The sequence below is a fragment of the Medicago sativa genome, chromosome 8, assembly GCF_051527215.1.
Source record: "Medicago sativa cultivar Bolivia chromosome 8, Bolivia_mono, whole genome shotgun sequence".
Lineage (NCBI taxonomy): Eukaryota > Viridiplantae > Streptophyta > Magnoliopsida > Fabales > Fabaceae > Medicago > Medicago sativa.
Genome location: NC_140756.1, coordinates 7,214,701 through 7,286,789, shown reverse-complemented (window position 1 = coordinate 7,286,789; position 72,089 = coordinate 7,214,701). Strand labels below are relative to the sequence as shown.

At 32.9% G+C, this 72,089-nt stretch overlaps 2 protein-coding genes and 1 pseudogene across 5 annotated transcripts; 2 read left to right on the top strand and 1 right to left on the bottom strand.

Annotated features, from left to right (window-relative positions):
* Nucleotides 1-27,819: 27,819 nt before the first annotated feature.
* Nucleotides 27,820-29,413, top strand: LOC146896562 (uncharacterized; annotated as a pseudogene).
* Nucleotides 29,414-35,105: 5,692 nt separating this feature from the next.
* Nucleotides 35,106-42,886, top strand: LOC146896561 (uncharacterized). Of its 2 annotated transcripts, XM_085734387.1 has the most exons (10): nucleotides 35,106-35,124; nucleotides 35,206-35,288; nucleotides 39,679-39,831; nucleotides 39,928-40,104; nucleotides 40,659-40,808; nucleotides 41,005-41,085; nucleotides 41,667-41,816; nucleotides 42,113-42,193; nucleotides 42,387-42,536; nucleotides 42,650-42,886. In XM_085734387.1, the coding sequence occupies exons 2-10, from the start codon at nucleotides 35,238-35,240 to the stop codon at nucleotides 42,704-42,706; spliced, it is 1,050 nt and encodes a 349-aa protein (XP_085590513.1). In that variant the 5' UTR covers nucleotides 35,106-35,124; nucleotides 35,206-35,237; the 3' UTR covers nucleotides 42,707-42,886. The 2 variants fall into 2 exon arrangements, with proteins under 2 accessions (XP_085590513.1, XP_085590514.1); XM_085734388.1 differs by lacking the exon at nucleotides 35,106-35,124 and having other exon boundaries at nucleotides 35,138-35,288; nucleotides 39,928-40,029.
* A 4,993-nt stretch (nucleotides 42,887-47,879) lies between these two features.
* LOC146896560 (chromo domain-containing protein LHP1-like) lies at nucleotides 47,880-56,788 on the bottom strand. 3 transcript variants are annotated; one of them, XR_015023418.1, is made up of 9 exons: nucleotides 56,533-56,743; nucleotides 56,050-56,190; nucleotides 51,590-51,880; nucleotides 50,785-50,810; nucleotides 50,590-50,676; nucleotides 48,823-49,704; nucleotides 48,704-48,735; nucleotides 48,314-48,374; nucleotides 47,880-48,202 (listed from the first exon to the last, which is right to left on the bottom strand). XR_015023418.1 is itself a non-coding variant. In XM_085737551.1 (8 exons), the coding sequence occupies exons 1-8, from the start codon at nucleotides 56,683-56,685 to the stop codon at nucleotides 48,152-48,154; spliced, it is 1,692 nt and encodes a 563-aa protein (XP_085593677.1). In that variant the 5' UTR covers nucleotides 56,686-56,788; the 3' UTR covers nucleotides 47,880-48,151. The 3 variants fall into 3 exon arrangements, 2 of the variants coding, with proteins under 2 accessions (XP_085593677.1, XP_085593678.1); XM_085737551.1 differs by lacking the exon at nucleotides 48,704-48,735 and having other exon boundaries at nucleotides 56,533-56,788; XM_085737552.1 differs by lacking the exons at nucleotides 48,704-48,735; nucleotides 56,050-56,190; nucleotides 56,533-56,743 and adding an exon at nucleotides 52,017-52,096.
* Nucleotides 56,789-72,089: the final 15,301 nt, after the last annotated feature.

Genomic DNA, 72,089 nt, shown 5'->3' with positions numbered 1-72,089 from the left:
GATGGGAAGAAGGCTAGCATCACTGACGTGCTCTATGTTCCAAACATGAAGAGCAACCTCATTAGTATTGGTCAATTACTGCAAAAGGGGTATACTATGAAGATGGAAGCACAAGCCATGAAGGTTTATGATTGCAAGAATAGGTTGATTCTGAAAGCTCCATTGTCAAAGCAAAGAACTTTCAGAATCAACATCAATGTAATTGAAGACAAATGCTTGCTATCAGAAACTGAAGGTGAAAACTGGCTATGGCATCAAAGATATGGGCATATCAATTTCAGGGACTTGAATATGCTTAGTGAGAAGAAATTAGTGCAAGGTTTACCAAAGATAAAGCTACGTAATGAAGTATGTGATATGTGTTGCACTGCAAAGCAAGCCAAAAATTCATACAATGCAACAGTACCATTCAATGAAACCAGAAAACTTGAGGTAATTAATTCTGATGTATGTGGACCCTTTGAAGTGAAGTCAGTATGAGGAACTATATACTTTGTGACATTCATAGATGAATTTACTAGGAATTTATGGAATTATTTGTTGGCTAAGAAAGTGAAGTATTTGGTGTGTTTAAGAAGTTTAGACTGCTAGTTCAAAATGAAAGTAGTGGAATGATTAGCAGACTAAGAACTGATGGAGGAGGTGAGTATACTTCCACTGAGTTTAATGATTTTTGCTCATCATATGGCATCAATCATGAAGTTACTGCACCATACACAGCTCAATACAATGAAATCTCAGAGAGGAAGAATAGAACCTTGGTAAATATGATAAGAAGCATGTTGACGCAAAAGCAGATGCCTCATTACTTGTGGGGAGAAGCAGCTGCTACTGCAACATATCTCATCAATAGAAGTCCCACAAAGAAGCTGCATGACAAAACACCAGAAGAAGCATGGTGTGGTGTAAAACCAAGTGTTTAACATTTAAAGATCTTTGGTTCATTGTGTTTCAGACATGTACCTGATCAACTGAGAAGAAAATTAGATGATAAATCTCAGGTAATGATTATGGTTGGATATCACTCAACTGGTGCCTACAAACTATATGATACAAATAGGAAGAAAGTATTGTTCAGCAAAGACGTGAAGTTTGATGAAACAAAATGCTGGAACTGGAAAGATAAGTCATCAAATGAGTTTGACAGTCACCTCTATCTATCTGACTCAGAGACAGAAGATGTTGAGATTGAAGAACAAGAAGAAATTGTTGAGGATACAAATGAAGGAGGTGTAAGAGTTTCTAATAGGCCAACAAGGAATACTCTACCACCAAGCAGGTTGAGAGATTATGAGAGGTTTCCTCATTAAGCGCAGTCACAAATGAAGGTGATTTTGTGCAATTGGCAATGCTTGTTGAAGCTGAACCAGTGTCTTTTGAGGAAGCTCTCAAACAAAATCATTGGAAGAAGGCAATGATTGAAGAATTGGACTCTATAGAGAAGAATGAAACTTGGAGATTCGTTCAACTACCTATTAATAAGAAATGTATTGATGTTAAATGGGTTTTCAAAACAAAACTGAAGTCAGATGGTCAAGTTGCAAAATACAAGGCCAGGCTAGTTGCAAGAGGGTTCCTACAAAAGTATGGTCAAGACTACTATGAAGTATATGCTCTAGTAGCAAGGATGGAAACAATTAGATTGATTGTTGCTATAGCAGTCAAAAATAATTGGTCCATGTATCAGTTAGATGTAAAGTCTGCTTTTCTCAATTGTGAGTTAGAAGAAGAAGTATATATGATTCAACCACCAGGATTTGAGATAAAGGGCAAGGAAGAGTAATAAAGCTCTGTATTGTTTAAACTAATCCCCAAGTGCTTGGAATAAGAAAATAGACAGTTTTCTTGTTCAACAAGGTTTCATGCAGTGTGTAAATGAACATGGAATTTACTGCAGAAACACCACTAATAATCTTATTGTTTGCTTATATGTGGATGACATGCTAGTTGCTGAAAACAATGAAGAAGAAATGAAGGCTTTTAAGAAGAATATGATGAAGGTGATTGAGATGTCTGATCTGGGCAATCTCACATATTTTCTGGGAATTGAGTTTGAAATGAATTCACATAGAATTCTGATTCATCAAAGGAAATATGCACAAGATGTTTTGAAGAGGTTCAATATGCTGAATTGCAAACCAATTTCAACTCCAATTGACAGAGGAGTAAAATTGTCTTTGGTAAGTTATGAGAAAGAAGTGGATCCAACCTTATTCAAACAAATTGTGGGCTCATTGAGGTATCTGTGCCATACAAGACCTGATATTGCATATGGTGTAAGATTGATCAGTAGATACATGGTGAAACCTACCACCTCACACTTAGTTGCAGCTAAGAGGATTCTGAGATATGTGAAGGGAACAAGCAGTTATGGTATTCAGTACTCTAAGAATCAAAGTGGTGAACTAGTAGGTTACTCTGATTCTGATTGGAGTGGAGATAAGAATGACAGAAAAAGCACTGCAACCTATGTGTTCATGATTGGAAATGCAACTTTTTCATGGAGTTCTAAGAAGGAATCAGTAGTTGCATTGTCTTCTTGTGAGGCAGAGTACATTGCAGCTTCCATGACAGCATGGCAAGCTCAATGGATCAACATGTTACTGATGGAATTGCAACTGGTAAAGGATGAGAAGATGGAGCTCAAAATTGATAGCAAATCAGCTATAGACTTGGCAAAGCATCCAGTGGTACATGGTAGGATCAATCATATTGAAACCAAATTCCATTTTCTAAGAGATCAAGTAAACAAAGGAAAATTGGAAGTTGTGCATTGCAAAACTAAAGAGCAAGTTGCAGACTTGCTTACAAAGCCATTGAAGACTAGCAGCTTTGAATACTTGAAGAATAAGCTGGGAATGGCAAAAGCTTCTAACTAAATGAATTAGGAGGTGTATTAGATTGAGGAACATCAGTTTGTTAGAATAAATCCTAGACTTTAGGGTAACTAACTTTGGTAGCTTGTTAACCAAGTTAGAAAGTTTGTTACAAAATTTCTTTGTGTATAAGCTTCTCATTGCTAGTAAATATCAAGATTTTTTTATATAATAACATTCATCATTTAATAATATTTGAGTTTTATACCATTGCTTCTCTCACTCTCTCAAAAAATCTCGCAAACCCAGTTTCTGTTTTATCAGTTTTGCACAGTTTGTTAACCAGTTTTTCCACCTGGTTTCATTGGTTATCCACCTGGTTCTATAGGTAATCCACGTGGTTCTATAGGAAATTCACCATTGTTCTATCATTTAATGGGTGTCTAGTCCAACCTGAGCAAACTCCTTTTGAGGTTTGTGTGTTGGCCAACATCTATTTATTAATTACTATTTCATTTAAACATTTGCTTTATTTTTAGGGAAATGTTAACTTGTGCCCTTATGGCACATGTTAAGAATTCCACTAATAGAAATTATGTATCGGAAATTGTGTTCATTTATTGCTCAAAATGTTTAATATAATCTTTTTACAATAAATTCTTACCATTAATGGAATGACATTAATGCTTAACATGTGCCCTAAGGGCATAAGTTAACATGACCCTTATTTTTATAAGGGTAGTGTTAACTTGTGCCCTCAGGGCACATGTTAAGAATTTAAAAATGGAATTAAATAATAAATTTTTTCTTGAAAAGATAAGATTTCAAATTTCAAGAATATTGAATGCACAATTTTCAACAAAATATTTCTATCTTTGGCTTCTTAACTTGTGCTTTGAGGGCACAAGATAACATTTCCCTTTTTATAATGATCTTTTCATTGTCATAATGCTGGGTTTACTACAAATTATAATTTTTGCAGCTGGGAATAAAGGATGGCGATGAAATGCTTGCAATGCTTCATTTGAGAATGGGACGTGTTTAGTGTTTTTGATGAAATGTTTGCCATGCTTCATTATTGTAGATGGAATTAGTTTCATTTAAACCTAACTTTTTTTTGAACAATCATTTAAAGCTAACTAATGCATAATGTGCCTTCTATTTTCTAGTAGTAGTGTTGTGCGATTGTTGCAGCTGGACTTTGCACTTCCTTGTCCTTAGTTCATTGTATAAATTATGAATGGTTTATCATATTTCTATCTGGCTCCATGAGGGTGTGACGTATAATGTTATGAAAAATGAATGTGTATTGGATGTTTGGCTCATGCATATGTCCTAAAAAGTTTATGAAAATTAATGTTAGCTCACATGTGATTTTAGTTTTTGTAACACCCCGTTTTCCCAACATAAAAATTTCATTTAAAATCAGAGTATTTTGATCACAACGGAATGTCACATACTTCATTTAAATCATAAAACAGATAATAATAATTATCTTTTCAATTCAACATCATGAAAATCTTAAAATTGTTGCAGCGGAAAATAGTTCAACATCTAAAAGTCTTGGCACGCAGGCCTTATTGGAAAATCTCATAAATTAGTTCATAAAAGAGACACGTAAGGAATAGAAGTAAAAGCAAGCCCCCATCCCGTTACGTATCAGAGCACCTAGACACCAACTGAGAGTCCACTCATGAACGCCTCTAATCTTTATTACCTGCACATTACCCACGGTCGAGGCAACATATACGCAGAAGGGGTGAGATTTCATAGTCAATACATTAAGCATATAATCCAATAAAATGCATTTAACAACTTAAACATTAATAACATGTCAACAATTAACAATCAGTATATTTTTCATTTCATAACAAATACAATCATCAAATATCATTACTAATTTTCATCACAATCATAATCAACTTAACACTCAGCTTGACGACACAACTCATCTTTGACCATGCAACTCTATCAACTCAACAACAACTCGACAACACAACTCATCTTAGACCATGCAACTCTATCAACTCAACAACAACTTGACAACTTAACATCATGAACTTCTTGATATGCAAATGCATGTGGTACCAATCAACAACAAATGAGCATAATAGGCTCTTCATCGTGTGAGCACAAAGGCTGCCGGGCCTAAAGCCCCCAACTTTAATGAGCACAAAGGCTGCCGGGCCTAAAGCCCCCAACTTTAATGAGCACAAAGGCTGCCGGGCCTAAAGCCCCCAACTTTAATGAGCACAAAGGCTGCCGGGCCTAAAGCCCCCAACTTTAATGAGTATGCAATGGACTCAAACTTCCAGCAACTTAGACGACATCATGAACGACTCATACGACTCATAATCATGGACAACTTCTTAATTTCTTGCAACATAGACCGACTCATGCAATCTCAAGACATTAAAGGTCAGCAGCAATGAACAGCAACAGATTTACAACATATAACAGTGTTGGAATATCTCAACATCATTTAAGGAATGGATTACATCAACATAATATCATAAAAACATCATAACATTATTCATGCAACATTACTAATCATTTCAGTCATATAAACAGACTTCTGTAACATCTGGAAACATTCTAAATCACCCCCATTCTTACTTCTAAGGTCAGCTCAAGACTATACGTGCGAAAGGATCGCATCGGGACAATTTTGGGCAACTAACAGCCTAACTCGCAGTTGCGAGTAACTTCACTCGCAATGGCGAGCAAAGTGTGCATTCTGGGTTCCTACGTATTTACTCGCAGTGGCGAGTTATTCTGCTCGCAGTTGCGAGCTCACAGGTCACTCGCAGTTGCGAGTGCATTGCTCGCAGTTGCGAGTTCTGAGTTCTAGCTCGCAGATGCGAGTGTTCTTGCTCGCAGGTGCGAGCGATGAATGTCAGTACGGCCAGAAACCTAAAAATTCCAACTTTTCACTTAATCTCCTAATTCTAACCTCAATTCAACATCTAATTATCATCTTATGGTATAACTAAGTTCTGTACACTAATTTAGCATCAACCTAACATCTTTTCATGATTCAATCATCAAATTCGGTCTTAAACCTAATTCCCAATTCTCACCAAAACTTAACCTAATCATGCTAAATTCATCCTATAGGATCATACCCTTAATAGTAATGAAAATTAGTCTCACCCTTACCTTGTAATTGCAGAATCGATAGCCTCTCCCTCTGGTTCTCCTCTTCTGACTTTTCTCCCTTTTCTCCAAAAGCGTTTCACGTAAAAACGTTTCCCACTTATGTCAGTATTATTTATTTACTCTTATTACTCATCTCACCTATAAACTTACTCTTTCCACCTCACAGCCCAACTTCTAATATTTTTATTTTATTTCTAATATCTTATTTTATTTAATAATAAAATAAGTCACACCAACATAACAACTTCACAACATCATATACTCAACATAATTTCTTCATAAATCGTATAACTTACTCAAATCATAAATCACATAAATTACTCAAATTATAAATCATATAAGCATATATTTATAAATATATACTAAACTTCATTGAATTAATTAAATAGTTAAGACGGGCGTTACAACTCTCCCCAACTTATAGAATTTTCGTCCTCGAAAATTTACCTCAAGAAAACAACTCTGGATAAGACTCCATCATCTTACTCTCTAGCTCCCATGTCAGGCTTTCACCAGTCGCTCCACTCCAAACAACTCTCACTAGAGGAATCTCCTTGCCTCTCAACGTCTTCATCTTGCGATCATCAATCCTCAAGGGTAAGGTCTCTACCGTAAGGTTGTCTCTAACTTGCACATCATCACTCTGAATCACATGGGACGGGTCTGGAACATACTTCCTCAATTGCGACACATGGAACACATCATGCAAATTCGATAAATGAGGTGGTAAGCCAACTCTATAAGCCACCGTGCCAATTCTCTCGGATATCTGATAAGGACCAATAAACTTTGGAGTCAACTTCTTTGACTTCAATGCACGACCGACACCGGTCGTTGGAGTAACTCTCAAGAACACATGGTCTCCCTCTTGAAACTCAAGGTCTTTCTTACGCTTATCATGGTAGCTCTTCTGTCGACTCTGCGACGCTTTCATCTTCTCTTGAATCATCTTCACCTTCTCAGTAGTCTGTTGAACAATTTCTGGTCCTAGAACCACACTTTCACCGGTCTCAAACCAACACAACGGAGTCCTACACCTCCGACCATACCAAGCCTCCAAAGGTGTCATCCCAATACTTGAATGATAACTATTATTATATGTGAACTCTATCAACGGAAGATGACTATCCTAAGTTCCACCTTGCTCAAGTACACAAACTCTCAACAAGTCTTCGAGTGACTGAATCGTTCTTTCCGACTGACCATCTGTTTGAGGATGATAAGCCGAACTCAATCTCAACTTAGAGCCTAACGCCTCTTGCAAACTCTTCCAAATCTAGAAGTAAATCTTGGATCTCTATCTGACACGATGCGTAAAGGAACACCATGCAGCTTCACAATGTCCCGAATAAAAATCTCCGCCAACTGAGCTACAGGAAAACTAATATTAATCGGATGAAGTGTGCTGACTTCGTCAATCTACCAACAATTACCCAAATAGCGTCATTCCCTTTAGGAGTATTAGACAAACTCGTCACAAAATCCATGGATATACTATCCCATTTCCATTCTGGTACATCTAACGGTGTTATCAACCCAGCAGGTTTCTGATGTTCTACCTTCGACTTCTGACAAATCAAACAAGAATACACAAATTGTGCTACATCACGTTTCAATCCAGACCACCAAAACAAGTTCTTTAAGTCATGTTACATCTTTGTAGCTCCCGGATGAATACTCAATCTACCCCTATGACTCTCTTCAAGAATCATTTTCGTCATCTCATCATTATCTGGAATACAAATCCTACCTCGAAACCTCAACACACCTTGATCATCGACCTTAAAGTCACCATCTTTAGTTTGATTACTAGCAACCAACAAGTCCACAACTTAACATCAACTTATGCGCCTCTCTAATACTTTTCAAGAAATCATTATCAATTTTCAGCATTCCTAGCTTAACACTCCGAGACGACATTTCACAAACTAAGCTCAAATCTCTAAACTGTTCGAGCAATTCAAATTCCTTCACCATCATAGCAGACATATGTAAGGTCTTCCTACTTAAGGCATCCGCAATAACATTGGCTTTACCCGGATGGTAATTCAAACTAAAGTCATAATCTTTCAACAATTCGAGCTACCTTCGCTGTCTCATATTCAATTTCTTCTGATCAAACAAATACTTCAAGCTCTTGTGATCACTAAACACCTCAAATCTCGAACCATACAAGTAATGTCTCCAAATCTTAAGCACAAATACAACTGCAGCTAATTCAAGATCATGAGTAGGATAGTTTCGTTCATGAATTATCAACTGTCTTGATGCATAAGCAACCACTTCACCATCTTGCATAAGCACACCGCCTAAGCCCAACTTGGACGCATCACAATACACCACAAGAGGTTCATCAGGTCTCGGCAAAATCAAAACTGGAGCCGTCGTCAACCGCTTCTTCGATCCATTAAAACTGTTCTCACAATAAACATCCCACACAAAGGTTTTACCTTTACACGTCAACTGTGTTAACGGAAGTGCTAACTTAGAAAATCCTTCTATAAATCTTCGATAGTAACCTCATTCAACCAGAATTCACACTTAGACAATTTAGCATACAACTTCTCCTCTTTCAGCACTTGCAAAACAATCTTCAAATGTCCCGCATGTTCTTCTTCTGTCTTAGAGTAAATCAAAATATCATCGATGAACACAACCACAAAGCGATCCAAAAATGCATGGAAAACGCGATTCATATACTCCATAAACTCACCAGGTGCATTACTAACACCAAAAGGCATCACCTTATATTCATAATGTCCATATCGCGTCCTAAAGGCCGTCTTCTGCATATCTTCATCTTTTACTTTAATCTGGTGATAACTCGACCTCAAGTCAATCTTGCTGAACACACGTGCACCCCCTAGCTGGTCCATCAAGTCATCAATTCTTGGAAGTGGATATCTATCCTTTATAGTTACTTTGTTCTACAGTCGATAGTCAATGCATACCCTCATACTACCATCCTTCTTCTTAACCAACAATACCGGCGCACCCCAAGGTGAAACACCTGGTCTTATAAACTTCTTATCAAGTAAATCCTCCAACTGTTTCTTCAACTCAGCTAACTCAGATGCCGACATACGGTAAGCTGTCATAGACACAGGCTTCGTTCCCGGAATAAGATTAATGGAAAATTCAACCTCTCTCTCTGGCGGCAGACACTTCCTGATGTGCCGGTAAGATCAACAACAATCTCTTCAGGAAAACTTCGGGAAATCCTCACACAATTTGCAACTTATCACTCACTGCTTGATTCTCAATAGATAGTGACGCCATCAACGAAACCATCAAAATTCCATCACGTGCTAATTGCTTCAACTGCTTAATAGACCAAACTCCGCTCCACTTTCTTCTTCGGCAGAAGAGAAATACACCGACTTACTAAAACAATTAATATGGACATGGTTATACTCCAACCAGTCCATACAAAGGGTTACACAACAAACAACAAACAAGACAACTCAAATACAGTGCAAACTGTAAAACGACACATCGACTCATCTACTTGGCCGGATGGACCGACCTGCTCTGATACCAATTGTAACACCCCGTTTTCCCAACATAAAAATTTCATTTAAAATCAGAGTATTTTGATCACAACGGAATGTCACATACTTCATTTAAATCATAAAACAGATAATAATAATTATCTTTTCAATTCAACATCATGAAAATCTTAAAATTGTTGCAGCGGAAAATAGTTCAACATCTAAAAGTCTTGGCACGCAGGCCTTATTGGAAAATCTCATAAATTAGTTCATAAAAGAGACACGTAAGGAATAGAAGTAAAAGCAAGCCCCCATCCCGTTACGTATCAGAGCACCTAGACACCAACTGAGAGTCCACTCATGAACGCCTCTAATCTTTATTACCTGCACATTACCCACGGTCGAGGCAACATATACGCAGAAGGGGTGAGATTTCATAGTCAATACATTAAGCATATAATCCAATAAAATGCATTTAACAACTTAAACATTAATAACATGTCAACAATTAACAATCAGTATATTTTTCATTTCATAACAAATACAATCATCAAATATCATTACTAATTTTCATCACAATCATAATCAACTTAACACTCAGCTTGACGACACAACTCATCTTTGACCATGCAACTCTATCAACTCAACAACAACTCGACAACACAACTCATCTTAGACCATGCAACTCTATCAACTCAACAACAACTTGACAACTTAACATCATGAACTTCTTGATATGCAAATGCATGTGGTACCAATCAACAACAAATGAGCATAATAGGCTCTTCATCGTGTGAGCACAAAGGCTGCCGGGCCTAAAGCCCCCAACTTTAATGAGCACAAAGGCTGCCGGGCCTAAAGCCCCCAACTTTAATGAGCACAAAGGCTGCCGGGCCTAAAGCCCCCAACTTTAATGAGCACAAAGGCTGTCGGGCCTAAAGCCCCCAACTTTAATGAGTATGCAATGGACTCAAACTTCCAGCAACTTAGACGACATCATGAACGACTCATACGACTCATAATCATGGACAACTTCTTAATTTCTTGCAACATAGACCGACTCATGCAATCTCAAGACATTAAAGGTCAGCAGCAATGAACAGCAACAGATTTACAACATATAACAGTGTTGGAATATCTCAACATCATTTAAGGAATGGATTACATCAACATAATATCATAAAAACATCATAACATTATTCATGCAACATTACTAATCATTTCAGTCATATAAATAGACTTCTGTAACATCTGGAAACATTCTAAATCACCCCCATTCTTACTTCTAAGGTCAGCTCAAGACTATACGTGCGAAAGGATCGCATCGGGACAATTTTGGGCAACTAACAGCCTAACTCGCAGTTGCGAGTAACTTCACTCGCAATGGCGAGCAAAGTGTGCATTCTGGGTTCCTACGTATTTACTCGCAGTGGCGAGTTATTCTGCTCGCAGTTGCGAGCTCACAGGTCACTCGCAGTTGCGAGTGCATTGCTCGCAGTTGCGAGTTCTGAGTTCTAGCTCGCAGATGCGAGTGTTCTTGCTCGCAGGTGCGAGCGATGAATGTCAGTACGGCCAGAAACCTAAAAATTCCAACTTTTCACTTAATCTCCTAATTCTAACCTCAATTCAACATCTAATTATCATCTTATGGTATAACTAAGTTCTGTACACTAATTTAGCATCAACCTAACATCTTTTCATGATTCAATCATCAAATTCGGTCTTAAACCTAATTCCCAATTCTCACCAAAACTTAACCTAATCATGCTAAATTCATCCTATAGGATCATACCCTTAATAGTAATGAAAATTAGTCTCACCCTTACCTTGTAATTGCAGAATCGATAGCCTCTCCCTCTGGTTCTCCTCTTCTGACTTTTCTCCCTTTTCTCCAAAAGCGTTTCACGTAAAAACGTTTCCCACTTATGTCAGTATTATTTATTTACTCTTATTACTCATCTCACCTATAAACTTACTCTTTCCACCTCACAGCCCAACTTCTAATATTTTTATTTTATTTCTAATATCTTATTTTATTTAATAATAAAATAAGTCACACCAACATAACAACTTCACAACATCATATACTCAACATAATTTCTTCATAAATCGTATAACTTACTCAAATCATAAATCACATAAATTACTCAAATTATAAATCATATAAGCATATATTTATAAATATATACTAAACTTCATTGAATTAATTAAATAGTTAAGACGGGCGTTACAGTTTTCGTCATTCACAAAAGTTGATTTCGTGAAAAGAAAGAAACTATTATTGATAATACATTCGTAGCATGCTATGAAGATTATTTTTAACAATATATATGGGGGGCTGCTAACTTACACCCACCTAAAAATACTAAGGTGCAAGTTAGCAAACTACACCCATCTAAAATTATTAAGGTGCAAGTTAGCAACCTACACCCACTTGATTATTTACACTCATTTTTATAAGTATTATTAAGGTGCAAGTTAGCAACCTTCACTAATTTACACCCAATTTCATCATTCCAAATATTGTTTTCTTAAAAGTTTGTCTTTATTACATGTTTTGTACCTTAAGCATGTCATTGTCTTTTTTGTTTCTTTTTTTAAGGATCTTTTTTAAGTTAGTTACAAAATTGCCCTTCTATTTAAAATTAATTAGAATATAAACAAAATGATGTTTTAGTAAATTATAAGTGAGTGCGGCTTGCTAACTTGCACCTTAGTGTTTTTACGTGGGTGTAAGTTAGCAGCCCTATATATATATATATATAAGCTTAAATATGAAACTACTCTTTGTTCTTCGGGGAAAATAAGAATAGAAACATGCATATGTTGAATGCTAGTAATCAGAGTATTAGTTTCGATTTCAAAACTGAAATTATTTCTAGGTACAAAATTAATGATGTGAATACTGAAACTTAACAACATGATTTTATTTATGGTAAAAGCTTTAAAACTTACAAGAGTTTCAAAGATGATAATACTTAAAAAATTTAAAACTTACAAGAGTTTCAAAGCTCAGGGATCTCAGAATGCTTGCAGAAGAAAATGCGTGCAAACTGCGAATGCCTAAACATATGAAAGGCTTGCCTACTTATAGCAAAAGTTTGAAGTCCGGACTTCAAAAAATAATACACCGGATTCAATATGGCCGACAAAGACAAATGGCCTACAGTAAAAGCAAATAAGGTGGCCGACAAAGACAAAAGGCCTTAACAGTAAAAGTAAAAATAATGGTCGACATGACCTTTAATTAATACAAAACGACAACTAACTTTAATAAAGGAAAAGTAATATCCGCAGAGATAATTGTGATCCACTTTTAATCAATGATTCCATAACAGTCGTCTTCATTGTCTTGTAATTGTTCTTCTGTAGCTGATTCACTGTCGCTTGCCGAAACAGTAGACATTGCCTCATGTAATTTTTCTAAAAATTTATTCGGATCTGATGTGGAGGATAATGAAGCAAGTAATTTTGATTTAGTAGCTAGAAATGCAGATTCAACTGGTATAGAAACTTCTCTACATTTGCTGGGGTTAGCTTTAAACCAATCATCTAATACCTGGGTATTTAAAAGAGCTGGATTAAATTTAACCCACCATTTAATTCTAATTTTCTTCACTAATTCTTGTCCCGTACATTCAGGCCAAATTTGCTGGGTGGCAAAGGACCATGCAGTAATCCAAGTAATTCCGAAAACAGCACAAAATGCCAACAGACTTTTATGCTTAGGGCAAGTAGTGGTTTGTGAAAATCGTTCATAGGCTGCTAAAGCATAATCAGGTAATATGGTTTTATTAAGACCATAAACTTCAAACCATTGTACGAACCAGTTTGGAAAGGATAATGAGATATTCTTGTTAAACCAGATGAACCAGGTGTGTTCAAATGGTAGTAAATGTAAGAATGAGCTCCAGGCATCCATGTAGTCAAAGTAATTATAGTGTTGTGGAGAAAAAACCCTAGAAAAGGATTTTTTAGTATAAGGAGCCATTCCCCAGTCAGATGGAGATAAGACTTTGTTAATTTTGAATTTTGAAAATTTAATAGATGAATTTTCTTTTTGATGAGTCAGAATAATAGAGTCTGAATCAACCAAAATGAATTCGTAATATTCTCTGGTTTTTAATAAATCTTTTGGTAGAAACCAAAAGCCTGGTGGAAAGATTTTCGAAGTAATTTGCAGTAATGATGACCCTTCTGGGCAATAATGAGATTCCAGGGGAATAATTGGCAGTGCAATATCTTTAGTAATAAAGTTAGTCCTCTCCAAAGGAGGAGGAGAATAATAAGCCAATGGGGAACCAGTTGACCTCTGAGAGGCCGTAATTCTCTGATTAAACTGTGATGGTGAAACCAGCACAGCTTGGGCTCTAGTTCCGGAGGAGGAACTAGGAGAAGAAATTTTTGATATGTAAGTAGGGGAGGATCCTACTACAATCTGTTTATCTGTAGAGGGTAATGGAGGGCCATAAGAATCTTTTCTGGAGGTTTTATCATTTGAACTCATATTTTTCCCTGCAAGAATTCTCTTGTTAAGAAATCTGGTAAAGAGTTTTTAATGCCTTCAATATGCGTAATTTCAAAATCAAAACATGCAAGTAATGCCTGCCATCTGGCAAAAATATGTTTTGAAACTAAGTTTTTAACATCCTTTTGTAAAACACTTTTTGCTGATTTACAATCAGTTTTTAATACAAATGGCTTTGAAAATAAATCATCTTGAAATTTCATAATGCATAACACAATAGCTAAAATTTCCTTTTTAATAGTACTGTAATTTATTTGCGGTCCAGTCCAAGTTCCGGAATAAAACCTAACAACCTGTTCCTTTTCTGACCCTGGTAAAACTTGTTTTAATATTCCTCCAAATCCTAGATCTGAAGCATCAGTTTCTACTATTAGACTGGCCGTAGGACAAGGAATTCCTAGACAAGGTAATTTTTTAACAATTTTCTTAAGATTAATAATACTAGTAGTCATGGTGTCATCCCAAGATGGAGGGTTTTTCTTAAGTCTTTTAAACAAGGGGGCGCAAATGACTCTAAGATTTGGTATGAAATCAGACACATAGTTAAGACATCCTAAAAACCTTTGTAATTGCGTTTTATCAGTTATTTTATCAGGAAATTTACTGACAAATTCTAAAGATCGACTAATAGGAGTATACATTCCTTGACTTATATCAAATCCTAAGAATCTAATTTTTGATTGAAAATTTTTTAATTTCTTTTCTGACAAAGCCAATCCATTAGATTTAATGATTTCGAAGAATTTATTCATGTGATATATATGTTGATTAATTGAGTCGGAAAAGACTAATATGTCATCCAAATAGACTATAACAAAATCAGAATATTTATTGAATATATCATTCATGGTATTTTGAAATTCTGAGGGTGCATTTTTTAATCCTAAGGGCATAACATTCCATTCGAAATGTCCAAATGGAACTACAAAGCCGGTTTTATATTTATCTTCTTCTTTTAATTGAATCTGATAATATCCAGATTTAAGGTCGAATTTAGAAAAGACACTTTTATTTTGTAATTTATTGATTAAATTTCTTTTATTAGGAATTGGATATCTAATCCATTGTAAAGCAGTGTTTAAGGGTTTATAATTTATAACAAGGCGAGGACTTCCTCTTTCTAATTCAGCAGCGTTAACTACATAGAAAGCTGAGCAACTCCAAGGGGATTTACTATGCCTAATTAGTCCCTTATCTAAATACTCTTGTATTTCTTTTTTACAGTAGTTTAATTGCTGTTCACTCATATGTATAGGTCTCGCTTTAGTAGGTATATTGGTTTCTTTAAAGTTGGGTTCATAAGGTAGAGATACCGTATGTATCTTTCTTTTCCAGAAAGCGTTAGGCTGATCTGAACAAAGATCCTTAATAAAGTTACCTTGTATATCTTTAATTATATCTTGTATCTTTTTAGATTGTAATTGCTCATCTATTCTTTTATAATGTATTTCTTTATTAATGAAATTAATTTGTTTTTTCTTTAAATCTATTTGATTTATAATAGAAATATTATTTCTTTTAACTGAATTAATATCTCTTATTTTCGGTTGATGTATAAACTCAAACTTTACAGTACTTCCTAAAGCTTCAGTAATTATTTCTTTATCATTAACCATAAAGGGATATAATAGTGCTAAAAAAGGCGTTCCTAAGATTAAATTTTCTTTCATGTCTTTAACTAATAAAAACGAGGTTTTATAACAAACTTGATCTTTACAAATTTTTGCATTAGATAATTTATAGGCTACCTGTAATCTAGCTCCATTTGCTCCTGCAAGGACTTCTTTAGTTTTTTCATAATATTGTGTGGGAATTAATCCTTCTTGAATACAGTTTAGATCTGCTCCCGAGTCTATTAATGCGTCTAATACGTATGTATGATCATGTACAATTAACTCAATCTTAACATGCCATTTATGAGATATAATTCTAGCAATATTGGCTATGTAACCTTCTTCATTATTATTATTTTGTATGTTTGAAGATTCTATTTTCTCTTGTTGTGATACTATAAAATTTCCTTGTAATTCTAAAAATTTTAATTCTAAATTATCACTTCTTTGTTTTAAATGGATATCTACTTCCTTTAGCTGTTTAATTTCATTTTTTAAAATTTTTATTTCTTCATTTAAATCCTTAATGGTAACCTCCTTAGGAGATTCAAACATTTTCATAATATCCTTAAATTCTATTTTATGAACATCATTTTTGTGAATATTATTATCTTCTATAATATCTTTTATTTGTTTCATAAAAGCGGTTTTATTTTCAGAATCTTCCATCTTATCTAAAATCGTAATTAGTTTATCAGCTTGACTATTAGTAATTACATTAATAGTTTTAATACAATTATTACAATTACAAAAATCTAATCCAGAACATTCTTCTTCTGGTCTATCTTGGATGTTGTCTTCCCAATTTTCTAATTGATTTAGATCGTCGTATTCTGATGTATGATTATTATAATCTTCCCCTGAAGATTGTTCCCTAGCTGATTCTTCTTCTTCAGTTTCTAACATAAGTTTTTGTAATGTATTAACTAAACTTTCTTTTAATTCTTCTGAAATATCTAAACTACTAATTTGCTTAATTTCCTTAACTCTACATTTGTTAGAGTAATGTCCAAATTTTCCACATTTATAACATTGAATATTTTTACTATCTTTTAATGTTTTATGAGGTTTTTTATAATTTTTTGTTGGACTTTTCTTATTAGATTTATAATATTCTTGATTGCCTTTATCTTTAATAGTTTTATAATGCTTATGCTTATGAGAACTCTTTTTCTTAGGGTTAGAATTTTCTCTAGCTTTTTTACTACTAGGGGCTCGTAAAGGGGGTGCCCCGTATTGTTCGCAAAATGATCCCATTTCTCTTCTATTACTTCCTAATTCGCTTTTAATTTTTATTTGTATTTTAAAGTCGGTACAAACCTGCATACCCGTTTCTATAACATAATTAGAAAGTTCTCCTAGGGTTAAAGAATCATATGGGATAGTCCCATTATAAACTCTCTTAAGATTTTGTTTTACCTTATCTGCAAATAATTTAGGTAATCCTCCTATAAATCTTTCTTTCCAATAAGACATTCCTCCGTCTGCCCTAAGACATAATTTTGAAAGGAACATGTCTCTATACCAACGATAATCTGACATAGTTGGGCAGTAAAGATTCATTAATTGATCGGACGCTCTTTGTTGGAGCTTAAGAGGTTCTCCTACAAAGAATTTTGTAATTGAATAAAGGAGGGTAGTGACACAATTTTCTTCATTAATTCCATTCTCAGCTTTAACAGCAGTGTCTATTAAAATTTTATCTTGCGGGGACATAATGTTATCCCACCAACCCTTTAATTGCCCAGTAAAACCCATAATTATCATATCTTTAGTTTGCTTATCCGAATTATTTTTAATTTTAAAGCGGTTGCCGCCATTGTCATCTGTTGAATTACATCCAAAACATGCTGTTCAGATGCGCCATCTATATTCCATTCTGATATAGCTTGACCGGTATAAGAGTTTTCAACAAAATTAAATCTCTCTTCAAATTGCACATCTGCAAATGAAGGACGAGGATAAAAATTCCTAGTTCTAGGCCTTGGTCCTGGACCTAGTTTATTAATATTATTATCATATTCTTGAGAAAGCATATTGATTGAGGAGGTAGAGGCTAGATTCATTTTACTTAATTTTTCAATTAATTGGTTAATCTTTTCTTCGGACTTTTCAGGTCCTAATTTCATTTTGTTTGCTATATTTTTTGAAGGGACTTCATATTTATATATAGGTCTTTTAGGATCAAGTTCAGTTTTAATTTCCTTTTGAGGAGTAGGAAAGGTTTCCTCAATTCTTCCTAATTGGGTTGCTATGGTACTTAATGTCTGATTCGTGTAATTTAGCTGAGTATGTATGTGATAAAAATCTTTTCTAGTTGTAAGAGCAGGTGGCTCATCAGGATATTTAATTGTTTTAAACGGGGCTGCTTCTATTTCCATATTTTCAACCTTTATTAAAATAGGTTCTAAAGGTGGATGTATTGAACTAATTATTTGCTTATTAGTTGTTTTCCACTGAGTGGTCATTCTAGTATTCGTATCTAAAAACATTTTATCAGCATAAGGATTAGGTATTTCGTATTCTAAACAATATAATTCAAACCAAGTGAAGAAATTTATATTAATCTCATGATGTGTCAAAAAATTATAGAATTCTTTTAAATAATAATCTGTTAATTCTTTATTAAACGTAGAGAAATACCAATCTCTTTTTTGTTTATTATGTTCTCCCCTAAAATTAATTTTAATCCAATTTTTATCTATCTCAAAACTTGAGATCTAGTAGGTGAAGGTGATCTAGATGGAGATCTAGGCCTTGGATGTTGATATAAAGGAATTGGAACTGCAGGTTGGAAATTTACACCTGACAATCCTACTCTAATAGTTGAATCTACAGACCTTCTAGACGCTGAGGGTTGCGTACTTGAAGATGAACTAATACTACTAGTTCTGTAATATCTATGTGACTGGCTCCTATTCATTCTAATAATAACAGATCCATCTATATCTTGAATAGTATGACTAATAGATCTAGATTCTGGGTTTTCATTTTTAACAACATTTTGTATAACCCATTCTTCAGGTAATTTTTCTATTATTTCAGAAGCAGTTAATATCTTAGGGGTAACTACCATGGATTTATTTAGATTAGCTTCTATAATACAAGTTTCATTCTTAGGGGTTGCTTTTAATGATTTAAAGTCATAATTAACCTTAGATACCTTATAAGTAATTCGACTTATAACATCGAGGTTAGCAACTCCTGGGATGAAGGTTTCTCCCTGAGTTACTACACAAATGGCTAATGAGTGGGTAGTAAAAGGGTTAGATAAACTCATACTAAAATTGGGATGACAGTTAAAGTATGCTGGTCCACTATTTAAATTCGACTCTAATGTTGCTATTACTGATTCATGAAAATCTTTAATTCTAGTATCGCGTAACACTAAGAGTAAAGGAGTATTTAATCCTAGTCGATGTAAAGGTTTTACAGCTACTTGAATTAATCCTAAGTGAATATATTTATATCCATCTTTTAAATGTTTATCTATTAATTCTTTATTTAATAATTTAATTACTTCGTACTTATTAATAACTGACGTTGCCGACTCAATAGTTCGAATAATCTTTTGAGCATTAAATTCAAAAGTACTAAATTTATATATTTCTTTTAATTTTATTTCTGGTAAAGACCAGTTGGCTAATTTGTTTTCTATTTCTTGAATTTCTAATTCATTATTTTGATATTCATCTTGATTTAATTCGTCTATGTTAGGATTACTAGATGATGCAGGACATAAAGTCCTACTACTGGTACTTCTTCTACCACTGGATCCTAACTGACTCAAAGCCCTTAAAATTTGAGACATAATTTAAATTCTTTTTAAACAAACTAGAATTCTTAAAGTTCTCTTCTTCTCTTCTCTCTCTCTCTCCCCCCTTATAGTTTGTTCCTATTTTGTTTCTATAGCGTGCTAAACCAACGGTTTCACTGCCTACCCTTAGGTCTTACTACCTGGACCACACACTAAGATACAGCAAGGATAAAGTTCAGGGTTACAAAGATTTAAAAGAAAATAAAGCTTGTAAGAAAACTAAAATAGTTTAAAGAATTTAAACTAATTTCAAACAGTACCAGGCTCTGATACCAACTTAATGCGGAAAGCTTAAATATGAAACTACTCTTTGTTCTTCGGGGAAAATAAGAATAGAAACATGCATATGTTGAATGCTAGTAATCAGAGTATTAGTTTCGATTTCAAAACTGAAATTATTTCTAGGTACAAAATTAATGATGTGAATATATATATATATATATATATATATATATATATATATATATATATATATATATATATATATATATATATATATATATATATCTTCGAAAATTTGGGTTGGGTTCAACTTTCATTTAACTCTCTACCAAATTGATTTTAAGGGTCTTATTTGTCCTAAAGATACATGTTAAAAAAATGAATATAAAAATTGTAAATAATAATTCATGTATTTAGTTCTTTGAAGTGTAAAAATTGTTCTTTGTAACAAGATAAAATTTTCTATATTTAGTTTCCGACCACGTAATTTTTGTAACACCATGAGAAAACAACGACTTGGTTTCGTTTCACAAATACAACATATTCAACCACATAATTGTATCATGAATTCATGATCCATATAATGAGACACTTTTTCATGCATTTGTGACATTCGAATTTTTTCCGTCCATTTAAAAAAAATGAAGATTTTCTAAGGAAAAAATATTGCAGTTATAACATACTTTTTTTTATCCTTTTCTATAGTACAAATATTTAAAAGTATAATGAAAATTCCAGTTCATTTTCGTCTTGCTTACTCTTCTTCAATTGTTTTATCTTAAATTACAACAAATGCACAAGATAAAAGAAATAAAAAAAGTTTTGTCAAAAAAAAAAAAAATCTTACTAGAATTAAGAAAACTTCGTACTAAATGAAAAATAATACTATTATGAATTGAATGTTATTTGTTATGAACTTAATCAAACCTATAACATTCTAAAATATACTTCCAAACCGTCAAAGGTAGGTAGCATGCATTCACGCATTCGAACAAGATCAAACATTTTAAAGATCAGTAATTCAAATTATGAAAACAAAAATAAAAATCTTTATTTGTTTGGACCTTTTGATCTTTTGATCACGCGTCAACTGATGATGATCTGAATGTGTGTTTATTTGGAGAAAAAGATAGTATTGCATTATGTTTTTTAGTAGATAATATTTACAATGCTACGTGATGCAATAATTTTTGTATAGTGATGTTTTCTTAATGGGTTGTGTTAACCGGTGCCCCCAGGGCACTGGTTAAGGTATCTAAAAAAGGAAAAATTAAATTAAAAAAGACACTTTTTTGACTTTTGAGAATTGATTACACAGTTTTCGATGCAAAAGCTACTATATTTGCTCCCTTAACCAGTGCCCCGGGGGCACTGGTTAACATTTCCCTTTCTCTTAATTTATTAGGTTTCTACCCTTTGAGTCTAGTGATTTATTTATGACGTGAAGTTAAGACATTAAAGAAAAATGGGATAATAACCATTTTGATCCTTAATATGTAACGAGTAGTTAAAATAGTCCATCAATATATCAAAATTTCAAATTAGTCTTTGATTGTGCATTTCATTAGTCAAAATAGTCTCTGACATTAAAATATTTTGTTAATATTGTCATATTAGTCTTTCAATGTATTTACTTATTGTCATATCAGTTCTTATAAATATTTATTTATTGTCATTTCAGTCCCTATATGAAAAAAAAATTGTGAGTTTTGAGAGATTATTTTTGCGTTAGAGACTATTTTGACAAACAAAATGCACAATTAGGGACTATTTTGAAATTTTGATACATTGAAGGACTATTGTGACTACTTATTACACAGTCAAGGACCAAAATGACTATTACCCCAAAGAAAAATACTTGGATGTACACAATTAAATTTAAGCTTAAATACAATTTAGATATCTTATTTTAACTAAACCGTAATTTTGGTTCTCCTATTCTTAAATGCACAATTTTGGTTCTCTTTGATTTTGACCATCTAATTTGATGACGAGGAAATAAGTTGTTCACCCTCAATAAATTGTTTCATTTCAATTCATATTCCTTTGACTTTGCAGACATAGTCACGACTCAATTTAACATCCCATTTTTTAAGACTGTTGACAATTAGGTAATTTATTTTGAAGTCAGGTTAACTAATTCACAGTGTATCAGAAATACAGGTTCTATCTTATTGACAGTTTTAATCCATGTTGCAAGAGCTTCTAACAACTTGATTGTTAGAGTTTTTATGTTTCTTTGTTTTTTTTACTTTGCCTAGAGTTGTTGATGTATCCTTCAGTCGAACTATCCCCTTATCCAGGCTCAATACATAATGTACAAAAGTGGAACTTGAGTCAATATGTGATTATTGACCCATTGAAGTTTCTATCCCATTATCCAGGAGTATAACATCGTGTACAGAAGTGGTAGGAAAGTGTTGAAATATGATGCACATTTCTAGATATTTCTAGAATACATTAGAGAAAACTAGAACAAGCTTAAAGTTATTATATATTTCTAGATTGTTCCATTAATGTCTAGGTTAAGTTGTAGCCTAGAAACATCCATAATATTCTAATGTAGAAAAGGCAAATAAAGGCCTAGATTATTCTAGTTCTAGAAACATCTATAAGCACCTATAAATAGACTTATATGGGTGCAATTGTATTCAAGCCTTTAAGCCATTGAGATGCAATGTCAATAATATTAGAGGCTTCACCATATCACTAATGTGTCTCCTCCTACAATATGCTCATCACTAATGTGTGTCCCTACCACTAGATCCCTCACGCTCTATATTTTCCAACAGAAAGGGATTGCGAAGAAGGAGATGAAAAGGATAGCGAAGAAGGAGAAGAAATTATCTTGCCAAGAAATAGAAGAATAAGAAGAGAGAAATTACGAAGAAGAAATGGATTGCGAAGATGATGAGAGTTTCAGCTACTGGTTTTTTTTCTTCATGAATTTGAGCTGCTGCGAGAAGAAAGGGGAGTTGCAGGTCGAGTGAGCAAGAAAAGGAGAGGGATAAATACGATGAAGCCAGGGGAAAATATGTCATTTCCCCTGGAGAAATGATATTTTGACAACTTTTGGACAACTTTCTCTCTCATACTCACATGATGTTGTTATCCTCTCTCTTCCTTTTTCTCTCTCCATTGTTTTTGACCAATGAGAAGTGAGAAAAACAAGGTTGTCAACAAAGTTGTCATCAAATGGATGTCAAAATATCATTACTCCTATACCCTGTGGCTAATTTCTATATGGCCAAAACTGTCCATTCAGGTATGTTCTGCTCACGTGACATCACTTACATCCACTCACCACTTGCCATGTAGGTGCCACATCACTAATCAATATCCAACTCAACAAACTTACTTAATTATGACCAATTTTTAAATGATTAAATTTTGGAGTGACTGTTTGAAATAATTAGTAAGTTCACTGACCAATTTTCAAATGACCCATATTTACAGGGATTAAAGATATAAATAAGCCTAAACAAAATCTTTGAACAAAATCTCATCTAAACGAGCCAGTACAACTTATTGCCTCTACACCAATGACCATCAAAACTTGTGGATAATGAACATTACTCTCTACATTTAAAGAGATGTTTTCTCATCTAAAAATATGTTTTTACATTCAACGGTAATTATTTTAAAATTTTGATACATTGAAGAATCATTGTAACTACTACTACTTATACGTTTAGGGGTCGTTTGATGGTCAGGATAAGAAAAAGGCAGGATAGGATATGAAACAGGATAGGGATAGGATATGATATAGACAAGATAAACACTATCATATCATGTGTTTGATGCGCACATGATAACAACCCGTATAACATTTTTTTTTTGGTACAACCCGTATAACATTATTTATATCATATTAAATGACAAAATTACCCTTGTAATCAGTTACATTTTTAACTTTTTTCATATTGTACGTATTACAAAAACATCAAACAAAAAGGAAAAATTGAAATCGATAGAAAAATAAAGAGATGAATCTATAATAAAACAAAAAAAAAACTAGAAATTTGTAAAACGAATTGGAAAAAAATTGAAATCACAAAAAAAAAGGAGGAATGCATAAAAAGAAAATGACGAAGAGGAACTGAAATCGGAAAAGAAAAAACTGGATCTATAGAAAAATGATATGAACATAGTAAAAGAATATGTGGTGTTTGTACATCAATGATCCGTTTTGTACAATTGAAACAGGAAAATTAAAGGACGAAGAACACCATCTGCCAGATTTTATGAACAATTTATCCATTTTGTTTCAACTTCGAAGAACACCATCTGCCAGATTTTGATGGTGTTTGTACATCAATTATGTTGTTAGGACGAAGAGGAATTGAAAGAAAAATGATATGAATCCATACAAAAATAAATTGATATCAATAATAATGATGGATGAATTGAAATCGAAAATGATGCATGAGCAATAGGAAGAAGACGATGAGTGGATGTTGTGGATGAATCAGGTAGAGAGGATTAGGGTGAGGGTAAATATATGATTTCTCTTATCAAACCTGATAGGTTGATTTTAACCCAGCTCAAACTCAGGATAGAAAATACAAAGGAGTGATAGGATAGGATAAATTAAAGGAATAATTTATCATATCCTATTGGTGCATCAAACGAAGGATTGAAACAGGATATGACATATCTTTTCCATCCTGACTCTCTATCCTGACCATCAAACGCACCCTTAAAGATCAAAATAATTATTATCCATACTAAAATTCTTTATTCAAGTCTTTGAATAAAGAATATACTCAAGACTTTTTTGATGATATGCCTGGTAATCATTTCATTTCTTTGATAACGTGTAAATACATCAATTTTGATAATTCCTTGATAAATGTGGGTTAAATACATCAATTTTGATAATTCCTTGATAAATGTGGGTGCAGAGTATTAAAGACTTTTTTTAAGGGGTAATAGTCACTTTAGTCCCTGAACATGTAATGATTAATCATTGGGGAATTAGTCACTTTAGTCCCTGAATGGGGAACGATTCGTCAATTTAGTCCATGAATGCAGATAATATGCAAAACAGTCCCTGCATGGTCAATTTCAGGGACTAAAGTGACTAACGAAGTCTACATTCAGGGACTAAATTGACTAACGGAGTCTGCATTCAGGGACTAAATTGACTAACAAAGTCTACATTCAGGGACTATTTTGCAATTTATCTGCATTCAGGGACTAAATTGACGAATCGTTCCTCATTCAGGGACTAAAGTGACTAATTCCCCTTAATCATTTTAGTCTTTCATTGTATCAAAATTTCAAAATAGTCCCTGATTGCGCATTATGTTAGTCAAAATAGTCCTTGACACTAAAATAACCTCTCAATGTTCACAATAACTCTTTTCATATATGGACTAAAATGACAATAAACATGTACTTATAAGGACTAATATGACAATAAGTAGGTATATCAGAGGACTAATCTGACAATATTAATGAAATATTTTAACATTAAAGACTATTTTGACTAACAAAATGCACAATCAGGGATTACTTTGAAGTTTTGATACATTGAAGGACTATGTTGACTACTCATTACAATTTCAATGGCCAAAGTGACTATTAACCCCTTTTTTTAATGATACACATTTAATAATCGAGTGAATAGCCAAATACCCCCCCGAAATTGCAAGGCGCGTCAATTACCCCCCTGTAGTTAACGAAATATCAATTACCCCCCCCCCCCAGAAATTGATAAACGTTAGTCAATTACCCCCCTCCGTTAATTTCCTCCATCCAACATGCTGATGTGGCAGTTAACTGCCCACGTGGCACTGCCACATGGTCAGAAAAGGCATGCCACGTCAGAGGGGGGTAATTGACTATATTTTCTAATTTTTTTTTTGAAATTTTTTTTTGAACAAAAATATGATTTTTTTTTCCTTTTGAACAAAAATATGATTTTTCCTTGCAAATTTATGATAATTGATCACTACTATGAATCTTATTCTTTCTATATGCTAATTTATATGACTAATATATGCCACTGTCATTATTATCACTACTATATAATGTGCTTATACAGAGATAATTCTGTCATATAGTTCTGTCATATAGATGTTCTATGCTTATACTGTTCTATGCTTATACTGTCATTATAGGTAGCATACTTAAATGATGATTTCACAGAGATAATTCTGTCATATAGTAGCATACCTTAGTCATAGATTATGAACTTAGACACTCATGCACCTAGACACTGCAGGCACCCAGACACTGCAGGCCCATAGCAGAAACACGCCACCAGCCACAAACAGAACTAGCATAACAGGTTCTGTCAAAACATAAGCCCAAATAATTCAAATACAGGGGGGTTTTTGACCATTATTGATAAACTACAGGGGGGTTTTTGACACGAACTTGTTGGAACAATAACAACACAAACAACTTAGAACAATAGCAGCACAAACAGCTTAGCATAATTGCCTCTTACATTTGTTTCCAATACACATAAGAAAATACTTAGAACAACAATACATATTTCATATAACTATTGTGAACCAAGAATTTTAATCAAAACTACCAACATACACAACAATACTATCATGTACTTCAATAAAAATCAACATGCAAAGCTTCCATTATCATTTTCATCATTATTAAGCCCTAAAGCAAGCTTCAATTCCCCCTCTTCTGTCCAAATCAAAACACACCATCAACTTCACCATTTCTGTAATTGTGTTCAAATTAAGCTCAGAAGTGAATGCATGTTTAGTGTGATGTTGATGATGACTTAAATTGGTGTTTAGAAGCAATTGTGGGAGAAAGGAGAAGGAGTTGAAGCTTTAAGAGATTTCAGAATAATCTTTGTGAGTTCCTAGTAGTTTAGATCCTTCCTTAGGGTGGGTTATGTTAGATTGTTACCTGAAATCTTTGATTTGTTGAACAAAATCAAATCATTGTTTTCAATTTCAAAACCTGCCACACAATCAAATACCCCCTGTAGCCAAAAACCCCCCCGAAAATGCAGTTTCAATTTAAAAAAAAAATCAGATTTTTTTCAAAAAAAAAAATCAAATATAGTCAATTACCCCCCCTATGACGTGGCATGACTTTTCTGACCATGTGGCAGTGCCACGTGGCAGTTAACGGCCACATCAGCATGTTGGACGGAGGAAATTAACGGAGGGGGGTAATTGACAGACGCTAGACAATTTCGGGGGGGTAATTGATGTTTCGTTAACTACAGGAGGGTATTTGATTCACCTTGCAATTTCGGGGGGGTCTTTGGCTAATTACTCTTTAATAATCATTCCACTTCTTTGAAAACCGAGTGGATACATTAATTTTGAATAGTTTCTTTGATAAGTAATGTCAAATGTCATATCTTAGGTTGAAAATAGCCTGTGACAAATGTTGGCTGTTGCTTTTCATACATCTATTCTATACGGGCCCCATACCTAAGGTAGTGTATTAATAATACTCACTCCATTCTGGAATATCTGACCCATTTTTTAAAAAAAAGTGTTCCAAAATAACTGAGTCATTTCAATTTTCAATACAACTTTCATCATTCTCAATACAATATAACTCTAATTAATACTATTTTCATCATTCCTAATACAATATATTTCACTTTCCCCTTTATTTATATATTTTTCTTAATTGTGTGAAAAACCAAACTGGCTACGATAAAATGGGACGGAGAGAGTACGTACTTGTATCAATTAAACAAACTTATAAACTGTTACATCAAGCTATAAGAGCATCCACAATGGAGACACCCATTTTTGGGTACTTAAATGGGTCCCACACGTACACATCACTCTTTTATCATTGTTTAATAGTAGTACCTAATAAGCACTTAATCCCTCCAACTCAGATCTCACACAAAGTTCTTAAATGGGACCCACTAATCAACTATCAATAACTTTATATCACTACATTTCAATTTTTTAATATTAAAAGCTTGCGGGTCCCGTTTAAAATTGGGGGTCTTAAATAAGACCCCGGGTCTTAAGAGACCCCAAAAAAAAAATTCCCCAATGGGGGTACCTATTAGGTACGGTGTCTTAATTGGTAAAGACACCACCATTGGGGATGGTCTAAGTTTCTCACTTCCAAGTCCCAAGTCCCACTACAACTTACAATTTCACAGGGTTAGTGTTTTGTGAATTCATCGGAGAATTGAAGACACCGTCAACTAATCATGGAACCAACTAATCACGTCATACTCATCGTCTGAAACACGGTTCGTTCATTCCATCTCTCTATGGTCTCTTAATAAATTAATAAATGTTGTTATGAGTACTCTACAAGAGTAGAGATATTTGCTAATCTTTTGATTTGGTTTTTGAACGTTATTGCATTGTAGGACGGGATTAAATTTAATTTTAGGATTAAAAGAAGTTCTCAAATGAAAATTCTCATGAATGCTTACTGTGATAGAAACTCTCTTGATTTCAACTCAATGGCTTTTCTCTCTAATGGCCATCGCATATTGCCACACCAGACACCATACGAGGTTTGTCTTTCCCTAACATGTTCCTTTCTATTATTGTTAGGGTTAAATATGTTTGCAATGAGTGTTAATCAAAACTGGTATTTTATAAAGAATAATAATATATTTTACTTTTATTTTTACACTCTACAATATTGTTGAGTTTTGGCTTGAAAAAATATATATATTTTGATGCAGCTGGACTTGGAAGATGAGGATGAAATATATGCTGTCCTGTATCAGCAGTGGACTGAACGCATCAACATCAAAGTTAAAGGCCAGGTTCGTCCATTTTTTAGGGTTTTGGGTCGGTCCAACGTTGATTTTTTTTTTTTGTTGAATAAACATTCAATTTGGTTGGTTCCCTTAACAATTTGATCTCTAAATTATTAAAATAAATTAAAAGGTTCTTAAATTGATTTTATACAGTTCTAACCGTCAATTTAGTCCTTTAATATAGACCAAATTGATGGATGAAAATATAATTTAAAAACCTTTTAGTTGATTATAATGGTTTATGCATCAAATAGAGAGGAGGGATAGTTTATGGATTAAATTGACTGTTTATTTTCTTTATTTTTATTCTGAGGTGGCCATGATTTTTTTTATTGATTATTATTGTTCTATAAGTGTGAAGTATCTCCGGACATTATCAATAACTAATTTTCATCAAATAATGTGAATGTGGTTTGCGACCTATAATGTAGTCTTTGGTCTATCCATGTCACTCAATGTTTTTGTTAGTTACTATGATAATTTTGGAAACTTTAACATAGACCGACGTATTATACTAATTTGGGTATTTTGGATATTTAAGATGGGTTTAAAGCCTCCTACAGCATCCAAAAAAGCTCTCCATTGAAAAAGATTATGGATCGATATTGTTATCAATATTGTTTTGATGATAGTGGAGTTGGTTTTTTGTTTAATGGCGTTCTCACTCAACCTGAGCAGACTCCTTTTGAGGTTTGTGTTTGCTAACATCTCAAAAGTATTATTTCATTTCAATATTAGTTAATGCTTGCTTTACTGCATATTATATTTGCTGCAGCTGGGAATCGAGGATGGCGATGAAATGCTTGCAATGCTTCATCTGAGAATGGGACGTGTTTAGTGTTTATCATGAAATTATGCTTGCCATGCTTCATTGTAGATGGAATTAATTTGATCATTTTAAGATAGGCTAATTAATGCATAATATGTGCCTTCTATTTTCTAGTAGTAGTGTTGTGCGATCGTTGCTGCAGCTGGACTTTGCACTTCCTTATCTTAGTTCATTGTATAAATTATGAATGGTTTATCATATTTCTGTGTTATCATGTTTTTAGTTGGCTCACGAGGGTGTGACGCATAATAGTATCAGGGCCGTTCCTAGAGTTTTAGGGGCTTTAGGTATAGTTTGAAAAAATGGGCCCCTACATAATACATCATAAACTTTTTTAGTTTCTTGTTATGATTTTACTAACGCTTCATTTCTTTTTTTTTCTTCGCTTTTCACTACAAGATAAGAGTTTTTTTAGGCAACATCTTCAAATAAATCAAATACTTCATAGAAACCTAAACTAAACAAAGTACCATAGGATTAGAGAATAATAGCTCATGCGAAGTAGACTGAAATTTTAGCACCTAAATAATAGACACTGAATTTTTGACATCTAATGATAGTAAAACAAAAAAAAATTAAAGTATATCAACACGTAATTAATTAAATTTTAGACATTTGGATACAAAATTCTCTAATGTTAAACCCATAACAACAATAATACTTGATAAAAAAATCAGTGTTAAGACTTTTTAGAGTAATCTAAGGTACAATAACTCATTTGTATGCTACAAGTAAATCATTCCTCTTTTTATATGCTACAAGTACCAAGTTTATATTACTATATTGATATAATTAATTTATTTTTGATACTTTAAAGGCAAGATTAAGATTAATTTCTCTAGTAGGCCCATTTTCAACTAAAATATAATTTGTTTTGTTATGAAGATTCTCCCAATTTTCTGGGTAATAAATATCACAAATATTTTTAATATTAGTAAGACACACTATTAGGAACAAAGGGCCCCAAAAAATATAAAAAATTTCTCGGCACATTATTAGGTAAAAAGGGTCCAATTTTTTTAGGGGGGTGTATATAGAAAGCTTTGTTTTACATGGGGTGTATATAGCAAATTGTATCAAAAGGCCAAAACAATAACAGACTGCAGCCCAGCTTTTCATGTCATTGTTTCGGGCCTGTTTGTATATTTTACTATATAAACCCCCAAGAAATCAATTCTTAATATATACACCCCCACCAATAAATTTTTTTAGGGCTCCCTACCGCATGGCCCCTAGGCCGTCACACTCCTGGCCTGTGCCTAGGGCCGGCCCTGAATAGTATATCTTAGCTCTGAATGTGTATTGGATGCATGTTTGGCTCTTGCATGTCCTCAAAAGTTTTATGAAAAGAAAGAAACTATAATTGATAAGGCTAGCATTCATTACACACTATGGGGATCCTTTTTTGGAAACGGTATATGTATATGTATATATATATAGTGTTATATGTTATGAACTTAACCAAAACTATAACAAGATATTTTGTAAACTATCGATGAATATAGATAATGAATAAAGAGAGAAGAGAGAACAAGATAGCGTTGCATCAAAAGATGCTATATTTACAAGGCTACATGACTCATTTGTAATTCACAACTATTGAAACTTACAAGAATATCAACACCCTAATATAAAGAGTCAATTTAACAAAGAACGACCCGTGAATAAAATTGTCACTGAGGCTAAAAAATTTGGCTAAGTAAATTATACTAAAAATAAAAATGAACCCTCCTCAATAATTTGTCAATATCAAAAGTTGCAAATGATGATGATGGATTCAAGTATGCCACACATTCTAAAAGTTCAATATTATTTTCAACAAAACTAGCATTAAGCTTCTTCAATTGTAAAAGTTATGTATTTTTTTAAAAATTATGAACTAAACTGGTATGACTATAGCCGTACCATGCCTTACCATAGATCCGTCCATGACTTCAACGTAGGAAGTTCAAATCAATACTAATGAGTGCAAGTCATTTAATCACATAAGTAATGAACCATTCATGGAATGTGAAAAAGCTTAGGAAGCTTTAACACCCATCGAATATTCATCATCATCACAACATCAGATAATATTATTTATTTTTTTGAGCAAATCAGATAATATTTTTAGTACAATTGAGTTATGACAATTTTGTGAACATAAATCCGAAAGAAAAAAAAATCATGTTCATTAAAAAATATGATGGCTATAATGTAAGACCTTGTTTTATTTTTGTATCAACGGGTTTCCTTCAATGAAGTTAATTATGTTTGAAGAATGTCACTCACTAAATATGTACATCTCTTAACTGATATTCAAATTTTGATTCGTCATATTGTGAAAGTCTAAATCGATCCTCTAATTTGACAAAATCCTAATTGGTTAATTTTGTGTATCAAATAGTATGATTTATAAGTCTTACCGTATTTAAAAAAATGGAGGTTGAACTTTTTATAAGTCTCTAGGTTCTTACATTGCTAAAGTTTTTGGTAAAATGTGTTGTTTCCATTCATGTGGCTGCCGCTTAATATGGATAATTTTCGGGCTCTCCTTGTAAAGCAACCGTTAATGTAACATCTTCTTAACGATAGGCATTTATGACACAATAGATGTACAATTTAATGATTTTAGTAAAACAATAAATTTTCCGGCGAAAAAGAATTCCTTTGTTTAAGTCAAATACGATTGAGTTAGACGAGTCATACTTTTTTAAGTAAAGTTTAAGATCGATAATGTGCGTGGTCATTATTTCAATCGTTAAGAAACTATGCATATATATATGAAGAGCATCTCTGATGAATTTTTCACTTTGCTCCATGACCAAGAGCATCTCTGATGAAAAATTCTTACAATAAGTTTTATGTGAATCTCAAATGCACTCATTTATAATTTTTAAATATCAATGTCTAATAAGAATTTAATTCTCCAATGAAGTACTTATAAAAATTAACTAAATAGGTCTCACCAATATTTAAACATCATTGCATTCAACAATAATTTTTACTCCCTCCGTTCCTTTTTAAGTGTCTCTTTGGAGAAATTTTTTGTTCCTATTTAACTGTCAGTTTCAAAGTTCAATGCAACATTAAATGTTGTTTTACCAATATTATCCTTATTTATTTATTGCGAAGAGAGAAATATATGAAATGAGATTTTAAATGAATAAGGTCATTATAGTAAAAGTATAATTTATTGCATCAAAAGTAGTCACAATTATTGATTGTCTTAGTTTATGTAAAATGTTAAAATGTAACAATTAAAAAAGAACGGATGTAGTACTTTATTTCAAATAGAGTAACTATTAAGTATCACTTGTTACATATGCACAACTAATATAGATGTTGCACCATACACCACATTCATAAGCCCTTGGATTGAAAGATTCCATAAAACATGGGTCCTAGCACAAACATTACTTAGTTCCAAGTTTTTTGCATGCAAATGCAGTGTTGCAGTTTCACACAACGTCAATGTTTGGTTGAGCGGTGGAGAGGGACAAACTCACGTTAACAAGCTCAAACGTGATTTGGTGATGTTGTTTGGGTTTCAACAATAAAATTGATTCTTATGATCCAGACTCACGTTCACCGGAAGCAAGGAAGAAATAATAGCTTTTTCAATTGATGAAATCGATTTTACAAATTCAATGTTACAAAAGAATGTTCCCCAATAACCCCTTATATTATATTTATATGATTATTTTGCTGAAAACATCGTCCGTCAAAAAGAAAACGTAAATTATAGTCATTGGCACATTGATTGAACATTGTACAAGGCTTTGCCTTTTGCTGTAACTATCAATAATAAAAATAAGGGTAAACAGTGCTTTTAGCCCCTGTAATATAGGCCACTTTTGGATTTAGCTCCTGTAAATTTTTTTTTTTTTTAGATTCCACCCTCATAAAATTTTTTTGTTTTGGTTTTGGCCACTGACCCCCTTGAGTCAGCAGAATCTTTGACGTGGCATGTTGCGTCACCTTTTTTGATGACGTGTCACGCTGACTGTATAATTAATTTTTTTTTATATTTTTTTTGGGTACACCTGGCATTTTTTATTTTTTTAAAAAAAATTAAAAAATTCTGGAAAAATTAAAAATAATTAAAAAATTGAAAAAAAAATCTTAAAATTAATAAAAAAATTCTGGAAAAAATGAAAAATTAATAAAAAAATTGAAAAAAAATATTAAAAAATTCTGGAAAATTGAAAAATTAATAAAAATGAAAAAAATTTAAAAAATAAGGAAAAAAGTTTAAAAATTCTGGAAAAATTAATAAAAATAAAAAATGATTAAAAAAATAAAATAATCTAATAAAATGAAAAATAATGAAAAATTCTGAAAAAATAAAATTTCGAAATTTTCTGAAAAAAATTAAAATTCTGGAAAAATGAAATTTTCGAAATTTTAATGAAAAATCTTAATTAAAATTTTCGAAATTTTAATTAAAATTTTGGAAAAATTCTAATTAAAATTTTAATGAAAAATAAAAATTGTGAAAAAATTCTGGAAAATATTTAAAAAAATTTCAAAATTTTCTTGAAGATTAATCATTTTTAAAAAAATGAAATTTTTGAAATCTTCATTAGTATTTCCTGAAATTTCAAAATTTTCATTAGATATATGTCGAGCTTAGGTTTTTTCAGTGTATTTATTTCCAAAAAAATTTTTGGGAATTTTTGTGTATTTATAAACCGAGAATAAGAGAAAAAATATGTGTATTTATAAACCGAGCTTAGGTTTTTTGTGTATTTTTCGAAATTTCGAAATTTTCATTAGTATTTTTTTCGGGAATTTTTGTGTATTCCGAGCTTAGGTTGAATGACAAGTACTTTCCGATTTTTGTTTTCATTTTTATTAGTTTTTCCAATTTTTTAAAAAAATTTCAGATTTCAGAATTTTTTTTCGTTTTTTTATTTTTTTAAAAAAAAAAATTTTCTTAAAAAAAAAATATTAGTATTTTTTATTTTTAAAATTTTCCAGATTTTTGTTTTCATTTTTATTAGTTTTTTCCAATTTAAAATTCAGATTTCAGAATTTTTTTCGTTAAAAAAAATATTTTTTTTAAAAAATTTTTTTTTAAAAAAAAATATTTTTAAAATTTTTTTATTAAAAAAATCAGAAATGCCACGTGGCATTGAAAAATAAAAAAAATGCCACGTCAGTGCCACATCATAGATTCTGCTGAGTCACAGGGGTCAGGTGCCAAAACCAAAACAAAAAATTTTTATGAGGGTGGAATCTAAAAAATTTTCTTTACAGGGGCTAAACCCAAAAGTGCCCTATATTACAGGGGCTAAAAGCACTGTTTACCCTAAAAATAATTAAAAAAATGTTTTTTAAGGAAAAATAAACATGCTTTTATATATTATATATAGTTCTAGTTCGTATTTATAATTTTTACATACTTTATATTAATTTTTAATTCTTTATATTTATAATATAACATGCACCTTTTATTGAATACTTTTTTTTTACTAATTTTTATACAGTTTTATCAAATTCAATAATGCAATACTATAAATAAAATATATAATTCTAAATACAACTAAAACCTATTTTGGTAATTACACATGCAAAAGCAATTTTCATCCCAACTATCTAAACAAAACAATTTTATTGGAATTACTTTCACATCAATGTATCCAAATATAAATTTATTTACAGTCAACTCACTTTTAACCAAAATCAATTCTATCAAACTCAATTCTCGTCACCCCACAACCAAACAAAGTTTAGGCGGTTTGATAAAAGTCAAGCATACAAATGAACGTATCCCGAGGCACACTTGAAAAGGAAAGTTTCAGGTTCAAAACAAAAAAGACATATATAACCTTATAAGCTTTTTATTACTATATTTAGGCGGTTTGATAAAAGTGAAGCATACAAATGAACGTATCCGGAGGCACACTTGAAAAGGAAAGTTTCAGGTTCAAAACAAAAAAGACATATATAACCTTATAAGCTTTTATTACTATATATAAGAAGATTGACTGTTTCCTTCTTCACAGTTTCACACAATATTGGAAAAACCTAAGAAGACATGAAGCCAATCAAAGAGGGTACATGTATCAGACTCAAGCTTAATGCCCAGGTTCATTACTTCTTTCCTTTGGTTACTGGTTTTGGCTTTGATGAAGGTTTATGCTTTATTTTTTTTTTTTAAAATTAAATTATGAAATGTTTATACAAATGAGTTATGTATATGGTCGAACTGTTGAAAAATCATCTGTACTGTTATTCTTTTAATTTTTAATTTTTAAAATAAAATGTAAATTTTACTCTTTAAAATCATCCAAAATCTTTCAAAATCTTCCCAACAATCATACCTTGGTTTGGTTTTCCTTCATGGGATAAAATCCTTTGTTGTCTTACCTGATGTAGGGTCCGCTCATCTTTGTTTCTTTGTCCAAAGTAGGTTGGTTTTTATTTTATTTTATTTTATTGAATTTGTATTTACTTTTATCCAATATCAGGTAGGAAGCTTCAAAGTTCTTTATTAGTATCTATCTTTGGGAGGGTTTGTTACTTTGATTGATCTAGTGATAAAAATATAGATTTTAGGTACCTGTGTTTGGTACCATTGATTGATGAAGGAAAGAAAGCATAAAGAATGGAAAAACATTCTTTCCATCGTTTGATTGCTTTGACAAAGAGGAAAAAAAGTTTGATTTGGGTGGGCTCCACTGTCAAATACTTTCCCTGCCAGATTGCGAAGAAAGCTGGATTAGGCTTCAAAAATTTCAAAATTACAGAATTGCCCTTACTTTGAACTTTGAAGCACATTGTGTCAATTTACAATGTCACGTCATATGCTTAATTATATTTCCTTCAATTAATTTGCTTCTCATTCAGCAGTACCATGCGTGCCTCTTCAATTTTTTTTAGGCTAAAGTGTACTTTTGGCCCCCTAACTTTTAAAAGCTTGCGATTTTGGCCCCCCAAGAAAAAAAATATCAATTTTGGCCATCTATGTTTTCCCCCTTTTGCACTATTCGTCCAAATGGCCAATTTTGACCGGTCAACGCCTGCGTGGCATGCCACGCGTGTAATTACTTAATTAAAAATAAATAAAAAAAGCCAGATAATCATCTTTTAAATTAAAAATCAGAAAATTAATTTTCAAAAATTAAAAAAATCCAAAAAATCAGAAAAAAATTAAAATTTAAAAAGTAAAAAAAAAATTAGATTTTTTAAAAAGGTAAAAAAAATCAGAAAAAACAATTAGTTTTTTTTCGAAATTTTAAAAATAGAAAAAAGTTCTGATTATTTTTTCCAAATTAAGAATATATTTTAAATTATGGTGTCAAATTTTCAAAATAAAAAAAATATCAGATTTTTTCTACAAAAAATAAAAATTCTGGAAAATATTTTAACTTTTAAAAATCTGGATATAACTTTTTTTTAAAATTTTTGAAAAAAAAATCTGAATTCTTTTCTAAATTAATTAATTTTTTTAAAAAACTGAAATTTAGATTTTGATTTGAATTAAAAAAAATTATATTCAAATTTTAAAAAATTAAAATATCTTCCTTCAAAAAATTAAAATATCTTCATAATTACGTAAAATCTGAATTCTGGACTAATAATTCCAGATTTTATAAAAATTCAAGAAAAAATTTTCACAAAAAAAAAATCTGAATTTTTTCTAAATTTAAAAATTTTAAAAAAAATTATATTTGAGCTTTTCTGAATTTTAAATTTTCTAAATGATCATAAAAAATCTGAAATTTATTTTATTTTGAAAATTATTTTCTAGATTTTTAAATATCTTCTTAATTTTGAAAACAATCAGATTTTTTTTCTATTTTAAATTGTTTTCTCTGATTTTTTTAATTTTAAAAAAAAATTCTGTTTTTCTGATTTTTTTTTAAAATTTTGAAAAATAATTTTTATTTTTTAAAATTTTTAAATTTTTGAAAATTAATTTTCTGTTTTTTATTTTTATTTTTAATTTAGAAGATGATTATCTGGATTTTTTATTTATTTTTAATTAAGTAATTACACGCGTGGCATGCCACGCAGGCGTTGACCGGTCAAAATTGGCCATTTGGACGAATAGTGCAAAAGGGGGAAAACATAGATGGCCAAAATTGATATTTTTTTTCTTGGGGGGCCAAAATCGCAAGCTTTTAAAAGTTAGGGGGCCAAAAGTACACTTTAGCCTTTTTTTTATTATATATAGGTTTGAAATTTGAGTGAATAGCCAAATACCCCCCCGAAATTGCAAGGGGCGTCAATTACCCCCCTGTAGTTAACGAAATATCAATTACCCCCCCGAAATTGATGAACGTTAGTCAATTACCCCCCTCCGTTAATTTCCTCCATCCAACATGCTGATGTGGCAGTTAACTGCCCACGTGGCACTGCCACATGGTCAGAAAAGGCATGCCACGTCAGAGGGGGGGTAATTGACTATAGGGGGGTAATTGACTATATTTTTTTTTTTTGAAAAAAATCTGATTTTCTTTTTTTTTTCTTTCTGGTTTCTTCATAATTTTCTACCATTATTTTGTGATTGCAGCAAAAGGGTATGTTCAAAATTTGATTTTTGATTCTTGGTTAGTTTTGTTTTTGAGATGGGATCAATAAGGCGCATGATATGGAATGAAGAAGAGAAAAGCATGGTTGGAGTTGTTCTTATGACTCAACTCCCATGCCAAATCAGCTTATTACCACACTTTAACAACTTGTCACTACTCGTGATTCCTTAAATTGTTGCCTCTAACACCCAGCAATCATCAACAGAATTAAGCTTAAAGTTAAACTTCCTAAAACAACTTATTTACAGTTTAAGCACTTCAACCCACTCAACTTCAACCCAAGCTTCAGCCCATCCATCTATCCAAACGTGCTTAGTCACTTGTAAAACTAGTCATACAACAACTTAATCTTACCATTCTTAATATAATCATCACAATGCCATGCAGGAACAACTTAATCTCTTGTAGCAGCAAACTGCTTAATTCGAAACAGTTTCAATTCTCCAGCTTCTGCTTATATTTCTACTTATTGCTCTTGAACTCCAAATCAAACCATTCAACAACACAACACCATTTAACGCTTTTGGCCTTGACCGTGTAACCGACACAGAGATGTTCTTTTTAGCTTCTATGTACTTCTTTTTCCCAAAAGGGTATGGTGGACCCGGTAAGTGTTTTGCTTCTGGTAAACATTTGTGGTTCAAATATGTTTCTGATTACTGCTTTCGTTCTTTCCTGGCTAAATCTGCTGGAATTCAAACTGTTGTTTTAGTACCTACTGATTTTGGTGTTGTTGAGTTGGGTTCTGTTAGATTGTTACCTGAAATCTTTGATTTGTTGAACAAAATCAAATCATTGTTTTCAATTTCAAAACCTGCCACACAATCATTATCATTGTATCCTAAGGTGGTCAATGAGAGAAGAGATGAAGAAAATAATGGTAGAAAATTATGAAGAAACCAGAAAGAAAGAAAAAGAAAATCAGATTTTTTTCAAAAAAAAAAAAAATATAGTCAATTACCCCCCTATAGTCAATTACCCCCCTCTGACGTGGCATGCCTTTTCTGACCATGTGGCAGTGCCACGTGGGCAGTTAACTGCCACATCAGCATGTTGGATGGAGGAAATTAACGGAGGGGGGTAATTGACTAACGTTTATCAATTTCGGGGGGGTAATTGATATTTCGTTAACTACAGGGGGGTAATTGACGCCCCTTGCAATTTCGGGGGGGTATTTGGCTATTCACTCTTTGAAATTTATTTTGTGTGCATACATTGCTAATTATTCAATATATCGTGGGTTATATAAATAGATATTGTATATCTATAATATCTGGGTATATATGTCATTTAATCCATACATATCTATCTTTCTTTTCACTCACTTTCTCACTTTCTCTTATACCAAACAACTAAATAATCATCTCACTTTCCACTTATTTTCTATTCACTTTCATTCCTTTAACCTTCTTTCCTACTACTTTCTTTCCTTACACTTTCTTTCGTCATCCAAACATACCAAGGGAAGTAAATATAGATATTTTGTAAGTGTTCTCTGAGTCCTAAGGTCTTTTCTCAATTCTGCCTTAGACCGAGACGTCATCACTTTGCAACTTACAAGTTCTGCGGTGGATCATCTTCATAAGTGGTCAATCGTTGACCAGTACTTGAAATCATAAAAAATTCAACGACGGTTGACGATACTATTCAGAAAAAAAAAAACTTAATTGATGTTAGTTCAATACGAGTTACATATTTGTTTTCTGCGTTTTTAATCAAACCAGTATCATTTAACTGACTATTTCAATTGTAAAAATGAGGAGGACCATTAATATCTACTACCAAGAGACGATATCTATCGTCATTGGAGTTTTAAACATTTTTAAGTACTAGTCTATGATGGATCATTTATGAAGATGATCCATATTAGAATTACTCTTAACAACTAAATTATTGTGAAGAGATAGTATGTTTCTAATGTATGGTTATTGGATGGTGTAGGATGGGAATGTAACTTTGGTTTACATAGACAGAAGCACTCAACTGAAAAAGCTAGTGAAGGATTATTGTGATGAGCACTCTGTGGAAGATCATAACTCTATTACTTTTTGGTTTGATGGCAATGGTCTCCAGGGAGACCATTGTCCAGATAAGGTTTGTGTTTTTATCGACATCTTCTGTTCATTGTTTAGCTACAATTGATTCAAATAGTTATTGGTTTTTATGACTTCCTAATATATTTGGCTTCAGATGCACATGGAAGATGGGAATAATGATAATGAAATGGATACCATCTCTTATGATCAGAGTGCACACATTAAGCTCAACCTGGACCTCAATATCAAGGACAAAGTTTGTTCTTTCCTTCAATTTTTAGCTACAGAAACACTTACACATACACCGGACACGACACAAACTGTGACACCGGTAATACCTTGAGAAAATAACATAATTGAATGTACGCACATGTTTCAGACACTCCCTTTAAGTTCAATCAAAAGTGTAAGTGCTACGTAGGTTTTTAGCGTTTTGCTCTGCTACATTGCTTAGCGTTGAACAGCAGCTCTGAATTTTATTGAATTTGTGTTTGACCCCTGAATTTACAGAGTAACATTAGTTGGATTTGCCTTAGATCAATAATCATTCTATTATTTATTTAAACAGAAATCACTGTTCAAAGTGAACCGAATGAATTTTCTAACCAGGATTTTACCTTGTTATCAAATATCAAGAGGCCACTGAAAGTGTCATTGATGGTTTATCACAAGTTGAAGCTAAATACTTTACCTCATTGGTTATAGCTCAATGTTGTAAATAGCGGTGCTACCCTGCTATTGCATAATGTAATTTGAACAAACCGCTATTGTTTTGCGTTCTCTAGTTTACGACACTATTATAGCTTATAATCTACTAGGCTTTGTTACTAAACCTGAAGTTAATATGAGACGTATATGATAGTTTGGTAATTTTGGTTGATGTAGGATGGGGTTGAGGTTTACTTCAACATCAGTAGAAGCACTCCATTGAAAAAGCTTATGGATGTTTATGGTTATCGACATTGTTTGGATATTAATGGAGTTGCTTTTCTGTTTAATGGTCATCTCATCACAGCTGAGCAGACTCCTGATGAGGTTTGTGTTTGTTGAAATCTTTTCATTGTTTTACTTTTGTATGTGTGATTTTGGAAACAGAAAATGTAACAAAAAAAGAGATAAAATAACAGTTGTGGGAAAAGTTTACTGACAACATATTACTGCTAGTAATATTTATATTCCTTTTATTGTTGTTTAAATTCTTGGTTTATAACTTGAAAATATTTTCTTGTAGCTGCAAATGATGGAAGGAGATGAAATAGATGTTGTTTTCTTTGATCAAATTGCACGCATGAAACTGAAGGTCAAGTGCCAGGTTCGGTAACGCTATTAATTTTTGTAGTTTTGCTCTTATGTTGGTTTGTGTTCGACATGTTGATTATTAATATTGAGAGTAAGAGTATTCATGGTTCTGTTCAGGAAGGAAACTAGACCAAACTAAGTCGTTACACCAGTTCGGTAAAACCTAATCAAACTGTTAATGGTTCACCCTAACGAACTTGTACAGTGGTTTGGTGTATGGGTTATGTGGTTTTGTACCGAAACGGAACTACCTTTACAAAACAAAATAAAAAAACTATACAAGTGTTAAAATGAACTGCACCCAAAACAACTGAATGGTTCAGTTCAGTTCGTAAATTATCCTTCAAAGTTTGGTTTTTTCGGGTGCGGTTTGATTTAACAGTTGAGTTTGGTTTTTGGTTTTTTTAAGTAGTTTGGTTTTTGGTTTTTTTGAATAGTTCTAGATGAACTCACAAACCTGTGGACTAATTAATACTATCAGCTAAGGACTGATTTTCCTGATTGTACTTTTATGTCTCTATAGCTTTGATTTGATAAAATGAAATCAAAATAGGACAGAGATATATACTGATTTGTGGTTTTTGGATGTTGTAGGATGGTAATGAAATTTTCTTTTCAATTAACAAAAGCACTCAACTGAAAAAGCTCATGAGTGCTTACTGTAATCATCACTCGGTGGATTTCAATTCAATTGGTTTTATGTTTAATGAGCATCACGTGCGGGCAGAGCAGTCTCCAAACGAGGTTCGTGTTAGCCGGCATCTTTTCATTGTTTACCACTAGTGCTGTTGAATATCAGCTATAGAGGTGTTATAGTGTAGTAAAATGTAAACAAGTGAATATTGTTATGCAATAACACCATTAGTACAAAATGTTGTCGAATAGTGGCTATAGCAAAGCTATAGCACTTTTGCGTTGCAGAATTTGATCAAATCACTTGTTTCAGCAATCCGTGATTGAGAACATTTGGTTTACGTCAAGACTAATTATAGTCTTGTTTATATTCTTGGTTTATGACTTGAAAATACATTTTGCTGCAGATGCAAATGGTGGATGGAGATGAAATAGATGCTATCTTCTATGATCAGAGCAGGCGCATCAACCTCAAAGTCAAGGGCCAGGTCAGTCTATTTTTTCAACTCTTAGCCTTTTTGGTCTAAAGTTGGTTCGTGTTATTTGCATGATTGATTTGTAACACTAGTTCATGATGTGGTTGCGAACCCTGCCAAAGCCGTAATATTTCGGCCACTTCATGTGATGTGGTCAGCAATTAGAAACCCTGATGAGTGGTATATGCTAATTTGGATAATGTAGGTTGGGTTTGAAGCTTCATTCGGCATCAATAGAAGCACTCGATTGAAAAAGCTTATGGATGTGTATTGTTGTCGATATTGTTTTGATTTGGACGGAGTTGCATTTCTGTTTAATGGGCGTCTAGTCGAGTCCGAGCAGACTCCAGATGAGGTCTGTGTCTCTAGTGTTTACTATTTACCAACATATGTTCATTATTTCACGAGTTGATTTTATATCAAAATTCTGTTAGTTTACTGCTTGAATTGAAATTATATTTGATGCAGCTGGGAATGGAAGATGGAGATGAAATACTTGCAATGCTTCAGCTGATATGTGTTTAGACTTTAGTGCTACGGCAAGAGGAATTAGTTTTTTGTTGTGATATAGGCTAACCAATGTCTCTAGTATTTAGTACTGATATATTATATACAGCCGTTACGGCTGGACTTTGATAGCAATGTAAATTATGGATCAATTGTCATCATATTTCTTTACGCCATAATGTATTAGTTATGTATCTATTTGGTCCCCGCGAACACCGGTTACGAAACTGACATAGATACAACACAGACACATATGTAGTTATCATTGTCAAGACTAATTTAAGTAAATAGAAGTGATTGAAAGTAATTAAACTTGTTAGTGTCCTATGATCAATATGATTTGTAGGTAATTAAACATTAGTGTTTAATATTTACAATATTACTTTATTCAATTTAAATAATAATAATTTCTAATTTTTTTAGGGGATAAATGTCTAATATTATACTAATATACATTTTTTAATCCATAATTATATTTTGTCACTTAAAACATAGTGTAAGAACTTTTTATTTTGATATCATGCAATGTTTTCGCAATTTAGCTTTAGTCATTTCCTTAAAACAACATAGATTTAATCGCAATTTGTATCCCGCTAATTTGTTCTATAAAGAATTTTGGTCTTCTTGTTAATTTTACAATTTTAGCTCCTTTATTTATTTTTTAAAAATATTGGTCTAGAGGCGAAATGACAATCTACCAAAAACTTTCACACAATTGTGATGTCTTAATTTTGAACTTAGTGAAAGTGTTCGGTATCCATCCCAAAATGTTACCCTTCAATTGAATAGGATTCTAAGTGGATGTCATGTCACTAATTTCATATTTTTAGAAACTTCGAATCAGGTAAACTACTTTTATTAATTTATGTAATTGCTGAAAATGATAACAATACTTATTCCATTGAAGGTGTCTATCACATGCACATTCAAGATCAGTTAGAGGAATCTTTACATCTTCATGATTTGATTTGGAACAAAGTTGTTATTTTAAGGGAAATGTTAACTTGTGCCTTTAAGACACAAGATAAGGAACCCAACATAGTAACTTTTTGTTGGAATGTGTGCATTCAATTTAATTTTTGAATTTATACTCCCTCCATTTCAAAATGCATGTCCAATTTTTGCAATGTGCACTATTCACTTGACTTACTTTGACCATACTTTTTAACTAATGTATAAATACAAATATTAACATGTAAGATGTTGTTTGATTTGTCTCGACAAATATTTTCAAAATATTAAATTTTTATAATTTTTTACTTTAGATAATTAAAGATATTAACGGTCAAAATTGTGCATTGGCATATGTGATATGATTGACTTGGACATGTATTTTGAAACGGAGTGAGTAATAAATAGAATGCACAAAATTTGAGGAAATATTTCTACTTTTAGGTTCCTTATCTTGTGCCCTAAAGACACAAGTTAACATGACCCTTCTTTTAAAGGTATCACTCATTTCTTGGGGGTTAATTCAAAATGGGAAATACTCCTACAATGTCCAATTTGATTCGTGGCAGCATCATCAATTCAGAGTCAACTCTTTGTCTCCAAGGTTGTCGGTTAGAGAAAAACTTTCAACCTATTGTGATTTTGCTGGGAGAGTTTGGTATGATATTTTGAATGACTATTACTTTTTTTTTACCCTATCCAATTCTTACGCATCTTGTAAAATTTTCAAAAATGCCCATGGATTTTCAGATTATAAAATCCGAAAACATCCGAAGTAAATTCAGATTCTAAAATTCGGACAATGCTTATGTATAAATTTTGAGTATATTTAACATGATTGTTCTGATGTAACATATAAATTTTGAGTATATTTAGAGATTAGTAAAAGTCATTTTAGATTTTCGATGGATGCTAAGAGAATTTAAAAAATATAGTTGGGTTGTTTAAATTATTAGAAAATATAAAGTAATATAAAATAGGTAAAATTGCACAATTCGTCACTTAATTTTAGGTAGCAATTTCATCTTTTATCTTTTTTCGACTTACTCATTTATGTTATAAAATATTAGCATAGTTATCCTTTTTTATCAAAATATATTATCAATACTTCAAAAACTCATCAAACTCATAAACAAACCCAAATCTCCATCATATAAACCTAGAAACTCGGATTTCATTGAAAAAATCTCATAAAAATTATAAGATATTGTTATTTTATAACATAAAGGACTAAATTAAGACCAAAAAAAACGACGAAGTGTTACTTAAAATTAAGTTAAGGAACGAATTATATAGTTTTGCACGTAAAATATTAAGCGTAGTCGAATACCACCGAATAGAGTGTCAAATATATATATATATATATATATATATATATATATATATATATATATATATATATATATATATATATATATTGTTTGCACGTCTTGTGCTAGAATAGTTTTTTAAAATTTCTTTGGCTTTTACAGAAAATAAATTATGAAATTAAAAGATACGGTACCTCTTATCTTCTCCATGAATTTGAGTTTGGTTTAACTCGGCTCCACAAAACTAACTTGTTTAACTCGGCTCCACAAAACTAACTTTAGAAATAAGCTAATAATCACTAAAATATTGCACAATCATTACACTGCGAGAAGAGAACTTGACTTTTATTTCAATTTTGATTCACTCTAATCCTTCAACTAACCTTAACATTTGTACTTATATAAATAAATTTTCTTGTTACTCCCTCCGTTTCAAAATGAGTGTCGCTTTAGCAAAAAAAAATTGTTTCAAAATGAATGTCACTTTACATTTCCAATACAACTTTATTTTCTTTCTTCCATCTTTACTCTCTCCAACTTTTCTCTCACACAATTTTCAATGCAACTTTAAGTTTGTCTTTTTCTTATAAAGTAAGGGTAGTTTAGTAAAAGTGTTATGTTTAATGATTATTTCATTCCATTCCTTAATATGTGTGCAATTGTCTAAAGCGACACTCATTTTGAAACAGAGGGAGTAATAAAGTTTCATACACAATTAAGGAGTAGTATTAAAATATAAATTTTCTTGTTAATAAATTTCTTTTTTTAAAACTTAAGGTATCCTTTATCGGAAGTCAACAACTAGTCTTTCAAAGTAAAGATATTTGTATAAGGTACTTACATCTCTAAACACATACTATTTCATACACATTACAATATTTGTCATCGAACATTTAACCATATACTTAATTAAGGGTCCTATATTTAATTAAAGGACTCAATTCTTCAACATTATGTAAACTTTTTACATCATAAAAAACATTATGTAAACTCACACTTGCACACTAGATTCATCGTAAGTTTTATAATAGATTATACAAAAGAATAAAGAGCAAAACTAAGAGCAATGTTCCCAAGCCAAATCCAGATTCATCATAATCATGGCTGGAGACATTGACATAACGTTTTGTACCGTAAGATGACTTGTTAAACAAGGAAAATGAATAAGGGAAGTAAATAATCACAAATACTAATAGAACAAGAAGCACAAGGATTAAAGTTGTGAAACTTTTCTCTTCAGCTTCAGAAGCCATTTGATAGAAAGATAATGACATGTCAAAAAGGGATAACATACTAGACCCATATATTAGAATTCCCAAAACTACCAAGATTAGAGAAGGCACCAATGGTGATGGCCCTTCCATGTTACTATGAGTACAATGTTGAAAGAAGCAATGCAATTTATAACGGACTTGAATTAAATTATGACGTGTTTGAATGTTGTAGATATAGTGGAATGATTTATACTAAATTTATTTATTTGGTGGCACATATCTAATTGGTTGAACTATCCCAACGCCCCTTGCAGTAACCACCCTTTTCTTAGGAAAAAAAAAAAAAAAAACTCATAATTTTCTCTTGACACAATAGAATATCGTTAACATAAATATAAAGTCATGAAGTTACCAACATTAAGTTGGTTCGAGTAGGACTTGATTCGGATCTCTTAAACAAAAAGTCTCGGGTTCGAATTTTGTGGATAAAAGAAAAAGTAAACATGATTGAAAGAAAAGACTCGACTAAAAGTGGTCAGTCAGATTTTTCAACATAAATTGATCGTTAACTAAAAGTTGGTGGATGCTTTACACCAATAACATTTATTAAAACAAAAACCACTTATGTTGGATGCCAACTAATTTTGTTTCACTTGACACTTTTTAATTTAGTTTTTATAAATTAGTCGGGTATCCCCAACTAAGAGTTACAAACTACTAATCTTTTGAAGAATTGTGAACTTACCTCAATAAATAGTAGTGATACTCTTTCATACATGTCGGTCAAATATCAAATTTCTAATCACATGCTTAAAAGAATGCTTTACTAAAACCTACATAGTATTCTAAGCAGTTCAGTGTAAATTTTCCTTTTGTCCACACCCAAAAGGAAAAGTTGGCTGAGCAAAAAATTTGTTGAAAAGGGCTAACTAACATAGGAACATCAACTGATAATTGTGGTAGATAATTGTGAGAATGAGTTAGATGAGCTAGTCAACTAATGAGAGTGAAAAATTCCTATCAACTAATGAACTTAGATATTAGATGTATTAAAATATACTTGATCTAGTCGTACAAGAATCCTAGCACTCAAACGCAAAGATAAGCACTCAAATTAATTTATTGATGCATAAGTTGAATCAATACATTAATTAATATATTTTGGCCTAAAGTTGTAATTGGTATGGGTTTTTTTCCTTCTGGATTCATGAATGTAGGTAGAGACTAAGTTGATCACAAAGCATGTTGTAGTTATAACAACATTCCTTTTTTGACAAAAATAAATTAGGGAACTAAAAAACACTTAAATACCTAAGGTCTAAAACTAAACATCAAGAAGAAAAATCTTTCTTTTCCAACCAAACACTTGTTTTTCATGCCAAGAGAAAGAGTACCTGGTGATAAATGGCATTTCATCGAGATATATCGTTCATCTTAATTCCTAACAACTTAAAGACTTGTTTTCCTTCAGATTGTTAGTATAAAGAAGTGTTGTCAATCACAGATCGTAAAAAATAGCAGTTTGATCAAATTCCATTACGGAACAATGCTATAGAACCGCTATAACGGCTATTTGACAATATTTTGTATGAAATAGCATATTGCGGAACATTAGCGATTTGTTCATATTCCGCTACGCTATAGCAATACGGGTATCAGGTCAATCAACCAATCAATATGGAAAAATATGGCAAGCAAATACAAAACGCTCACAAATAAATAGGAAGTTCCAGAAAATTTTAAATTAAACCAAAAGAGAGTTTTGTCTTGAGCAAACTCTATAGAAACCACCTCCAACTTCAAATGTGGAGGCACTCATCAGCATGCACCAAAGTATGTAGCCAAAAACTATTCCGCAGTTTAAATAGTCATCATATTCATACCTATGTATTACTAACAAACAAAGGTTCCATTTCCCTTTACTATCTCCAGCATAAATAGGAACACATCAAAATCTAGCCAGAAGCTCCCTCTTGTAATCTCTTCAATCACATTGCTTTCGGATTGTAGCGCAGATGCTGCTCATAGTAATCAATCAGCTGAAATTTAAGGGAAAAAAAACATTAGCTTCATGTAAAAAAAGTAAAAGAGCATAGAAACATCTTGATATAAGCCTATGAAGCCATGCAAAGTTAGAGATGGAGACTTACTAGGATCGGATGATATGTTTTGAGATGATTGTTATCGACCACAACTTCAGATCCATCAGACCTATAGAGTTTAAACCATATTTATGTCAAGAAGCGTCTTGTAAGATGATCAAATAATACAACTCATTTCGTGAGAGAGGTAAATCAATACAAGTTTAGGTACAAAACTATATGATAAAAATGAAATCTTACGCTTCCATAGAATCAAGGAAATTACTTGTGTAACAAGTGAATAATTTTGCAATGTGAATTGATTGGTTTCATATATTAACAGAAGCATGGTAAAGTTTGACTTAAAGGATAATGATATCAAGGAATAAGCATTAAAACCGAGGTCATGAACCAAATGTTCTCATTGTTGATGAAACCAAATCTCAGAGAAAATATTACCTTTTACAAGATGTGTAAAACGCTATTTATCTCTGCAAGGTTTTTATGAAAAAAATGCAGCTGTGAAATTTAGGTCAAAGGTATATCAATTAAATTAAAGTTAAAGTTGAGTAAATGACCTTATAGCCTCGAAAGTCACCAAAACATCCTGTGTGGTGCTGGCTGCTGCAGGTGTATAGCCTACTGGCTTTATAATCTTGACAATATCGCACGCAGGTTTAACAGGTTCTGTCACTGTATTACTACTAGCAGCCGCATTATCAGTAACGCCTGTTTGTGCAAGCTCAGCTGTATCAACCGGTGCTTCAGCTGTATCAACCGGTGCTGAATTTGGAATTTGTGTATTACCAGGCTTATCAGCACATGAATCTATCTTGAACCTCTTAGCAAGAGATTTTCTCGGCCTGCCTCTTGATCTTCCGGAGCCATTTTGAACTGGTTCTGTGCTAACCGCATTTCCTTCTGTGGAAACCACCATTGATTGATCATTCATGCCAGTTTCTCCTGGAGGAACCATAGCTTCTTGAAACTGCATTGCGAGGTTGCCTGAATCATTTCCATTGGTAGTCGCATCTTCAGGTTTGTCTGCAACAATCCCATTGGATGACGTAGCTTTAAGTTCACTAAGCTTAGGGTCATACTCCTTTTCCTCGTTATTTTGAGGAACCTCTTCTGGAGGATTTGCAGTCTTATTGTCATTAGCATGGTTTTCTTTAGTAGGACTGCTTCCCTCGCCATTATTTTCAACTTCATCGGCAAACAGCACAGTCTGAGGAAATGCAGGAGTGTTGGGAATATGAGGAAGTTGTTCGCTGAGAGAGGCAGGCGCTGAATGGTTGTTAGCAGCTGCCTGTGAATGGTTGTTGTTCGCGGTGCTAGTTTTCAAGCATCTGAGGCTGTAAGGAGTGGCGGAACGTTCCACCCTCTTCTTGACTTGAGTTTGATGACCTGCATGCTTGCGTTTGCGCTTTTGCTGCTTTGGCTGCTTTGGTGTTTTACAGCTTCATACCAACAAAAAAAAACAAATATTTATAAGCAAACAAGTTAAAAAATAAATAAAAAATATCATTCAATTTAGATTGACTTATTTGAACCCGGCATAAACACTTTTGAAAACGGCTAATAAGCTCTCTAGGACAACTTATGAAAACGGCTAATAACTTGTATGAAAATAGTTTAACTTTATTTTATATTTTGTTGTAGAAATAACTTATACATAAACATGTATATAAACGCGTATATGATAGGCGCTTAATTAAGATGTTTGTCCAAACAAGGCCTAAGTTTATCCAGTTTCCGACAATCAAAGTCTTTGACCTATGCACATACATAGTTCATTCATAATCATAATGGCAAACACAAATACGAAACATAAATTGGAATGTATACTTTCTTAGGTGACACTGTTTGTAGAAATGGCTTATATATAAACGGGTATATGATACGCACTTAATTAAGATGTTTGACCAAACAGGGCCTAAGTTTATCCGGTTTCTGACAACCAAAGTCTTTGACTTATTCTCGTACATAGTTCATTCATAATCATAGCAAACACAAATACAAAACATAAATTGGAATATGCATTTACTAAGGTGACACTGTTTGGAAGAGCTTATGATATGTACATAAGTTGTTTTCAGCTTATTTTTATAAAAGCTATCTAGGATTATCTATTAAAAACATTTATTAAAAACATTTTATAGCTTATATGAAAACGGTTTGACTATATTTTACTTTTTGCTATAGAAATAGCTTATGCATAAGCCCTTACACGATAAGTACTTATCTTATTAGTGTTTAATTATGTAGTTTATTTAAACATAGCCTATGTTTAACACAAGATGTAAAATAAAATATGAACATTATAGAGAAGAACAAGAGAATACCCCTTCTCAAAAGCTTCAATAATTTCCGGAACACCAACTAGATTATCTGGAGGCTCCCAAGTGTTTGCATGCTCACCCCAGCCCAACCTTCAATGATAAAACAAACAAAAAGATTAAATATCATTAAATAAATCGCATTTTGCCCTGTAAAATTGCCACAAAAAAAAGCAAAACAGAGTAAAAGGGGGCACTCACCATTTCACAAAGTACTCCAACTTACCCTGTAAATTTGCCACAAAAAAAAAAGGTCAGCCAAAAACAGAAATTGGACAAAAAATTATCATATATCTTGTGTATTTAGTTCTGTGGTGACGAAAATTGATTTTGTAAACCCGATTTTACTTAAAAGTGAGTTGATATTAAAATTATTGTGTTTGGATACATCAACATAAATGTGAGTTGAACAATAAATTCAAGCGTAAAATCACGTTTTGAGTCAAAAGCTACAAATTCTAACTTCAAGTTAGAATAAATTTTTGAGACATAATTGTTAGAACAGAAACTCGTGAAAGAAGAATAAAGAAACACAAATCGCAAATAATGGAACACGATTGTTTCTTTACATACTTCGTCCAAATATGTCTACCTCTAAGTATAACACATTTGTAGTTTCGTATATTAGGGTTTATAGTGTTACAAGGCATATATATCATATTACGGTTCAGATTACAACAATACCTCAGTACCACGGGGGCGCTATTGCCCCACACCACTAGTCACCCCCAAAACGAACAGTTGAGTTTAACACACGTTTGGGCCAAATGCAAGGTCAGGGTCGGAGGGAGCTTCACTAAACTAGCTCAGCTCCCACACCCCTTGACCCTCTTATGCCCTAATGAGTCATACTCAACAATAATCAATTCTACTTGATAACATCCAAACATATCAAAATCACTTCTACAGTTCTTAAATCAATTTTGCCCCATCAAAAATCGAAACCAAACATACACTAAAGACTAAACAAAACAAACATAAACAAAATAAAGAAATTTTTTTTGACCTTGCGGTATCTCTTACGACGAATAGCTTCAATTTCATAGAAACCATCACCAAGAGAAGGAAGTCTTTCTTCAAGTTCAAGATCATCATCCCCATTTTCTTCATCAGAATTTTCCATCTGGGTATCCTCATTTTCCAACTGGGTATTCTCTTTTTCAGCAAAAGAACCATCTTTTCCACCATCACCACCATTTCCATGTCCTCCTCCACTTCCTTCACCAACTTCAAAACCACCAGCAGGAACATCATTTGGAGCTACCAAGGTTGTTGTCTTGTTCATCCCTTCTTCACCCTTCATTACCAGTACAAAAAAAAAACAACAAAAAGACAAAAAAAAAAATTAACAGACAGAAAGACACAGTAACAACGTTAGAGAAAAAACATCATCGTATTCTCCGAGTAAGAACAAAAAAAAAAAAAAAACTAACCAAGTGATTGTGTGTTTAGTTTTTGTTTGTGAAGTGAGTGAGAGTGAATGTGAAGCTGTAAATGAATGAAAGGAATCTATGAAAAAATCCATTGATGTGTGTTTATTTAACGCTCTTTTCTTTCTTCTTTCATCAGTTTTTCTTTCTCTCTCCTTTTTCTATTGGCTTTTCTTTTCCTTTTTTCCCACTTTTATTACAACAAAACAATATTTCTTATTTCGCTTTTCTAGGATTATGTTTTTAAAAATGTGTTTTACTTTGTTTTTGACGCTCAATTTAATTTGTATGAATTGACTATGTAAATAAAAAGGATAATGTTAACTTGTGTCCTAAAAAAAGAATTAAAACATTAGTGTTGTATTGAAAAAAATACACCCTCCGGTCACTATTATAAGCAAAAAACAACATTTTAGATTCATTCATTTAATGATGTATTTGGTCTTTATTATAGACCACATACATCATTAAATGAATGAATCCAAAATGTTGTTTTTTGCTTATAATAGTGACTGGAGGGTGTAAGTTTTTAACTTTTCAAAACATTGAATGCAGAATTTTCAAAAATAAATTTCTACATTTAGCTTTTAAATTTGTGCCTTAAGGGCACAAGTTAACATTTCCCAAATAAAAAAATATTTTATCCGTCCCTATATTTAAGCATCTTTTTGACTAAAAATTTGTCTTTATATATAAACTCCCTTTCAAATTACTAGATCCATTTATTATTTTTTTTCTTAAACACATTCCTAATTAATACTATTAACTTGTATTGAAATAATTTCGTGAGTTTAGCTCAGTTGATAGGGATATTGCATATTAGCATATTATATGCAGGGGTCGGAGTTCGAACTCCGGACACTCCACTTCTCCACAATTTAATTGTGTGAACTCTAACCACTAGGCTACTTGACCAAAAAAATAATTTAATTGTGTGAACTCTAACCACTAGACTACTTGATCAAAAAAGTGAACTCTAACCACTACGAAAAATCAAATTTAATACAAATTCAAACAAAGGATAATTTTGTACTATTAACACACATTAATTGTACTGACAGTTTTTCTTAAGAAATGTGAAAAATGCAATGGATGCTTGAGACATCAATGATTCATACAAATTTATATATGTTATTTTGAATATGTATAAATTGATAAGGTTAAAAAAAATCTTCATAAACTTCAAATTGAACAAAATTGATTCTATTTCTAAGGTTCTGACATAACTGATTCTATTGCTAAGGTTATGATATAATTTCTTGAGCTTCGATTACAATTTTTAACATGATAAGAATTATGTAAAATGTAAGTTCTCAACAAAAACAATGACGAATGTGATTCAATTTTGAAAGTTGTGATTCATGTGTTAAAAAATACATCGTTGAAGCATACAAATTTATATACGTTATTTTTAATATGTATAAATTGATAGGGTTTAAAAAGAAATCTTCATAAATTTCAAATTGAACAAAATTGATACTATAGCTAAGGCCTAAGGTTACGACATAATTGATTCTATTGCTAAGGTTCTGACATAATTCCTTGAGCTTGAATTACAATTTTAAACAAGATAAGAGATATGGAAAATGTGAGCTGTTAACAAAAAACAATGACAAAAGTGACTTACTTCCGGACGTAATCCATTGTTCTCACCATATCAAAAGTTGTGATTCGATTTTGAAAATTGAGTTAGTGACAATTTGGAACCACGTTCAAAAGACCGCACAATGCGCGATTATATTGAATCTTCAAAAGAAAAGTTTATAACTTTCACGAGGACATCACCTTAAGATACGAGAATCGCGCATCAAATGGATATCCAAACACACGGTTGGTAATTGAACCAAACATTGATGTTGTGACTATTTAGTAAATGGAAAAATATTAGGTTTAACTTAAACCGTCAAATCACGAGAACTAAAAATGTAGACAAAAGTACATAGTATTTATACATTACGTTTCCTTAAGCATAACTCAGTTGGTTTGTACATTACAGTACGAAAGGGTTGGGGATTGAGCTCCTAATTTTCAACTTATTCAATTCAAAGGGAAAAAATTTAGCCACTAGACAACTTGACTAACAAAAATCTTTATACATTTCAAAAGTGACCTACTTCCAGACATAATTTGTTGTTCTCACCATATCAAAAGTTGTGATTCGGTTTTCAAAATTGTGTTAATGACTATTTGGAACCACGTTCAAAAGGACGCATAATACGCGATTATACCGAATCTTCAAAAGAAAAGTTTATAACTTTCACGAGGACATCACCTTAAGATGCGAGAATCGCGCATCAAATGCATATCCAAACACACGGTTGGTAATTGAACCAAACATTGATGTTGTGACTATTTACGAAATGGAAAAATATTAGGTTTAACTTAAACGATCAAACCATGAGCACTAAAAATGTAGACAAAAGCACAAAGTACTTATACATTACGTCTCCTTGAGCATAACTCAGTTGGTTTGTACATTACAGTACGAAAGGGTTGGGGTTTGAGCTCCTAATTTTCGACTTATTCATTTCAAAGGGCAAAAATTTAGCCACTACGCAACTTGAATAAAAAAATCTTTATGCATTTCAAAAGTGACCTACTTCCAGACATAATTTGTTGTTCTCACCATGTCAAAAGTTGTGATTCGGTTTTGAAAATTATGTTTATGACTATTTGGAACCACGTTCAAAAGACTGCATAATGCGCGATTATATCGAATCCTCAAAAGAAAAGTTTATAACTTTCACGAGGACATCGCCTTAAGATGCGAGAATCGCGCATCAAATGCATATCCAAACACACGGTTGGTAATTGAACCAAACATTGATGTTGTGACTATTTACTAAATTGAAAAATATTAGGTTTAACTTAAACCATCAAAACACGAGGTCTAAAAATGTAGACAAAAGCACAAAGTATTTATACATTACGTCTCCTTGAGCATAACTCAGTTGATTTGTACATTACGGTACGAAAGGGTTGGGGTTTGAGCTCCTAATTTTCGACTTATTCACTTCAAAGGGAAAAATTTTAGCCACTAGAAAACTTACTAAAAAAAATATTTATACATTTCAAAAGTGACCTACTTCCAGACATAATTTGTTGTTCTCACCATGTCAAAAGTTGTGATTCAGTTTTGAAATTTGTGTTAATGATTATTTGGAACCACGTTCAAAAGGCCGCATAATGCGCGATTATACCGAATCTTCAAAAGAAAAGTTTATAACTTTCATGAGGACATCACCTTAAGATGCGAGAATCGCACATCAAATGCATATCCAAACACACAGTTGGTAATTGAACCAAACATTGATGTTGTTACTATTTACTAAATGAAAAAGTATTAGGTTTAACTTAAACTATCAAAACCACAAGGACTAAAAATGTAGACAAAAGCACAAAGTATTTATACATTTCGTCTCCCTGAACATAACTCAGTTGGTTTGTACATTACGATACACAAGGGTTGGGGTTTGAGCTCCTAATTATCGACGTATTCACTTCAAAGGGCAAAATTTTAGCCACTAGGCAACCTGACTAAATTTTTTTTTATACATTTCAAATTGAACTAAATTGATTGTTGCTTGAATCACAAATTTTAACACAGTAAGAGTTATGGAAAATGTGAGATGTCAACAAAATTAATGACAAAAGTGAGCTACTTGACATAATCCATTGTTCTTACCATGTCAAAAGTTGTGATTCAACTTTGGAAATTGTGTTATTGACTATTTGGAACCACGTCCAAAAGGCCGCACAATGCGCGATTACGACGAATCTACAAAAGATAGGGTCATAAAAGTTCACGATGACAACACCTTAGGACACGACAATTAGACATCAAACGCATATCCAACCATACGGTTAGTAATTGAACCAAACATTGATGGTGTGACTGTATACTTATTATAAGTATTAAACTTAAACAATCAAAACGATGAGGATTAAAAATGTAGACAAATACACGAAATAAAACATATTAAATAACAAGATAAAAATAAATTTTACCACAAAAGAAAAAAAGAATAAGTTTTACCCTGTGGACCTTGGCTTTGTTGAGAATGGGACTATGTCCCAATCCAAACAATGTAACTCCATCTTCTTGTTCTTCTCCTCCAAGAGCAAGATTTGCAACATCAACCAGGCAATCCATTATTGTCTTCTTCTTTCCTTCATCCTTCATTGTAATGCCAAAATAAACAAACAAAAAAGAAGAGTAATATTAGTTAGAGAGAGATTCACAAAGTCGCATAGTCAATCTATTTATTCTATTTATCTATATTATTCATAAAAAAATTGCTAATAATATGCGACAAAATTTCATACTATTATTTTATGTTATTTTTCTCACGTTTGTGAAATCTTTTTTTTTTTTTGTAAGCAAGGGGAAATGTCAAGCATCAAGAGGAAAACATCGACATCTCGATAAGGTTGGCACCCTGAGAAACCTCCATCCTATGCCGCCAAACTCTACTGATAAGAAATCTTGCACAAGGTCTCTACTAATAAGAAACTTTACCTGGATAACCCTCTCATAATGCATAGATCCTTCTTCATATGTCTCATGTTCTTCTAGATTTTTTACACCTGAATTCTCAGCTTCGTCTTTATGCAATTGAGGATCTTCCGATGCAACAAAAGAGCCGCCGTTTTTGTGACCATCTTCATTCATTCTACTATCACCGATGGTAGAAACATAACACAACGTCTCCTTGCTTACAAAAAAAAATGATATGGTGCACCTGCTCTGAGTTGAGTTATAAATGATAACTGAAACGATGCGTCTCCTTGCATTGAGTCATGACTTTATGTAAAATTAATTACGCTATTTTAATTGTTTACTTTTTGTGTCACCTTTTTATTGTTTTCCTTTCATTTATTTTTCGAAAAACAAAAATTATGAATTTTCTTCTTTTTGGGTTTTTTCTTTTTGGGTTTTCCATCCCCACACCGCCAATGGTTTTTCAGAACGATGCTTTATTTATTTATTTAATGTGTTTATCTACATGCAAATTTTTTATTCAACGCAACTAATTACAATGTATCCTTTCAAAAAAACAATTATAAATTCAAACTTGTTTAAATGCATGAATGATAATAAATATAAATATAAATATAAAATTTGTGTGTGTTCTTTTCCTTTTAAAAAGATATCACATCTTTCTAATGTAATTAATATTTTTTTATTATACTCATTTTAAATATAAATATAATTCTTTTGGTCAACAAATCTAACTTTTATTAATCTATATTTAAAAAATATGAATATAATTATTAAATATAATTCTTTTGGTCAAAAAATATAATTTTTATTAATATATATTTAAAAAATAAAAATAACTTTAATATGAATATAATGTATTGATTAAAAAAATTCCCTAAATTTATTTTATTCCTGATAATTTTTTCTGAATTTAATAGTTTATTAAAAATAGTAAAATAGAAAATATTAATAGAAAAGAAAAAATATACTCAAATTATATTTTTAAAATTGAGACAATTCATAAATTCATTAATGCTCACATGTCACGGTATTGACTGGTGAAAAGATTGGGACTTTTCTTTAAAAGAAATAAGAAAGATGAAATTATTATTACAAACGATAATATTGATGATCATTTTACAACTATTCTTAAGCGAGGTTTGAATTTCTTTTTTTAAAGTTATAAAGTCAAATTTTCACCACACTTACATTTTATGGGTGGACAGAAGGGAATCGATGCCATTGTATGTCTATTTTTTTCGTGTGTTTATTTTTTTGAGGAATTTTTCTAGTGTGTTTTGTTGTGTATGAAAATTGTATAATATATTTTCAACTTAATTCGTTTAATTCAATTATATTATATATTTTTTTTAAGAAGCTAAATTAGCTCATCCAAATTTGCACCAAAGAGAATCGAACCTGAAACTTTGAGAATGAGTGTATACTATATTATTATTTTATTTTTTTAGGTAATTATTATTATTATTATTATTATTATTAGTTAAATCGTCCAATTAAGTTTGAGTGTTTTTCTTATTAAAAAAAAAGTTTGAGTGTTTTTGTTTTTCGTCCTTTTTATGTTTTGTTTTTGCCTAAATATGCATTTGATCCCTACAAATAGAGCTTGTTTAACTTTTGGTCCTTGCAAAAAGAAAAATTAAGGACCCGTTTGTTACGGATTAAAATAAAAGTTATTTTGACATAAAATAATTTAGAGATTATATTTTAGAATTTTTATGAAAAATCAAAATCTATTTTGCGTTTGTTTATCTTAATAAAAATTATTTTTTAAACAAATAATTTAGTTTGTTTGGATACAACTATATAAAAGGGGGAATTTTTGTTACAAAATTTGTTCAATCCTTTAAATTATATTTTCTCTCTCCTCTTAAAAAAATTATTTTTTTAGAATCTGCTCTTAACAACTTCTCGTTTGAAGCTGTTTTTAGATTATTTTTTTTTTTAGAATATGCTCTTAACAAACGGATGCAATATTCTTTGAAAGTGATTTTTTTAAATGATTTTTTTCTAAAAAAAAACTATAACAAATCGGCTCTAAAAATGTCCTTGCAAAATTTGTTGTCATTTAAGAAAGTCTTTGGGCCCACTTAAAGCGTTAGGTGGTAGTTTGGCGTTGATGTGGCAATTGGTGCCTGCGCAACTTTGATCATGTGTTGCTGACATTGCTTTTAAATTAATTAAAATTTAAAAATTAATTTAGAATTATGACAATTGTTATTAAAAATATAAATCAAAAAATAATTTTTCAAAAATATTCAGATTATATAAATTTCAAAAACAATTAAAACATTTTAAATAGGAAAATATTTTTTTTTGAAAATTATATAATTTTTAAAATTCTTTGGATAAGCCAGGAGAGAGGACAAACATCAAGAGGAAACACCGACATCCCAACTAGGTTGGCACCCCGGAGAACCTCAATCCTATGCCGCCAAACATTTTTTAAAATTTAAATTTAAATAGGAAAATAAATTTTCAAAAATTATATAATCTGAAGAAAAAAATTGATTTTATTTTAATTTTTGAAATCTTAAGCCTTTTTTTTTTCTTTCTAAAACAAACCCTGCAAGATGCAAACGTTATGATTTTAGTCTTTACCGTCATCATCCGTTGGAAAAACGTATACATGGCAAATAGAGGATGACGTGGCAGTGGCTAACATGGCAAACGATGCTCATTTGGCAAAATGGATGATGAGTCGTATAGTGTAGGGTTGAGCAAGAATTTGCCGATCGACCGAAACCTGCAAAAATCGTCGACGACGGTGAGACTTCAGTTGGGTTGAATCGGGTAGCGGTTTGTCGGATGTGTAAAACTGGTTTCACGCGAGTAGCTACAGGTGGACACGGATGTTGATAAAGGTTCCCATCGATAACCGAAACCGACCGTGGTGTAGAGACTTAAGAGGAAAAGGGAGAAACAACTCTATAAAAATGGAAGCACATAAATTATAGATGAATGAAGGAAGACGACTCTCTCTCTCTCTCTCTCTCTCTTAAAATTACTTGTAGATTTAAAGTGTGACTATAAATAACCTTATTTTTTTGTTCGAAGTTGTTGTCTGCCCTACAAGGCTGCAATGCATCTGCTATTGCATTTGGTTGGACCTACTTTATTGGTATAAAACAAAATAAAAATAATAAATTAATTAAAAAGAAAAAAGTTGTCAGGCCTATTAATTACACCCTCCGGTCACTATTATAAGCAAAATTTTGCATTTTAGATTCATTCAATTAATGATGTATATGGTCTTTATTATAGACCACATACATCATTTAATGAATGAATCTAAAATACAAAGTTTTGCTTATAATAGTGACCGGAGGGTGTATGTCACTAGTTTTCTTTCTTAAAAAAAGAAATAAAATAATACTAGAAACTTTATTTTTTTTCCATTCTTTCCTCTGCTATGAAACTTCAAAGCAAGAAAGACAAAATCAAGGAGGGAGAAGCAACATCAAAACATATAACTGAGAACGTTGCTACAAAGTGTCTGCAGCAAACCGTATCAACCCGTCTGTGGAAACCGACAAACCGACCAACCCGTGACTGAAATGGTTCCACTATTTAGCTCTTCGGGTATTCACCGCATGGAAGGTTTCGGTCTGAACCCGACCGAAACCGACCGTTGCTCACCCCTAGTACATTGGGATGGATCAAAACAAAAAAAACAAAATTCATAGAGTGACCAAAACCAAAACACGAGAAAACAAAAACAAATCAAATTTAAAAACATTGGTTCTTCAATCCTTTTCATGTTTTTCTTCCTCAATTTTTATATTAGCCGCACACCTTCACCATTTCTTCTACCCACATCATGCATTTATGCTAAAAATTCACAGATAGATGATTAAAGAGTCAAGATCCTCTCTATTTTGGATCTCCTCCATTTCTTTCGGTTAGAGAGATATAGACACAATAAAATTTAAAAATAATTAATGATGATGAGACTCACTTGTTCATAGGACCCATAATTTATATTTTGTGTGTATCTCTTTCTAAATGACAATCTCCATTTATTTTTATAAATGGAGAGGATCCTAACTCGGGAAAAAACTGTAAAATTATCATGATTTCCATAAAAGCATGGTTCTTTTTGCACGGATTAGTATAAAATAACAAACCATAGAGATATCATTTGCCACATCTTCTTTAATGCTTCCCGTAAAACGACCTTTTAAATATTCTAATGTATCTCTTAGATTTTTTAAAGAATATGTCCCTCAAAAGACGGAAACTCTCTTAGCTTTGCCTGAATTCCATGAAAAATAAACATATCACTAGAAGTTGAGGAAAAAACTTGACTCCGTTTAAGTGAAAAAAAAAAAAAAAACTCGAATTCAATTAAATTGTCTTGACAACAGAAAAATGATTTAATCTAAACATGGATTTTCTCCCCTTTTGTAACGCCCTACTTTTATTATTTATTATTTTATTGAGATTAGATGTCTTTTTATAATTTAGTCGACTTATTTTGATGAGTGATATTTTGTTATGTTATACGCTGGTATTTACTAGTATAATATATGTTATCTGGTGTAGAAATATATTTGTTATTTTGTTTTGTAGAAATATATATGTTATCTGGTGTAGAAATATATTTGTTTTTTTGTGTAGAAATATATTTGTTATTTGATGTAGAGATATATTTGTTATTTGGTGTTAAAATATTATATACATGTATATTTTGATGAAATATGTTATTATGTGTTATTTGGTGAATGAATATTATTTAGTGAGAGAATATATTTAGTGGAAGAATATATTTAGTGGAGAAATATATTTAGTGGAGAAATATAATTATTAGAATAAGTAGATTTGGGGGCTGAAATAGAAAGAAAAGAGTTATTGGGCCTAATTAGATTTAAGAAGAGAAGTTAGTATTATAAATAGAGGAGATATTAGGTTGAAAGACTAACATATGCAAAAAAAAAAAACAAGGATTTGGAGAAAACAAGGTTTAGAGAGAAGAGAAAAAGAGGAGAGAAGAACCCAGTGAAGGGCTGCCAATCGATAATTCTAAGGTAAGGGTGAGACTATCATTCGGTAATATTAAGTCTGTAATTCTGAATTTGCAATTAACATGTTCTAGGATTAGTTTGTGAGAATTTGCGAATTAGGGTTCTGAGAGAGAATTGATGATTAGATGATGATAAGTTGTTAGATTGATGTAGAAATTGTGTACAGACCTTAGATAATCCATGAATAATCATAATCATAGAGCTTGAAGTGAATTTATGTTGTTCTTGAAGGTTTTCATGAAAAATGGGTCAAATGGTGATTTTTGCTGAAAGGGTGTTTTAGTTCAAGATTTATATGGATTTGAGTGTCTTTTCATGTTTAGAAACATTTAAACAAACTTTTGGACCAATTTTGGGCTTAGGGGATTCAAAATTTGGATTTTGGGATGAAAAATGGAGTTTTCCAGAGAGCTATCTCTGACAACATTCTTTGTTTCATGTTTTTGCATCTTTTTCACACATTTCAGTTTTGAATTGGCTTTAGGTGTAAACACGAAAGTTATAGGTATGGATGTTAGCTTTCTAATGCCGTTGGTTTGACTTCAAAAGGATTTATAGAACTTGAGTTATGGTCAAATTACTGCACGTAGGTCACAATGAATTTTTATGGACTTTCAGCACAACTTTTCCGAATTTAAAATGAAAAGTGGTATTGATCGGTACAGAATTGGTCTTAGGCTTAAACATGAAAGTTTTAGATAATTTTGTTAGCTTTCCAGTGGCTTTGGTTTGACGTGAAAATGATGTTTGGTCTTTGAGTTATGATGAAAATACTACAAGGAGGTCTTAGCGAAATTGCACAGTGACATCATTCACTGTTTCATGTTTTTGCGTTTTGTTCATATGTTTCTGTTTTGAATTGATCTTTGTTATAAACATGAAAGTTGTTGATAATTGTGATATCTTTCCAGTAGCATTGGTTTGACATGAAAATATGTTGTGCATGATTATTTATGTTCTTACAAAGATGCATGATGAATTGTTGATACTTGAATACGATGATATATGATGAATTGTTGATGTTTGAATATGATGTTATATGATGAACTGTTGATGTTTGAATATAATATTAATGATGATCTGTGAAGTTGTTATAAGATGATTTAATGTTGTTACTGATGATATATATAATCGTATATGCATTATGTGTTATTATGATGCTTATGTTGATGTGATGCTTAAGATGCTATTATTATCATTTGATACTGTTACGTTGTGATGCTGATATGAAATTAATTTATAAGTGCTGCATATGTTGCTGTTGATCTTTATTAAGATGAAAATGTTGGTAAAAGTCAATAAGTTATAAGATGTTCATGAAGTTTCTAAGACGTAAGATGTTGAGTCCATGCATACTCATTTAAAGATGAGGGCTCATGTCCTGGAGCTTTTGCTCAACGAAGACGAGGGCTCATGCCCTAGGAGCTTTTGCTCAACGACGATGAGGGCTTATGCCCTAGGAGTATATTTATGCTCAACGATGATGAGGGCTTATGCCCTAGAATGGTACCACATGCATTTGCATTTCATGATGATTCGAGATGGTTTAAGACGTTAAGAGTTGCATAGTCGAGTCTAGATGCATTGTCAAGTCAAGTTGTTAAGTTGTGATGTTTTAACGAATCACCTTGTGATGTCTTTTAGTATGATGATATGTGACTGATATATGATGATATATTGCTAAGATGAAATAATGATGTCTATGTATTTGATTATAATTGTTAAATTATAAGATGTTTATATTGTTAAATGTAATTTATGATTTATGAGCTTAATATTATTGTTTGAGAAATCTCACCCCTTCTGCTTGAAAATGTTGCTCTTCGTATGAGTAACTTGCAGGTAACCAAGATTAGTCGCAGTCGTGAGTGGACTCCTCGTGTAACGCCCACTTTTTCATAATTAATATTTAAGTGATTTATGGCTTTTATTTAGAATATTATGTGAATTATTATATATATGTATATATATATATATTGGTAGAAGATATGTTAATAATATAAGTATTTTCTTAAGTGGGGGAGAAATATTGTTATTAGTAGAAATAATTAAATTACTAGGGGAAAGAGTAAGTTGTGGTGAGAAGAGCAATTAGGGAAAGAATAAAAGTCTGTAATTGGGAGAGAAAATTAGAACGCGTACAACAGAGGAAAGAAGAGAGAAAGAAGAGAAAACCAGAGAGAACCCTAAAGAACGAAGAACGCGGCTGTTGGATTTCAGAATCATAATCTAAGGTAAGGGTGAGACTAACTCTCATTATTAACAAGTTTTAATTCATAGAAGTGATCAATTGTTGTAGGTTTAAGGGATTGGGATTAGGTCAAAAAATCATTAAAAGTGGAAGAATTAGGTGAATTTTGATGTAGTTTGATGTAGACAGATGTTAATTAGTCATAGAACACGTTTAGATGCTGATTGGTGATGAATTAGAGGGCTGGGTAGTGAGAATTCGAGTGCTGAGATGTGTTGCAGAGCTCCGACAGAACCCTGTTCTGTCATCGCTCGCAACTGCGAGCGTTCCTACTCGCACCTGCGAGTAACCCTTTTAGCTCGCCACTGCGAGCAATGTTGTACGCAACTGCGAGTTGCCCCGTTGAACTCGCCACTGCGAGTTGTTTAGCTCGCAACTGCGAGTTAGTGCAGTACAGACCTGATGTTGTGCGAAATTGTGTCCTTTCGCCCGTATCTTTGATGAATTAGTTCCTGATGTTTATATTATAGATGATGTTGCTAAACACGATGTTCCAGTGATGCTGTTTTGATGTAATGAACTGATGTGGATCAATTGCTAATTAAATTAACATTAAAAATGAGATTGTTGCATTTAGAGTCGAGTTGTTGCATAGTCGGCGATGGGGGCTTAATGCCTGACAGGTTTTTATGACCTTAGCGATGGGGGCTTAATGCCCGACGGTCCAAATATGACCTTAGCGATGGGGGCTTAATGCCCTGGTGGTACCACATGCATGTTGTTGTTGTCTAAGTTGTTGTTGATGTTGTTGTTGCATTGTAGAGTCATCATAACTAAAAATGAATGATGAATATTGTGATGATGTTGCCATTTTGATGCTGTTGTTGCTGTCCCATTATTTATAATGATGTAAATGGAGTGAATTAAGATGAATATGTTACCTTCGAATAACTATGAAGTTGTGGATTACTTAACCTCGTTAAATGATGGCTAAATGATGATATTAATGTTAGATATATGCTGTTGGTTATCTTTTATGAATTATTATTTGTTTTTAATGAATGTGAAATCTCACCCCTTCTGCGTATATGTTGCCTCGACCGTGGGTAATGTGCAGGTAATAAAGACTAGCTGTGTTCGTGAGTAGACTCCTCACTTCGTGTCGTCTAGGATGCTCTGATACGTAACGGGATGGGGGTGTCTGATGATTGTTTTCCTTGTTACGTATTTTGTTTAATAAATGTTGAACATTTTATGAAGACTATTTGAGATGTTAAGTTGTGGCCTTATATGCCAAGATTTTATGTGACGTTGCGAACTAAATTTCCGCTGCATTTGATTATTGAATTTTATAAAGACAGGTTGCTCAAATAAATAGTATTTTCCCATTATTATATTGTTGTTAAATGAGGTATTGATGTATGTGATGCTCCGTTATGTTGATGAACTCTGATAATTTTAATGAAATTTTTAAGTTGGGAAAACGGGGTGTTACAATTGGTATCAGAGCAGGTCGGTCCGTCCGGCCAAGTAGTGAGTCAAGTTGTGTCATTTTAGCAATTGGAATACCATCATTATGTTATTCTAAACGTTGTGTGTTGTGCAGTAATGAAGAGTAGATCCGGAGGCTGCAAACCTTATCTGTTATAAGAGGACTAGAATGGCTGGAAGAAATGATGCTGCGATTGCTGCTGCTTTGGAAGCTGTAGCCCAAGCTGTAGGACAACAACCAAATGCTGGTGTTGGTGTTAATGCTGATGTAAGGATGTTGGAGGCCTTTCTGAGAAATCATCCTCCCACTTTCAAAGGAAGGTACGACCCTGATGGAGCACAGGCATGGCTCAAGGAGATTGAGAGGGTGTTCAGGGTTATGCAATGTACTGATGATCAGAAGGTGCGTTTTGGTACGCATATGCTATCTGAGGAGGCTGATGACTGGTGGGTGGGTCTTTTACCTGAATTAGAGCAAGGTGGTGCGGCTATTACTTGGGCTGTGTTTAAGGGAGAGTTCCTAAACAGATATTTTCCTGAAGATGTTCGTGGAAGGAAAGAGGTCGAGTTCCTTGAGCTGAAGCAAGGAAACATGTCGGTGACAGAGTATGCGGCAAAGTTTGTGGAGCTGGCTCAGTTCTATCCACACTATACTGGAGACAATGCTGAGTTTTCTAAATGTATCAAGTTTGAGAATGGTTTGCGTCCTGATATTAAGCGAGCCATTGGTTACCAACAGATCCGTGACTTTTCTGCGTTGGTGAGCAGGTGCAGAATCTATGAAGATGATTCAAAGGCTCATTATAAGATTATGAGTGAGAGAAGGGGTAAGCAGCAACAGAATCGTGGGAAGCCTTATAGTACTCCAGCTGATAAGGGCAAGCATAAGGTGAATGATGAGAGGAAGCCTAAGAAGAATGAGACTCTTGCTGAGATTGTTTGTTACAAATGTGGAGGAAAGGGTCACAAGAGTAATGCTTGTGGTGCTACTGAGACGAGAGGGTGCTACCGTTGTGGTGTCAAAGGGCATACAGTTGCAGAATGCAAGCACGATGACACTATTTGTTTCAATTGCGGTGGGAAAGGACATATTTCTGCTCAGTGTACTGAACCGAAGAAGGCCCCGGCTAGGGGTAAGGTTTTTGCTTTGACTGGTACTCAAACTGAGAATGAGGATCGTTTGATCAGAGGTACTTGCTACATTAATGATACTCCTTTAGTTGCTATTATTGATACTGGTGCTACACATTGTTTTGTTGCTTTTGATTGTGTTTCTAAGATGGGCCTTGCTATGTCTGATATGAATGGAGAAATGGTTGTCGAAACTCCAGCTAAGGGTTCGGTGACCACTTCTCTCGTCTGTTTACGTTGTCCCCTGTCTATGTTTGATCGTGATTTTGAGATTGATTTAGTATGTCTACCTTTGAGTGGAATGGATGTGATTCTTGGTATGAACTGGTTAGAGTACAACCATGTTCTCATTAATTGTTTTAGTAAGTCGGTGCGTTTCTCTTCTGCTGAAGAGGAAAGTGGCGCGGAGTTTTTGTCTACTAAGCAGCTGAAGCAGCTAGAACGCGATGGAATCCTAATGTTTTCTTTGATGGCATCCTTATCTTTGGAGAATCAAGCAGTGATCGATAAATTACAAGTAGTGTGCGATTTCCCTGAAGTTTTTCCTGATGAAATTTCTGATGTGCCACCGGAAAGAGAAGTTGAATTTTCTATTGATCTTGTTCCAGGAACGAAGCCTGTGTCTATGGCACCTTACCGTATGTCAGCTTCTGAGCTGGCTGAGTTGAAGAAACAGTTAGAAGATCTACTCGACAAGAAGTTTATTAGACCAAGTGTTTCACCTTGGGGAGCTCCAGTGTTACTGGTTAAGAAGAAAGATGGTAGTATGAGGTTGTGTATTGATTATCGACAGTTGAACAAAGTAACTATAAAGAATAGATATCCACTTCCAAGAATTGATGACTTGATGGATCAGTTAGAGGGTGCACGTGTGTTCAGCAAGATTGACTTGAGGTCGGGTTATCACCAGATTAAAGTAAGAGATGAAGATATGCAGAAGACGGCTTTTAGGACGCGATATGGACATTATGAATATAAGGTGATGCCTTTTGGTGTTAGTAATGCACCTGGTGTATTTATGGAGTATATGAATCGCATTTTTCATGCATTTTTGGATCGCTTCGTGGTTGTGTTCATTGATGATATTCTGATTTATTCTAAGACGGAGGAAGAACATGCTGAGCATTTGAAGATTGTCTTGCAAGTGCTGAAAGAAAAGAAGTTGTATGCTAAATTGTCTAAGTGCGAGTTCTGGTTGAAGGAAGTAAGTTTTCTTGGCCATGTTGTTTCTGGTAGTGGTATTGCAGTTGATCCATCTAAAGTTGAAGCAGTATCACAATGGGAGACTCCGAAGTCAGTTACAGAGATTAGAAGCTTTTTGGGTTTAGCGGGTTACTACCGACGATTTATTGAAGGATTTTCTAAGTTAGCACTTCCGTTAACGCAGTTGACGTGTAAAGGTAAAACCTTTGTGTGGGATATTCATTGCGAGAACAGTTTTAACGAATTGAAGAAGCGTTTGACGACGGCTCCAATTTTGATCTTGCCGAAACCTGATGAACCTTTTGTAGTGTATTGTGATGCGTCCAAGTTGGGTTTGGGAGGTGTACTTATGCAAGATGGTAGGGTGGTTGCGTATGCATCAAGACAGTTGAGGACTCATGAACGAAACTACCCTACTCATGACCTTGAATTAGCTGCAGTTGTATTTGCACTTAAGATTTGGAGACATTACTTGTATGGTTCGAGATTTGAGGTGTTTAGTGATCACAAGAGCTTGAAGTATTTGTTTGATCAGAAGGAATTGAATATGAGACAGCGAAGGTGGCTCGAATTGTTGAAAGATTATGACTTTAGTTTGAATTATCATCCGGGTAAAGCTAATGTTGTTGCAGATGCCTTGAGTAGGAAGACTTTACACTTGTCGGCACTGATGGTTAAAGAGATGGAATTGCTTGAACAGTTCAGAGACTTGAGTTTGGTTTGCGAGATGTCGCCAAGGAGTGTGAAATTGGGGATGTTAAAGATCAACAATGAATTTCTGGATAGTATCAGAGAGGCGCAGAAAGTAGATGTGAAGTTGGTGGATTTAATGGTCGCAACCGATCCTGCTGTAGACAGTGACTTTAAGGTTGATGACCAAGGAGTGTTGAGATTTCGAGGAAGAATTTGTATTCCTGATAATGATGAGATGAAGAAGATGATCCTTGAAGAAGGCCATAGAAGCAGTTTGAGTATTCATCCAGGAGCTGCTAAAATGTATCAAGATTTGAAGAAAATGTTTTGGTGGTCAGGTTTGAAGCGCGACGTGGCACAATTTGTGTATGCATGTTTGACTTGTCAGAAGTCAAAAGTTGAGCATCAGAAACCTGCTGGGTTATTGACACCGCTAGAGATTCCGGAATGGAAATGGGATAGTATATCCATGGATTTTGTGACGAGTTTGCCGAATACCAACAAAGGGAATGATGCAATTTGGGTGATCGTAGATAGATTGACGAAGTCGGCTCATTTCATTCCGATTAATATTACTTTTCCTGTGTCCCAGCTAGCAGAGATTTATGTTAGAGATGTCGTGAAGTTACATGGTGTCCCATCAAGCATTGTGTCGGATAGAGATCCGAGGTTTACATCGAGGTTCTGGAAGAGTTTGCATGAGGCCTTGGGCACTAATTTGAAGTTAAGTTCAGCATACCACCCGCAGACGGATGGACAATCGGAAAGGACAATTCAGTCGCTGGAAGATTTGTTGAGAGTTTGTGTGCTTGAGCAAGCTGGAACTTGGGATAGTTATCTACCCCTGATAGAATTCACGTACAACAACAGTTACCACGCTAGTATTGGAATGGCACCCTTCGAAGCATTGTATGGTCGGAGATGCAGAACTCCGTTGTGTTGGTTTGAATCCGGTGAGAGTGTGGTATTGGGACCAGAGATTGTCCAACAGACTACTGAGAAGGTGAAGTTAATTAGAGAAAAGATGAAAGAATCACAGGATAGACAGAAAAGTTATCATGATAAGCGCAGGAAGGATCTTGAGTTTCAAGAAGGAGACCATGTGTTTTTGAGAGTCACTCCGGTGACGGGTGTTGGACGTGCATTGAAGTCAAAGAAGTTGACTCCGAGGTTTATTGGCCCGTATCAGATTTCAGAAAGGGTCGGAACGGTTGCTTATAGGGTGGGTTTGCCACCACATCTTTCGAACTTGCATGATGTGTTTCATGTATCGCAACTTCGGAAGTATGTGCCGGATCCATCCCATGTGATTCCAAGAGATGATGTGCAGGTAAGGGATAACCTTACAATCGAGACCCTACCGGTGAGAATAGAGGATAGAGGAGTGAAGAGTGTAGACCAAGATTTTCGGGTGTCAAGCCATTAATTGGACTTGAACCTTCAATCTACCGGACTTGCTCGATTTTATTCTTGGGAAGGGAAAAAGAGATTGAAAAACCCTTTTTGGATCCGGGGGTTGGTTACGATTCGGGAAGGTGTTAGGCACCCGCGTCGTTCACGGTACTCCGTGAGAACCTCTTTCTAACTTTATTTTTATTCAAAAATTTGTTGTTTAAAGTTTGAAGTGAAAGAATGGAGGGAGAAGAAGTGGGAGCTTTGGTTATTTTTATTTGATCGATTTGAAAGGAATAAAGCCTCTGCCTACGTACCCTTAAAAGGGATCAAAACCACCGTAGTTCACTCTTATAAAAAGATTTTTTTTGTGGGTTAGGTTGATTTTAATTATTTTTTGAAAATGATTTTGAGAAGGGTTGCGAGACCTCAAGGTATAGAAGAATAAAATAGAAGTGAGGTTGTTTCATTTTATTTGAGAAATTTGGTCTAAGTTTGATTAAAGTTCATTTAGGAATTTGATTAAGAAAACAAAAGGAAAACCACTTGGATTTGGATCCAAGGTTTATTAAGAAAACAATTTGGCTTTTGCTTATTTGATTTTTGAGACAAAAAAGATTTTTCTAATTAACGGAAAGCTAGCGTAATAACGTGAAAAGTAAAGCGAGGTAAAAGCGATAGGTAAAGTGATAGTGTCGGTGCAAGTGTCGGTGTGTGCAATTACTACGCTATTACATACCATTCTAGGGGCATTCTAAAGCAAGAAATAAAAATGCGAAAAAATAAATTACATCAATTACCTAAAATACACACTAATATCATGGAAATTAAATAAATTGCAAGAATTAAAAAAATGCATGAGATTATACTAAATATGATGCAAAAATAAAGCATACCAAAATATTAGATCATGAACCAAAAGATTTAGAAGAACATTACATACGAAAACAAATACCAACTAAAATGCATGACATTAAGTATATTAAAAAACATGGAATGCAAGTTTTGAAAACAAACATTAAAGCAAAATTAACCACAAGATGCATATTATAAGGATTAAAGTATTTAAAAAAATGCATGACACATAGTGAAATTTTTTGAGTTAAAAAAACATAGGGTTAAATTTTAAAAGAAGGACTAGAATAAAATGCATGACACATAGTGAAGTTTTTTTGAGTTTAAAAACATAGGGTTAAATTTTAAAAGAAGGACTAGAATGTAAATAAGGCATAGATAAAGGATTAAAATGCAAACAAAGCAACTTGGCTCAGCCTGGATTAATTTGGACCGTCTGATGAATCAGAGGGTCCAGATTAAATAACCAGCAAATTCATCATAGCCACTAGATTAAGATCAGAGAGTTAAAAAACGAAGGTGCATGGCAAGAACATAGGGAAGCACGCACTGGATAAAAAGAAAGGGGAAGATGTATAAACACGTTGCTGTTGATGTTTTTTCATTTTATCAAAGAAAGCTTCTCACTAAAAACAAATTTGTTCACTTCTCTCTCTGTTTTAAAAGGAAACAGCACCGTCCCCATTTGCTTTCTTCTCAGGCGAGATTCATAATTCCGGCACGGTGGCCGGTGGTGGCGCCACCGCGTCGGAATCCAAACCTCCATCGTTTTCAAAAATAAATACATGTTTGGATATCCTTTTTCAAGTAGAGTGCGAATCCAGTCTTAAAATTTTCAAAACAATCACGTATAAGTCTAGATCTACACATTAAAATTCGAAAATATTGACACAAAAGGGAAGAAGAGCAGTATATTATATTACCTCTGTTTATCTCTGATTCGGATCTGTTGAGACGATTCCCAAGGTCGGTTCAGGTGCGGTGCTTCACTTTCATCCCTCTTCTTCTGATTCGGAACTGACTTGAATTCCTTCTTCACGTTTTTGCTTCACGAACAGCTCGAATTGCTCCCTCTCACTTCGATTCGGTCTCGATCACCTTCTTCATGTTTCATTTCAGTTTCGGATTTGCTCATGAATGATGTGAAAACGAATTGTTGGCGATTGTTTTGTTGAGTTCGGTTTCAGTTGAGTCCGGTTTGCTTCTGGTTGTTGTGTATTGGACCGACCCGTACCGTTTATGTTCCTCTTTCTCTGTTTCGTTCTCAGCTTCAGTATTGTATGGTGATGAATTCGAAAAAAACGAAATAGGTTGTGTTTACATCCTTGAGTGGTTGTAGTGAGATAGTGATGGTGAGATTCAAGTTTGTTTCAAAGAATTAAGTTGTTTGCGGTCGAAATCAGTGGTGTTATGACTTGGAGATTTTTGGAGAAAAAGGTATGAAGCTCATGATGAACAAGGATGAATGTTCATCGTTTTTCTTTTATTTTGCTTTTTGATCTGGAAATGTGAAGGAAGCGAGAGAATTAGTGTTTTTGGAAAGTGGGAGCGGCAGTGTTTGATTGATGTCAGTGTAATAATTTCTGTCCCCCCTT

Coding starts and splice junctions, on each gene's coding strand:
- LOC146896561 (XM_085734387.1), top strand. CDS start 35,238: ATGAAGCCAATCAAAGAGGGTACATGTATCAGACTCAAGCTTAATGCC. Junction 40,809..41,004: donor CTGAGCAGACTCCTGATGAG/GTTTGTGTTTGT, acceptor ATTTTCTTGTAG/CTGCAAATGATGGAAGGAGA. Junction 42,194..42,386: donor ACCTCAAAGTCAAGGGCCAG/GTCAGTCTATTT, acceptor TGGATAATGTAG/GTTGGGTTTGAAGCTTCATT.
- LOC146896560 (XM_085737551.1), bottom strand. CDS start 56,685: ATGAATGAAGATGGTCACAAAAACGGCGGCTCTTTTGTTGCATCGGAA. Junction 51,881..56,049: donor ACAAAGCCAAGGTCCACAGG/GTAAAACTTATT, acceptor CTGGTAATGAAG/GGTGAAGAAGGGATGAACAA. Junction 49,705..50,589: donor ATTGAAGCTTTTGAGAAGGG/GTATTCTCTTGT, acceptor GTTGGTATGAAG/CTGTAAAACACCAAAGCAGC.